The 69,722-nt window shown below is 43.8% G+C and overlaps 1 protein-coding gene across 1 annotated transcript; it reads right to left on the bottom strand.

The window, feature by feature from the left end:
- Window positions 1-11,144: 11,144 nt before the first annotated feature.
- Window positions 11,145-69,187, bottom strand: UBE2H (ubiquitin conjugating enzyme E2 H). The gene is made up of 7 exons (XM_070946875.1): window positions 68,801-69,187; window positions 25,290-25,366; window positions 23,217-23,291; window positions 17,220-17,259; window positions 14,127-14,179; window positions 12,074-12,202; window positions 11,145-11,442 (listed from the first exon to the last, which is right to left on the bottom strand). The coding sequence occupies exons 1-7, from the start codon at window positions 68,851-68,853 to the stop codon at window positions 11,318-11,320; spliced, it is 552 nt and encodes a 183-aa protein (XP_070802976.1). The 5' UTR covers window positions 68,854-69,187; the 3' UTR covers window positions 11,145-11,317.
- Between the last annotated feature and the right edge of the window lie 535 nt (window positions 69,188-69,722).

Below are 69,722 nucleotides of genomic sequence, written 5' to 3'. Positions count from 1 at the left end.
CTTCTGATGAGCCAAGTCAATGGGGGAAAGCCAGATTAATTAATTAATTAATTAATTAATTAATTAATTCATTCATTCATTCATTCATTCATTCATTTATTTATTTATTTATTTATTTATTTATTTATTTATTTATTTATTTATTTATTTATTTATTTATTTATTAGTCCAATTTATATGCCGCCCTTCTCCGTAGACTCAGGGCGGCTTACAATGCATAATAGCCTGCATACTTTTTTGTATATACCTGCTTATTACGGCTTTCGGCCACCCCAAGCGGTGTTGTTCTATACAAAGTCAGTTTATTGCCCCCACAATCCGGGTCCTCAATTTACCTACCTCGAAAGGATGGAAGGCTGAGTCAACCTTGAGCCTGGTGAGATTCGAACTCGCACTAATTGCGGGCAGCTGGCAGCTAAGTGCTAGCACTTAACAACACTTTAGTCCGCTGCACCACCGAGGCTCTAACAGCCGTGTTCCTAATTTAGCGACCGCAGTGATTCATTAACTGTGGCCAGAAACGTGGAAAAAAACGGAGCATAAATTCGCCTCTCGACGCATCGGGCTCCGTGGCGGTCGCAAGTCGAGGACGACCTGTATCAGGCTGCACTTCCAAGTCCCTGTCCTCGCCTCTTGATGACCCCCGTGGTGGCTTCACCTGACTCCACCTCCCTAAGTCCCCATAAGCCACCTCCACACCACCTGCTCCTCGTTAGGACGCCGGATTGAGCAAGGAACCAGGTCAATCTCTTCTCCCAGCACAGTGTGCCAGCACAAACACAAAAAAACACGCACGCACGCATGGACGGATGTTGTTTACTGCCGTAAGGCTAATTGGCACCTTTCGCCCTATAGAAGCCCCAGTCAGCAGATGGCCAGAGGGGATGGGCACTGATCTGACCTTGACATAAAACACACAACCCACCCACGAAAAAAGAACTCCGGGAAACCTTAACATTTTAGCCGGCTTGGGAAGTTCCAAAACTATCCTGAAAGGGGGAAAAAAACAACGTTGTATTCTTGCCTTAGGAAACGCAGCTTGCTCAGAAGTACAGAGTAGTGACGGAGTTGGAAGGGACCTTAGAGGTCCTCTAGCCCAACCCCTTGCTAAAGCAGGAGATCCTATCTATACAATTCTGGATAAATGGCTATCCAGTCTCTCCTTAAAAACTTCCTTCCTTCTCCTTCCTTCCTTCCTTTTTCCTTCCTCCCCTTCTCCTTTCTTCCTTCTCCTTTCCTATTCCCTTTCCTTATTCTTCCTTCTCCTTCTCCTCCTTCCTTTTTCCTTTCCTTCTCCTTTCCTCCTATTCCTTCCCTTATTCTTCCTTCTCCTTCTTCTTCCTTTTTCCTCCCTTCTCCTTCCTTCCTTCTCCTTTCCTCCTATTCCCTTCCCTTCTTCTTTCTTCTCCTTCTTCTCCTTTTTTCCTCCCTTTTTCCTTCCTTCCTTTCTTCCTTCTCCTTTCCTCCTATTCCCTTCCTTTATTCTTCCTTCTCCTTCTTCTCCTTCCTTTTTCCTCCCCTTCTCCTTTCTTCCTTCTCCTTTCCTCCTATTCCCTTTCCTTCTTCTTCCTTCTCCTTCTTCTCCTTCCTTCTCTTTCCTTCTTACCTTCCTTCTTCCCCTCCCCCCTACTCCTGTTCCTTCTCCTCTCCACAAACCCCCCTCTCTTCTAGAACTGATGATGTTACCTAGTTAGGACATGAAACATCTGCGGGAAAACCTCCAAGCTCAGAGAGCAACAAGAACCCAACAGTCGTCCTCCTTCTCCTTCTCCTTCTCCTTCTCCTTCTCCTTCTCCTTCTCCTTCTCCTTCTCCTTCTCCTTCTCCTTCTCCCTCTCCCTCTCCTTCTCCCTCTCCTTCTTCCTCTCCCTCTCCTTCTCCTTCTCCTTCTCCTTGCAAACCCCACTCCCTTCTAGCACTGATGATGTTACCTAGTTGGGTCACGAAATGTCTGCAAGAAAACCACCAAGCTCAGAGAGCAACAAGGACCCCAGAGTTATCCTCCTCCTCCTCCTCCTCCTCCTCCTCCTCCTCCTCCTCCTCCTCCTCCTCCTCCTCCTCCTTTCTCTTACCCTTTCCCTTCCTCCCCTCTTCTTCCTTCTCCTTCCTCTTCCTTCTCCTCCAATTAACTGCCACCCGTTTATTAGTTAACACGAGGGTCCTGGTCCTTTCATTATTTCATGGTTTTAAACAACTACCGTTATATAATTTCTTTCATGGTTCGGCAAATATGTGCCTTATCTTGCATATAGTTTTGAATAAAGTCTTCCTAGAGATCAGTTGGCCGTATCCAATTCAGACAGCCTGGTCTGCAGCCTCTCAAATTGTGAAAAGCGTCACCGAATCCATCTGAAAATCGGAGCCCTCTCCGGGGAAATGGACCGTTAAGAAATATGAAATACATAAAACAAAACAAACAAAAATTGGAGATTAAATTGCACAATTTAATCCAGGAGAGGGCCAAGAATCAGTCCTGTCATCGCACTACAGCTAGACCTCGGCTTACGACCACAACCGAGCCCAAAATTTATGTGGGCTAGGTGAGAAATTTGTGAAGTGAGTTTTGCCTCACTTTACGACTTTTCTCGCCACCGTTCTTAAATCAGTCACACGGTTGTTAAGTGAATCCTGCTGCCCCCACTGATTTATCAGAAGGTCGCAAAAGGGGATCAGGTGACTCCGGGGATGCCGCTGCCGTCATAAATGTCAGTTGCTAAGCATCTGAATGTAAATCAAGTGGCCATGGGGATGCTGAAACCGTCGTTAAGTGTGAAACATGGTCATATGTGACTTTTTTTCAGTGTTGCTGTAACTTCGAGCCGGCACTAAATGTTGTAAATCAAGGACTACCTGTGTTACTTCTATCCCCTATTCCAGAGGTCTTCAAACTGCTTTAAGACTTGTGGACTTCAACTCCCAGAATTCATAGCTGGCTGGAGAATTCTGGGAGTTGAAGTCCAGAAGTCTTAAAGCTCCCAAGTTTGAAGACCTCTGCCCTATTCTGTTTTAATGATTTGGCCTGCTGTTTGCAAAAGCGGAGGTTTTGAATAAAAATGGTCTTTTGAAAGAAATTCTTCCATACCTCTGCATTTTTTGGGTTTTTTTTTTTTTTTTTTGCAGGTAACACATCCCGATAAGATATTTCGTGGTTGCTTCTGATCCATCCGACCACTTTTGGGATTGAGCTGCACAGTCACGAAAACTGAACTGCTTTATAAAATCTTAGTAACCTGGAATCCAGTTTTGCTCACCACATTAGAAGAAGAAAAAAAAGATGTTGAGACTTTGGAAAAAGTGCAAAGAAGAGCAACTAAGAGGATCAAAGGCCCGGAGACCAAAATATATGAAGAACGGTTGAAGAATTTGAGTTTGGCCAGTCTAGAGAAGGGAAGAACTAAGGGGGAGGACATTAGCAGCACTCCAGAGGGGCTACCCCAAAGAAAAGGGGGTCAATTTATTCTCCAAAGCACCTGAAGGCAGAACAAGAAACAATGGATGGAAATCAATCAACGAGAGAAGCCATCTGGAATTAAGGAGAAACTTTCTAACAATGAGGACAATTAACCAGTGGAACAGCTGGCCACCAGATGCTGTGGATGCTCCAACACTGAATGTTTTTAAGAAAAAAATTGGACAGCCATTTCTCTGAAATGGTTTAAGGTTTAGAGCAGGGGGCTGGACTAGAAGACCTCCAAGGTCCCTTCCAACTCTATTGTGATTTGAGTCATTGAGCCTCTGAATAACGTGTTCGCAGGAAAAAATGCTAGCTACCGGATCGTCCTTGATTTATGCTCCGTGGGTGCCACCTGTCGACCAGTCAGAATATTGCTGGCATTCATTAGTGGACTGGAAAAATTGGCATTTGCTGGAATTAGCCTTGCTGGACTCCAATCCACTCTTGACTTTTATTCAAATTTATTTGCCACCATTCGTTTAGTGACCGGTCTAAATAACGACGCCACTCATAGCAGCGTTCCAATATTTGAGGGGCAGCCACAAAGAGGAAGCTGTCGACCCATTCTCCAAAGGACCAAAGCTCGTGACTTCCATGTGTGCAGCTTCTCCCAATGATTGAAATCCCTGTTCTCTGCCCACCTTGCATGAAATCAGTCAGAATAGAGTTGGAAGGGACCTTGGAGGTCTTCTAGTCCAACCCCCTGATCAAGCAGGAGACCCTATGCCATTCTGTCCAGGCTCTTCTTGAAAACCTCCAGTGAGGGAGCATTTACAACTTCTGGTGGCAACTTCTGTTCCATCTATCCAGCTATCCGTCTGTTTGTCTCTCTAATGTATCTTATCACTCTTTCTCTTTCTGTCCTATCTATTTATCTATCTATCTATCTATCTATCTATCTATCTATCTATCTATCTATCTATCTATAATCAATACTATCTCTATTTATTTATCTACCTCTATCAATCATTTATTTATAATCTATCTATTTATAATCAATACTCTATCTACTTCTGTCAATCATTTATTTATAATCTATCTATAATCAATACTATCTCTATTTATCTATCTACTTCTATCAATCATTTATTTATAATCTATCTATAATCAATACTATCTCTACCTATCAATCATTTATTTATAATCTATCTATAATCAATACTATCTCTATTTATCTATCTACCTCTATCAATCATTTATTTATAATCTATCTATTTATAATCAATACTCTATCTACTTCTTTCAATCATTTATTTATAATCTATATATAATCAATACTATCTCTATTTATCTATCTACCTCTATCAATCATTTATTTATAATCTATCTATAATCAATACTATCTCTATTTATCTACCTCTATCAATCATTTATTTATAATCTATCTATAATCAATACTATCTCTACCTCTATCAATCATTTATTTATAATCTATCTATCTATAATCAATACTATCTCTATTTATCTATCTCTATTTATCTATCTCTATCAATCATTTATTTATAATCTATCCATCTATCTATAATCAATACTATCTCTATTTATCTACCTCTATCATTTATTTATAATCTATAATACGATCTCTATTTATCTACCTCTATCAATCATTTATTTATAATCTATCTTTCTATCTATCTATAATCAATACTATCTCTATTTATCTACCTTTATCAAGTATTTATTTATAATCTATCTATCTATAAATACTATCTGTTTATCTATCTACCTCTATCAATCATTTATTTATAATCTATCTATCTATTAAATATCTATCATCTATGTATCATCTCTCTCTCTCACACACACACACACACACACACACACACACACAAATATATATATCCATCCATCCATCCATCCAATGTATCTTATCGAATCATAGAGACCTAGGGCTGGAAGGGACCTTGGAGATCTTCTAGTCCAACCCCCTGCTCAAACAAGAGAACCTATACCAGGGGTCTGCAACCTTAAAACACTCAAAAGAGCCATTTGGACCAGTTTCCCACAGAAAAGAAAACACCGGGAGCCACAAAACCCTTCCCGTGCCTGACTATTTCCTGAACGGCTACAAAACCAGCATACGTAGTTGAATTAAACGTTCTGTTTTCTTCTGAAACTTTTCTTTTCTTGGGTTTATCCATGGTTGGCCTACTAGGGGTTGAAAAGCTCAATATATCGCGTGCCGGCAGGTGTTGCACATTGGCGGTTGTGACGCATATTTTGAGTGACAGGGAGCCGTGGCAGAGGAATTAAAGAGCCACATGCGGCTCCAGAGTGGCAGGTTGCTGACCCCTGACCTATACCATTCGACAGGTGGCTCTCCAGTCTCTTCTTAAAAACCTCCAGTGATGGAGCACCCACAACTTCTGGTGGCAAGTAGTTCCACTGGTTAATTGTCCTCGCTGTCAGGAAGTTTCTCCTTATTGCCAGGCTGCTCCTCTCCTTTATTCATTTCCATCCGTTGTTGCTTCTTCTGCTGCCTTCTGGTGCTTTGGAGAATAAAAAGTTGACCCCCTTCTTCTTTGGGGCAGCCCCTCAAATATTGGAGGACTTCTATCATGTCCTTTCCGGTTCTCCTTTTCCCTAGAAAATAATGCCTTTTCTTAGCTTTCTTCATAGCGTCTTGATGAATCAGCGGTTTGCACAACCGATTTAAGGTAAAAACCAAATGAATTGCATTAAAGCTCATAACCAGCTTAATCCCAGAATGGCAGGGGGTCTCCGTGGATTTCTGTCCCCCTAAGATTAGACTGCTGAAATCCATTTTTGACCTGGTTTCGTTATTTTGCTGCAGAAAGCTGGCTTGTGAAGCCTCGGTGAGATCTTTTTAAGCCTATTTTCCCAGCCAAACGTTTCTTTCTCATAAATCATGGTCGTAAATATTTAGTTCTGCCTGCTTCGCATTGAAAGTCAGCTCGTCTCTTGCAAGCCTGCCTTGCTTCTAATAATAAAAGAAATTCACCAAAAAGGGGTATTGGGCTGCAGAGGAGATATTTTACCCCTGCTTCGTGCAATGCACAAAGCCCACCAATCAATAATCCCCCAAAACCCATCCACCACGGTGGCAGCTGCTAGTAAATCCGGAGTATCAGTGCTTGTACGTGCGTTTTAGGAAAACTGTAGTCTTCCATTAATGACCAGAATTTCCACGGTTAAGTGAGGTGGCTGTTAAGTGACTTGTCCCATGTGTTATGATCGTTTTTGCCCCAGTTGTTAAGTGAATCATGTGGCCGTTAAACGAATCCGCCTTCCCCCATTAACACTGCTTGCCAGAAACCAGCTGGGAAGGTCCCAAAAAACGATGACGTGACCCTGGGATATTGCAACCATTGTAAATACATGCCGGTTACTATGCACCCCAAATTTTTGATTCTGTGACCGTTAGAATGAGCCAACCGTCACTAAGTGTGAGGCCCCTTTGTCTCTTTTTTTCAAATCGTTATAAATCGAGGACTCTCTGCATTCCAGACCGCCAACCCCTCCGAAGGGCCCCCCCTTTAAAAAAAAAAAAAGCCGAAAAGTGCTCAGGGTTTTAATCTACCCGCTCGCAGTAATTACTACCAGTCCAAAGGGGCCAAGGTATATACATATTTTATTTTTTAAAAAGTTTACAGTTTCTTTAATTATACACAACTATTCTGAGAGGTTATAATCCTTAGCAGAGGCATTCGCCACGGGGGGGTTCTGCCCACTCGCCACCCTCAATGCCGCCGCCATCCGCATCATCGCAATGCCAAGAAGGGAAATGGGGCAGAGGAGAATTGGGGCAGCCGAGGGGAGGGCCGGGCATCCCGTTTGACCTCTTTAAGTATTCACACAATGTACCAAATACACTCCGGGAAATTAAGCAAAAACTTGAAAAAAAAAAAAAACCTGGCAATTTTTAAGGGGGCACCCACCCCACGCGCAAGAAAGCGACGTCCCAGATCCCAAACCGGAATGGTGCACGATGCGCCGACCACCCCTCGTTCCCAAATCTGAGCTGCAGGACACCCAAAGCTGAAATATTTTCCATCTGTCTCGTCTGTATCTCCACCTCGCTCTGAAAGACACCAACCAACCAACCAACCAATTCAGGAGACCTTCACTGAAGTTCTCAAACCATCCAGGAGAACTTCACTGAAATTCTCAGGAAGGACCCAACTCTGCTCAGAACCACAAAAATACAAAATCTCCCAACTTGAATGAAAGGGGACAAGACTCGGGGTCATCTGGTCAGTGTGACCTGTGGTGTCGCAGTTTTTTTTTTACTCGCTTTTAAGATACCTCAAGGGTGGCTTGAGAAGGTTGCTTGACAGATGAATCGGGGAAGAAGGTGAAGAGATGGATGAAAAGTTTGGTGGCCTCCAGAAAATAGTCATTCCCCCGCCTGCCGAAGACAGGTCTAGTTTGCAATTCGAAAAGGACACGGGAAGCGTCCCAGATGGACGGCAAGACGTTCCCGAGGGATTCGTTCAGCCAACGTCAACTCAACAAGGGCGTCTGAAGTAGGACGTCAACTCCACCAACGCTTGGCGGTTTGGATGACAGTGTCATGAAATGAAGACAGTTGGTGGAGATTAAACCACCCAGAGAAAGGAAGGAAGAAACGGAGAAGGTACCGTTTCAAGATCAAGGATGGGAAGGTGTCTCAAGATCAAGGATGGGAAGGTGACCGAGCTGAAACCTGCTCCATTTTAAGTCAAAGCTTCTGAGATGTTTCCTCACCAAATGTCTCCTTTAAGCTTGTTCTCGCCAACCTTTGGCCAACTGTAATCTCTAGGTCAACTCAACGCCTACGTCAAGGGACGTCAGAAAAGGTTTGCAACGGTGTGGGTGTGATACCTACGTTAAAGAACTAAATTCCAGAAAGGAGGAGGATCACCTTCAACTTTCATCTCAGCCACGAATGTTCCAGAGAGGAGATGCCCCAAAAAGGACCTTCGCGAATCAAAAAGAGTTGGCAAGGCTAATTTCGGGGGGGGGGGGGAGAATTTGGTGCTGACGTGGGTCATCTTTCTGTCGGAAATTTGGTTAGTTTTCGCTCCTTAATTAAAACCAGAATTGTGGTTTTGCTTGACCGGAGGTACGGGATTTTAAAAAAAAAAAAAAAGGGGGGGGAGGGATATTAATTTATGAGCGGTCAAAAAAAATCTCAAAATATCAGACTTTATTGTTTCGAAAAAAGAGATAAGGTTTGCCTTCGTAAAGGGAAATTAGAACACTAGCGTATTAATATATCTATCTATCTCTATATATGTACAACCTTGGGGGAGAAGAATGGTTTAGTTTGCTCAAAAGTGGTAGTCCTATCATGATAGATAGCTTGGCACTCAAAATCTAGAGATCATTGCACAGGTCAACCAATTAGCAGCACATTTAAGGCAGACCAAGCCCATCGTGCACTCCTCCCCGCCGGCTGGGGAGGATGGGGATGGGGTGGCGATTGCAGGAGGGCACCGGGTTAGGGACAGGGAATCAAATCCGCGTTTCTCGATTTGGGCCTCTTTTTAAGATGGGCGGGACTTCAACTCCCAGAATCCCCCAGGGCTGGGGAATTCTGGGAGTTGAAGTTCTGCCCATCTTAAAAATCGAGAAACGCGGATTTAAAAGATCCTTCTTATCTTCCATCAAGATCCAGAGTGACAAAAACTAGGGTCTCCTATTCCAGCATCAGTTCAGCTGCTCACCGCAATCCAATTTCACTGCTTTCCACACACACACACCCGAAAAAACATTTTCAAGGGAAAAAAACGAAAAGTGACTATGAATAATTTTTGCGGGTTGTTGTGTTTTGTTCTCGCTCTGTATGCCCAAGACGCGATAAGCTCTTTTGCTTTATTCGAGTGAAAATCACCGTGCCGATTCAAAGTCTACTTTACAGATCTTTCCACGTGGGGAAGGAAGGAAGGAAGGAAGGAAGGGAAGGGATCACGGTTGAAGATCGGACTCGTTCCGTCAGCCCTCCCTCCCCAAAACACACACACAGATCTACGCACCCACAACCCCCCCAATTTCAAACTCCGATGGCATTTAAGAAGGAACGGGTGGAAAGGAAGGGAAGGACGCCATCTTTTTGACAGTCAACATTCTTCTTGATTCACCCATGTTCTGATGATACTAGAAGATGCACCAACCCCCCCTGAGCCCTCAACTCAACATCTTGTCCCCCCCCCCACATCTCTAGAAATCCAGAGGAAGCAACATCCATCTCAAGGGGACATTCTTGCTATCAACCATAGACAATCATCATCGTTTCTGGTCTAGGGCTCTTTCCCTCCCGTCGAAGGGGAAGGGCGGTACGGAGCCATCGGGAAGTCGATCCGTCAAGGAAAGAAGAAATTTGGAGCCCCTCGGACACCACCTTCGATATTAATCCGCCCTCCCCTTCTTCAAAAGGAGCCCTGCGTCTTGCCAAACGTGGTGGGACTTTCTCAGAACATCTGGCCAGCTCACATAGCACGGCGAAGCAGACAGCAAAGGAAAAGCAAAGTGGTGAGGAGAGCATTACTAACCAAGTGCCAGAGCATCCTTTTTTTTTCACCAGCTTGCAGCACTTTGGTCAAATCCACCTGGAGCACAAAACTCTTCCAGATGTTCTCCTGGAAGCTGTTTGCAGAAGTGTCAAGAGAACGAGAGTGAGTGAGTGTGTGTGTGTGTGTGTGTGTAGAATCCCTACTGCTGGTGGTTTGGATACAGAGGACCAGAACGGATTGGGTTCAAAGTACTTCGAGTTAAAGAGATCACCTCACCACCCTTCGAAAGGACTGGCTCGCTTCCTCGACCCGAGACTCCAGAGGAACAAGAACGGCTTACATTTGACTTTCCACGCTGGCCTTCCAACGTTTCACACACACCTTGCCTCCCCTCCCTGGCCAACTTCAAAGAAAAAAAAAAACATTACCATCATCACCTCCATCACCAGTCTAAGCAGACAGGAAGTCCGTTTAAAGGGAAAAAAAAATTAAAAAAAAAAGCATACTATACTCAGAATCACAGCTGCTTCGTAAAAAAAAAAAAAAAACGGACACGTCAAGAAACTCCATGCATTCAGTTGGTGGCTCTTGTTGGGGGCTTTGTTTTGGTTTAAAAAAAAAAAAAAAGAATGAAAAATTAAAAAAAAAAATAAGGTGAACTCCATCGAAAAAAAGGTTTTCTAATAAGCAGCCAGGTTGAAAAAAAAAACAAAACAAAAAACGTAGAAGCACCGTTGGGACTTCACGGCCTTATATTTTTCCATCGATTAAATCGCACACGCCCCCCCCACTTTCCTTCCTTCCCCCCCACCCCAAAAAAATCTTCTACTTTACATTCTCAAAGTGCTGTTCCGCATTTGCATCCAAGGGTGTGTTTTGCTGTCTTTGGAACGCTCGACTTAAAAAGAAAAAAAGAAAAGGAAAAAAGAAAAAAACGGAGGGCGATTTAAAAAAAAAGGGGGGGGGGAGAGAAAGAGGCATTATCCAGATTCTTTCCCGAGCGAAGCAACAGATTTCGGGGGGGGGGGGGGGGGGAGGAGGAAAAGGGAGTTTGAACTCAGCTGAAATGGAATCACGAAGAGATGCCAGCATGCACCCGGGTTCATATTGCTACCAAGTGGAATGTCGGAAACGCACCGTGATGCATTTTTTTTTTGAAGGGGGACAGGGGACAGGGGACGGGGGACGGGGGGGCTCTTGAGAAATGACCAAAAAAAAAAAAAAAAAATCAAGATCTAAAGGGTGATATATATATATGTATATATATCTGAATGCTATTATTCATAAAAACCTTGTTTAGTAATAAAAAATTGCTTTGTTTAAATATGAATGTTATAAGTCTGCTTCTCAGCGCATGGTTAGGAAGAAGTCAAGTCTCTCGGGGGGGAAAAGCAGGACGGCCGCTCCTACTACAATTCCATATCCTGGGCCTCGTCCTCTGAAAAGTCAGACATGGAGCTCTCCGAAGAGCTGTCGCCGGTGCCTTCTTCCTGCTCTTTGAGGGCTTCCTCTGTTGCATATTTCTGGATGTATTCTGGAGGAAGAGGAGGAAAAGGAGATGTTAACGGTCAACTCCAAGAGAGGAAAAAAATCCATTCATCCATCCGTTCTCTATCATCTATCTCCCAATTTCTCTTATCATCTCGATTTCTCTCTCTCTCTCTACCTACCCTATTGTGTTTCCCCGAAAATAAGACCCTGTCTTATATTTTTTTTGAACCCTGAAATAAGCGCTTGGCCTTATTGCCATGCGCTCAAAAGCCTGATTGGGCTTATTATCAGGGGAGGTCTTATTTTGGGGGAAACAGGGTATCTATCTATCATCTATCTATCCATCAATCCATCAATCTGTCATCTATCTATCTATCTATCTATCTATCTATCTATCTATCTATCATCTATCTATCTATCTATCTATCTATCTATCTATCTATCATCTATCTATCTATCTATCATCTATCTATCTATCTGTCCATCCATCCTCTCTCTCTCTCATCTAGCTATATATCCATCAAATATGGCTCATATTTGGGCTGAACTTACTCTGCTGCCTTGCTTAGCCACTGAATTCTGGGTCTTGACAGTGGTCATAAGTCGAGGACTACCCGTAATTCAGTCATAAACTGAGGACCACCTGTCGATGTTTTTCTCCTAGGGGTCCTTACCTTTAATTTTCTGCTTGTATTCTTCTGGTCGGTGAAGGTACATGGCTGCGGCGTCACCATTAAGGGGGTCTATGGGGTTGGGGTAGGCCAACAACTGGGGCAGGAACGACTCAAATATATTGGTAAGATCTGAAAAAGTGGACACAAAAAGAAGCTTTAGGTTTTGACAGTTCGGGAAGGTTTTGCGCAGAGGTGGCATTCAGCCGGTTCGGGCAAACCGGTAGAGTAATCACGCTGACTCTATGCTTTCCTATTTAGACGTGTTTTGGAGGCTGGGCGCATGTGAGCAAAGGGCACGCGTGCTCACATTTTTGGTGGTGGGCAAACTGGTAGGTAAATGATGTGAATCCCACTCTGGTTTTGAGGGCACAGAAAGGGCTTGAAACTTAAAGCAGAGGCGGTCACTCTTTCAAATATTTTACTGCCCCTGAAAAAAGTTGGGAGTCACTTCTTTCTTTCTTTCTTTCTTTTTCTTTCTTTCTTTTTCTTTCCTTCCTTCTTTCTTTTTCTTTCTTTCTCTCTCTCTCTCTTTCCTTTCTTTCTTTCTCTTTTTCTTTCTTTCTTTTTCTTTCCTTCCTTCCTTTTCTTTCTTTCTTTCTTTTTCTTTCCTTCCTTCTTTTTCTCTTTCTTTCTTTCTCTCTCTCTCTCTCTTTCCTTTCTTTCTTTCTGTTTTTCTTTCTTTCTCTTTTTCTTTCTTTCTTTTTGAACCTCTTTTGGGGTTTTTCCTTCTCTTTCTCCAACTCTCTCCCTCTTCATTTGTGCTTGTATTTAATTCTACGATAATTTTTTTTAAGGGGGGGAACCCCCACAAAGGATCTAGAATAGGGCTTATGATGTGTCCCTTCCCATCTTGAATTCCCAGGATATGGGGTGGTGGGGAGTGGTGGAGAGGACAACTTCCTCCCTTTTTGTTTGCGCTTGTATTTAATTTTATTAAATACAACCTGCCTTCCATTGAGGACCTGTCTACTGCAGAAGTCAAAAAGAGGGCTGTGAAAATATCTACAGACCCCTCGCATCCTGGACATCAACTGTTTCAACTCCTCCCCTCAAAACGATGCTATAGAGCACTGCACACCAGAACTAGACACAAGGACAGTTTTTTCCCGAATGCTATCACTCTGCCAAACAAATAATTCCCTCAATACTGTCAAACTATTCACGAAGTCTGCATTACTATTAATCTTCTCATCGTTCCCATCACCCATCTCCTCCCACTTATGACTGTATGACTGTAACCTTGTTGCTGGTATCCTTAAGATTTATATTGACTGTTTCCCTATGACTATCATTAAGTGTTGTACCTTATGATTCTTGACAACTGTATCTTGTCTTTTTATGTACACTGAGAGTGTATGCACCAAGACAAATTCCTTGTGTGTCCAATCCACACTTGGCCAATAAAGAATTTTCTCTCTCTCTCTCTCTCTCTTGGTGTTTTTCCTTCTCTTTCTCCAATTCTCTCCCTCTTCGTTTGTGCTTGTATTTAATTTTACAATACTTAATTTTTTAAAAAAAGTGTTAAGGAAAAGAAACACACCCAAAAGATTTGAAAAACAATTGGTGGTGTCCAAAGAAGAAGCTTCCTTTCTTTTTGGATGATCCTCATGCCTCTTTTCCCACCTCCCTCTCTTGAGTTCCCAGATGTTCTAGGGCGGGTGTATATGTGTGACTTCTACTGTTTGACCCAAAGACCCCCTTCTCTTGGTTTCAAATAATGTCCTGATACCCCCCTCCCCAAGAATCAAAACAGTCTGTCCTTTTATACTAGCATCTTGAGTCTGACAATCCCAAATTTATCTTTAATTGCAGGGTCCTTGGTGCTCTTGGTGCAGGCATTTCAATACTCTGATGACGTTATCTAGTTTGGTAATTAAACGTCTGCAAGAAAACAACCCTGGTCAGAGAGCACCAAGGACCCCATAGTCATTCTCATCCTCCCTTTTTCCTCCTCCTCCTCTTTCTTCTTCCTCCACTTTGCAAGCCTCGCTCCCTTCCAGCACTGATGTTACCTAGTTTGGTAATGAAATGATTTAAAAAAAAAAAACCTCACCATAGAGAGCTGTCCAAGTCTGATTAATTACATCTAGACATACGGTTCCTGACCTGGAAACAAACAAACAAGGATAGTTGAATGACAGTTCAATGACAGTTGAATGACAAGTTCAATCTTTGCCCCTGCCACATGGAAGTTAAGAGCAGTAGCTGGCCTGATCTTAGTTTAAATCCTGCTTCTAGACCAGGGGACAGAGTATAACTTTATTACGGTCTTGGACCAGTAATACACATACAATATATTAAAAATAATACTGACATTAATAGTGGTTAATAACATCCCTGTTATGAAAATACATGATCTCAAACCGTTAGGGTCACTCCCTAATTTACGTGAGTGGGAAGCCGGTAAGTATGTGAGTAAATATATTTTCCCCAAAAATTGTTATAGATATCTCCCAAAAATTGGCACAAGTTTGACAGCTATAATTCCGTAACCAATTTTTTTCGGTAGCCAGGCTTTGAGTCCCGGAGGAGAAAGTCTACATAAAAGTCGACTGCCCTCCCTGGCAAACTCTCCAGTAGACCAAGGGATGAACGTGGATTGCAGCACCGGCTGTGCAAAATATTTCTTCTATTTCGAAGCTGAAAGGCCCTCCTTGGTGGGACTGTTGCAAGACTCCTACAAGAGGCTCGAAGTCTATAATTTCTCAAGCTTGGCGAGGTGAAGATGGGTAGACTTCAACTCCCAGAATTCCCCAGCTGGATAAGCCACGATGAGCAATGCCGGAACTCCCATATTTCCCGAGTTGGAAGTCCAGCTTAGCTCCTTAGCTTCTCCTTATTAAAGAAAAAAGTTGAGAATTCTGGTGTTTAAAACCTCTTTTAAGTCAGGGTTTCTCAACCTTGGGGAGGTGAAGATGGGTTGGACTTCAACTCCCAGAATTCCCCAGCCAGCTTAGCTGGCTGGGGAATTCTGGGAGTTGAAGTCCAACCCATCTTCACCTCCCCAAGGTTGAGAAAACATTGCTTTAAGCCAATCGGGGCCAAAATTTTGAACAATACTCCCCGAGCTTGTGAATCCAAAGAATTGGGGACCATTTTTGTGCCTCATTGGACATTTTGGCATAAATAACTTCAGCCCTGCAAGGTTTTAAGGCCTCTCTCTGTTGCCCCCAAACCCTCTTCCCAAAGGGGTCCCAGCCTCGCTCAACTTTGCAAGGCGATTCTTGCCACGCCAGGAAAATCTAATGGTTTTCACGTCCATAACGCTGGACAACAAGGATAGAGAAACCTCAAACAGCGTTCTTCCAAACGAAAAAGGTCACGACGTAAGTCTAAGATTGAAAAATGAGGCTTGTCAAATGTTACATCTTTTCGATCCTGCTCTACGGAGTGGAGAGTTGGGTCTCTGGCCAGAACGCCCCTTGAAGAGACTTAGAAGCATTTGGAATGTGGATTGACGGGCAGCCGTTACGTTATAAACTGGCTTGACAAAATCAGAAAGGAGGAGGGGATAAGCCGCCTGGGAAAAGCCAAGGGAAATCATCAAAAGCGTAAAAAAAGCAAAAGTTGGAATATTTTGGACATGGGATGTGACACCTGGAAAAATACGGCATCCTTCACTTAATCCGTTTTCACTTCACTTAATTCGGTTTTAATTGGGTTGTTTTAAATTTTGGGCCAAAATTATTTAATTGTTTTTTAAACCGTTTTTTAAATTTTATATGCTATGTTTTATCTCAGCTGTATACCGCCCTGAGTCCCGCAGGAGAAGGGCGGTATAGAAATAAAATAAAATAAATAAATAAAATAAAATCCTCCAAGGGAAGATTGAAGGCAAAGGAGGTCCAGGCAGAAGAATTTTAATGGCTTCAAAATCTAAGGGACGGGTTTGGGCAAAACTCAGGAGCATTTTTTCGTGTAGCTGTTGATAAAAATAGGATCACCAATGTCCAATGATGGATATGGGAGAAGGAGTAGGAGTAGGAGTAGGAGTAGGAGTAGGAGTAGGAGAAGGAGAAGGAGAAGGAGAAGGAGAAGGAGAAGGAGAAGGAGAAGGAGAAGGAGAAGGAGAAGAAGAAGAAGAAGAAGAAGAAGAAGAAGAAGAAGAAGAAGAAGAAGAAGAAGAAGAAGAAGAAGAAGAAGAAGAAGAAGAAGATGATGATGACTGGACACATTCATGTTTCGCAAGAGCCGAGAGCTTAAGGCCTGGGGTCTTTTATAAAAACCAAGGTTTTGAAGCAGAAACAACTAGCAGATTTTGAAGCGGAAACGACTAGCAAAATAGCAAATTTAAAATAAAGCAGGGCGCAGATCAGGAGAGGTTTCTATCCTAAATACCACCACACCCACTGCATTTGGACGAAAAAAACTGCACAGCTGTTCCTGAATTCCAGATGCGGGCTAGGTTGAAATTCGGGGGGCATTTGCCTGAATATCCACTGTATAAAAAATGGCTAGTTGTAGGCCCAGTTTATCAGAAAGGAACCGTCACCCACCACAGCTAAGCTGCGATTTTTAAATTTTTTAAATTTTTCAATAAGGCATCTGGGGCCATAAAGACGATGGCAGAGGAAGGGAAGCTGTTACGGCCCTGCTCGATTCCAAATTCCCCTTCGTGTCCGAGAAAGCGAAGGGAAGCCGCAGGGCACTGGAAACTGCCTTTAAATCAACTCAAGGTGAGTTAATAGGTGGTGACAGCTGTGCTCCTAGTTGGCATTTTAAAAATAACTCCTAAGCCAAGTCACTTCCGGTATCTGTCTAAGACTAGCGAGGTTTATCTGAAGCCAGGATGAGCAATGCCGGACCCCATATTTCACGAGAATGGAAGTTGGAAGACCAGTTTAGCTCCTTAGCTTTTCCTTAAAGAAAAAAGTTGAGAATTCTGGTGCTTAAAATCTCTTTTTAAGTCAGTGTTTCTCAACCATGGGGACTTTAACATGGCTGGACTTCAACTCCCAGAATTCCCCTGGCTGGGGAATTCTGGGAGTTGGAAGTTCAGCCATCTTAAAATCCCCAAGGTTGAAAAAATACAGCTTTATGTTGTATGCCTCCTGTTGTAGGATTGGAGAAACATGGGAACCAAACCTCACCCCATTCCCACCTGCAACAAAATATAATAATTTCAACACAAACATTAGTCACTTACGCTTCGTCAATGTTGGGATGAAAAATTTTATTCATGAATCCTAAGAGGAGAGAAACACAAAGGACGTTAGAACAACTTTAAGCAAACTTTCAGCATTTGCCAAAAGGAGATATAAGAGCTCAACGGTGGGAAAAATCCTCTCGAATCCTATTCTCTAAGTCAGGGGTCTCTCCCAGCTTGACCACTTTTAAGACTTGTGGGCTTCAACTCCCAGAATTCCTCAGGATAACAGAGTTGGAAGGGACCTTGGAGGTCTGCTAGTCCAACCCCCTGCTCTGGAAGGAGACCAAAAGGTTGTCGAATCTGTCCTGAAAAATTTCCAGTGCACCCACAACATCTGGAGGCAAGTCGTTCTACTGGTTAATTGTTCTGCTAATTAATTAATCGTTAATTGTTCTAACTCATGCTGGCTGAGGAATTCTGGGAGCTGAAGTCCACAAGTCTTAAAAGTTGCCATGTTTGGAGATCCCTGCTAAGTGACTCTCTTACCCTTTTTTTTTTTTAAATAGCCATCATCCTTATTTCTGGAGTCAATCTATCCAAGGTTTCTCAAATCTCCAGTTCTTGCAAACCACGACATTGCAGGAAGTCCTCGACTTACAACCATTTGTTTAGCGGCGGCCTGGAGTTATGACAGACTGCTGAAAAAGCAACTTCCAACCCGTCCTCGCACTTACGACGATTGCAGCATCCCCAATCACGTGGTCAAAATTCAGGTGCTTGGCAATCGGCGTGTACTTATGACGGGTTGTGGAATCCTGGGATCATGTGACCCCCTTTTGCGATCAATCAGCTTCGGACCAGCGAAGTCAACGGGGAAAGCCAGATTCGCTTAACAACGGTGGCAAGAAAGGTCGTAACATGGGGCGAAACTCACTTTAACATCGGCTTTCCTCAGTGATGGAAATTTGGGGCTGAATTTGTGGTCGTAACTCGAGGACCACCTGTACTCAACTCTCCCCCAAAAAACTGGTGGTAGATTCCCAGAGGTGAATTGTTGGGTTAAGGAAAAACTGCTCAGAAATCAGACTCCAGCATTAATGACTGAATATATCTAAAGAAGCTTTTTTTTTTTATCTGAGATTTCCAAGAGCGAAGGAAGCAACACTCCAGGTGGTTGAGCCATGCACTCCTGAGGAGGAGGCCAGGCTCAGCAGATGGTCAAATATCTTGAAATTAAAACACGGGGCGAAGAGCGGGCTCAAAAGACTTGGATAGCATGGCAAGGTATCCAGATCGGATCTCTTATACCTGAAAAAAAATTAAACAGAAATCTGAAATGGTTAACACCGGTTTGGTGCAGTGGTGAAGGGGCTTGGCTAGAAAGCAGGAGACGGTGAGTTCTAGTACTGCCTTAGGCACCAAAGCTGGATGGGTGTCTTTGGATCAATCACCAGGAGATGGTGAGTTCTAGATCAGTCTTAAGGCATGAAAGTCGGCTGGCTGACTTTGGGCCAATCACCAGGAGACAGTGAGTTCTAGACCAGTCTTAGGCATGGAATCTGGCTAGATGACTTTGGGCCAATCACCAGGAGATGGCGAGTTCTAGATCAGTCTTAGGCATGGAATCTGGCTAGATGACTTTGGGCCAATCACCAGGAGACGGCGAGTTCTAGTCCCAATTTAGGCCCGAAAGGTGGCTGGGTGACTTTAGGCCAGTCACTTTCTCATAGCCTAACCCACCTCACAAGACTGTTGTTGTGGGAAAAGCAGGAGGAGGAAGGAGTATTAAGTATTTTTGCCATCTAAAGTAAAAAGGCAAGATCAAAAAAATCATATAATAAATGAAGAATCCTCAGCCTTTTTTAATCGCTGCTCCCCAAGATTTGCAAGGAGCAGCAGAATCAACAGAATCAACAGAAAGAGTATGCTGATTGGTTGTCAGACTCCCAGGGGGTGGGGGTCTTAATTAGCCTTGCTGGCTGATGTAATCTTCCCGGGTGCCATGTGGTGAGTTTCTGTTGCTAGATGGGTCCTATTGTGTTGCAGATGATGGTCCATTGACAAAGATTGTCTGCCTCTGGCCCATTGACAAGGGGTGGGGGCAGGAAGATGGGAGCTGCTTCGTCTTTAAAACATGCTTCTCCATTTCTCATCCAGGGAAACATAATATTCTGCCTTTTTAATATTTCCCAAAATATTTCATTCTTCTAGGAAAGGGGTGGGTGATAACTTCCTACAAAAGAGAGTGAAAATCTGGGTGCGTCTTATACTCTGAATGTAGCCCTGCCCAGCTTCTCAAACTGAGGTTTTAGAGGCTGAAAAAAGCATCAGAAACGAAGCTTCCAAACAGAGCTTCAGAAAAAAAGTCCCCAAACAGAGCTTCAGAAAAAAAAGCCTTCAAAGAAGAGCTTCAGAAAAAAAGCCCCCAAACAGAGCTTCAGAAAAGAAGCTTCAGAAAAGAAGCCCCCAAACAGAGCTTCAGAAAAAAAGCCCCCAAACAGAGCTTCAGAAAAGAAGCTTCAGAAAAGAAGCTCCCAAACAGAGCTTCAGAAAAAAAGCCCCCAAACAGAGCTTCAGAAAAGAAGCTTCAGAAAAAAAGCCCCCAAACAGAGCTTCAGAAAAGAAGCTTCAGAAAAAAAGCCTCCAAACAGAGCTTCAGAAAAAAGCCCCCAAACAGAGCTTCAGAAAAGAAGCTTCAGAAAAGAAGCCCCCAAACAGAGCTTCAGAAAAAAAGCCCCCAAACAGAGCTTCAGGAAAAAAGCCCCCAACAGAGCTTCAGAAAAAAGGCTCCAAACAGAGCTTCAGAAAAAAGCCTCCCAACAGAGCTTCAGAAAAAAAGCCCCCAACAGAGCTTCAGAAAAAAAGCCTCCAAACAGAGCTTCAGAAAAAAAAACCCCAACAGAGCTTCAGAAAAAAAGCCTCCAAACAGAGCTTCAGAAAAAAAGCCCCCAAACAGAGCTTCAGAAAAAAGGCTCCAAACAGAGCTTCAGAAAAAAGCCTCCAAACAGAGCTTCAGAAAAAAAGTCCCCAAACAGAGCTTCAGAAAAAAAGCCCCCAAACAGAGCTTCAGAAAAGAAGCTTCAGAAAAAAAGCCCCCAAACAGAGCTTCAGAAAAGAAGCTTCAGAAAAAAAGCCTCCAAACAGAGCTTCAGAAAAAAAGCCCCCAAACAGAGCTTCAGAAAAGAAGCTTCAGAAAAAAAGCCCCCAAACAGAGCTTCAGAAAAGAAGCTTCAGAAAAAAAGCCTCCAAACAGAGCTTCAGAAAAAAGCCCCCAAACAGAGCTTCAGAAAAGAAGCTTCAGAAAAGAAGCCCCCAAACAGAGCTTCAGAAAAAAAGCCCCCAACAGAGCTTCAGAAAAAAAGCCTCCAAACAGAGCTTCAGAAAAAAAAACCCCAACAGAGCTTCAGAAAAAAAGCCTCCAAACAGAGCTTCAGAAAAAAAGCCCCCAAACAGAGCTTCAGAAAAAAGGCTCCAAACAGAGCTTCAGAAAAAAGCCTCCAAACAGAGCTTCAGAAAAAAAGTCCCCAAACAGAGCTTCAGAAAAAAAGCCCCCAAACAGAGCTTCAGAAAAGAAGCTTCAGAAAAAAAGCCCCCAAACAGAGCTTCAGAAAAGAAGCTTCAGAAAAAAAGCCTCCAAACAGAGCTTCAGAAAAAAAGCCTCCAAACAGAGCTTCAGAGGCTTTTTTTCTGAAGCTCTGTTTCGGAGGCTTTCAGAGGCAGGAAAAAAAGCAAAAAAAAAAAAAAAAAAAAAGCAAGACACAGAACTCACAACCAAAGAACCTGTTGCTAAAATTCACCTCTGGGAAAAGCTGATTGGAGTATTCCGGGAGGCTGATCCATCTGCCAATCAGCTTTTTTCTTATTTTCCTCCCCCCAAAAACTAAGGTGCGTTTTATACTCTGAAAAATACGGTAAGTGTGAACAAAAAATTCAACAAAAGCAGTTTGGGTGGCTCTCCCAAGCTCCCTTTTCACTGGCAGAGGCACCGAGGGCCAGTCCTTCGCTGTTTCCAGGGTGGCCCTGCGGGGCAGGTCTAAGCATCCTGAGAGCCGGATCCTTTAGTTTGAAACTCCTGGCTCTATAGCAGCCTTCCATCTCTGCACCTGTGTGGACTTCAATTCCCAGAATGCCTCAGCTGAGCATGCTCAGAAACACAGCCCGGCTGTCCTGATTCCAGTTCAAATGTTTTCAGGGTATGATGTGCAGGTCGTATATCTAAGCCGCTTCTTAAGCAGATAAGGAGAACTCCTTCACGTCTTTACAGATTAGGGTTCAATTTGATTGATTGAACGGGAGGGTTGTCTTATAAGCCTCTCAAACTATTTGCCAGGATTTGAATAGGTTGAATTCGAACCACAGAGGGTGCGGCGTTGGGTCACGATGGAGAGATTTGGGCAAATTTTGGAAGTTTGCATCCTTGCAAGGCTGAAAGGTTATTTCCGAAAAGGAAAAAAAAAAAAAAAAAAGTGAACCAGGAGAGTGCAGGAATCCAATACAGGTAGTCCTCGACTTATGACCGCAATTGGGCCCCAATTTTCTTATTTTTTTGCCACGGTTCTCGAGCGAATCCCTACGGTCGTTAAACGAATCACATGGTTGTTAAGCAAATCCAGCTGAACTTGGGTTTGTCGGAAGCTGGCCGCAATTGGCGATCATTCGGATCCAGGACTCTGCAACCGTCGTAAATACAGGTCGTCCTCGACTTAGGGACTACAACGGAGTTCCGAAATTTCCGTGGCTAAGCGAGACAGTTCTTAATGGGTCAATCTTACCCCGTTTTACGAACTTTCTTCCCGCCGTCCTTAAGCAAATGGCTGCGGTTGTTAAGTTAGTCAGCTGGTTGTTAAGTGAATCTGGCTGTCCCCGCTGACTTTGCTTGTCAGGAGGTCGCAAAAGGGGACCAACGTGACCCCGGGACACTGCGACCGTCATAAGTAGGAGTCAGTTGATGAGTGTCTGAATTTCCATCATGTGACCCATGGGGATGCCGCAACGGTTGTGTGAAAAGCAGTCGTGAGTCACTTTTTTCAGCGCTGTTGTAACTTTGGTCATTAAACAAACCGTTGTAAGTCGAGGACTACCTGTAGGCTGGAGACGGAAGCTACCCAACGATTTATACCAGAGGTCTTCAAACTTGGCAGCTTTAAGACTTGTGGGACTTCAACTCCCAGAATTTTCGTCGCCAAGCCGGAAATTATTCCTTTAAATCGGTGTTTTTTTTAAAAAAACTTGGCAAGGTTAAGACGGGTGGACTTCAACTCCCAGAATTCCTCAACCAACATGAAAAACACTAGTTTAGATTTTAACCGAGTACCAGAGTAGGAACGGGACCTTGAGAGGTCTTCTAGTCGAACCCCCTGCTTAGGCAGGAGACTCTATGCCATTTCAGACAAGCCTCTTTTTAAAAACCTCCAGTGATGGAGCATTTATCACTTCTGGTGGCAAGTTGTTCCGCTGGTGAATTGTCCTCACTGTCAGGAAATTCCTCCTTAATTCCAAGTTGCTTCTCTCCTTGGTTCGTTTCCATCCGTTGCTTCTTGTCCTGCCTTCAGGGGCTTTGGAGAATAGCTTGACCCACTCCTCCTCTTCTTTGTAGCGGTCCCTCAAATATTGGAAGACTGCTATCATGTCATCCCAACCCTTCTCTTCACTAGACTAGCCAGGCCCAGTTCCTGCAACCGTTCTTCGTATGTTTTAGCCTCCAGTCCCCGAATCATCTTCGTTGCTCTTCTCTGCACTTTTTCTAGAGTCTCAACATCTCTTTTTATAGTGTGGTGACCAAAACTGGATGCAGGATTCTAGGTGTGGTCTTACTAAGGCTTTGTAGAGTGGTATTAGTACCTCCCTTGATCTTGATTGTATCCCTCTGTTCATGCAATTCAGGATTGCGTTGGCTTTTTTGGCCGCTGCAGCACACGGCTGGCTCACATTTAAGTGATAGGCATTTTAAGAGGGTTCCTCATAAGCTGAACTATCAACTTGCTCTTGATGGGCTTTCGAATTTGTCTTAAAATGGATTTAAAAAAAAAAAATGACAAGTTTTTAATCTCTTACCTATAGATGGGGATTTGAAAGGGTATTTGTCAGGAAGGTCCACGCGAACTTTCCACACGCCACCTTCGTACGGTGCTGAAATTTGGAAGGTTTTTCAAAAAGGAAGGTTAAGTTGTATATTTGACGCTTCCAAATATAAGATTATTTAATTAAGACATGCAAGAGAGACACTAAATTCTAACAAGGCAGGATGGGAAAAAAAGAGCTTCCATTAGTAGTTTAGCATTATTCTTTTTATATAGAGATTTTAGCTGCCTGCTTCTAAATACATTCATGTAGTATTTCTCAAGTTTGGCAAATTTAAGACGGATGGACTTCAACTCCCAGAATTCCCCAGCCAGCCATGCTGGCTGGGGAATTCTGGGAGTTGAAGTCCATCCGTCTTAAATTTGCCAAGGTTGAGAAATATTGCACTAACTGTACGTATACATTGCAAATTTTAAGATTAAGAATGACTGTAAATAAATTTTAAAGCATCAAGACAGTAATACTGCATGGGAATATTAAGACAGTAACACCCTAAACACCTTATCAGCACGGCAAAGAAAATCCTAGAAAGATGGTTCTAGATTATCAATTTTAGAAGCCCTAAATCTAGTTTAATTATTTAAAAAAAACAACAACAACCCACTATTCTCTATTTTCTAAGCACTGCATTTGTACTTTCTTGCTTGAGCAGGGAGTTGGACTATAAGACCTTCAAGGGCCCTTCCAACTCTTATTATTCCGGGAATCCATCTCCATTTAATTTTTTTCCCCTTCTTAAATTTTGTTGTTTTGAAACCTGCTGTGAAAGAATCTAATAGGCCACTAGTGCCATTTGTGTGTTTGTCGATAGATAGATATATAGATAGATAGATAGATAGATGGACAAACAGACAGACAGATAGAGGTAGGTGGGTAGGGATAGATAATTAGACAGACAGATATAGAGAAGTAATAGATGATTGATAGATAGATGATAGATACGATCGGTTGGTAGGGAGGTAGGGAGAAGGTAGGTAGGTAGGTAGGAAGACAGATAGATAAAGAGATAGGTGGGTAGGGATAGATAGTTAGACAGACAGATATAGAGAAATAATAGGTGATTGATAGATAGATGATACAATAGGTAGGTAGGTATAGATATAGATGATAGATAAGGTAGGTAGGTAGATAAAAATAGATAGATAGATGGACAAACAGACAGACAGATAGAGATAGGTGGGTAGGGACAGATAGTTAGACAGATATAGAGAAATAATAGGTGATTGATAGATAGATGATACAATCGGTAGGTAGGTAGGTAGGTATAGATATAGATGATAGATAAGGTAGGTAGGTAGGTAGGTAGATAGATAAATATAGATAGATAGTTGGACAAACAGACAGATAGAGATAGGTGGGTAGGGATGGTTAGACAGACAGATATAGAGAAATAATAGGTGATTGATAGATAGATGATACAATCAGTAAGTAGGTATAGATATAGATGATAGATAAGGTAGGTAAGTAGGTAGGTAGGTAGGTAGGTAGGTAGATAGATAGATAGATATAGATAGATAGATAGATAGATAGAGATAGATAGATAGATAGATAGATAGATAGATAGATAGATAGATAGATAGAAAGAAAGAAAGAAAAGCTATGCCGTCTTTCCACTTGCTTTCGAGGAAGCTTTTGCAAAAAGTTTATATATGTATGTATGTAAACTTTTTTATTTGCTTCTTCAAATGCAAGTGAAAAGAGGGCATAGCTTAATAAGAAAACAAGGGTTTTCTATGGAGAAGATCACAGGAGCATTTCCAGTAAAACTAGATTTCCAAGGTTGCAGAACACCTGGGTTCAAGAATTTTGACAGCTATTGGCAGCCAGAGAAGGCAATGCCCACTTAAAGGGATTTGAGGCTTAACTAACCCAGTATAAAATATCTCCTGGGTCTTAAAAGGCAGAGGGAACCTGGGCATTAATCATCTCCCCAAATCATCTCTTATTTTTCCCAATTCTTCCCTCCACCCCCGCCCCCCAAGAGATCAATCAGCAAGAAAAAGGGTTTCCTTCCAACATCTTTATGTGACTCAGGGGTATACCTACTTCCTTGTGGTCCATAAAACTTCACTACAAATTCGTTGAGTCCTCCTAGGATTGTGACTTCGTGTTTGCTCTCAATACTGGAGGCGTCGGAGTCAAGGAAAACGTTGGCAGCGCAGATAAATTAAGAAACCTGCTCACTTAAGAAAAGTCCAGGAACGAAATTCATTCAGATACTACTGAGTCAGCTTGAAATAATTACTGAAATAATATTTAAAGTATCTGTCTGTCTGTCTGTCTGTCTGTCTATCTGTCTAAAATATTTCTAGTTCAGGACTGAACTGTGGAGTCCTTGGTGCTCTTTGAGCTGGGCTGTTTTCTTGCAGATGTTTTATTACCAAACTAGGTAACATCATCAGTGTTAGAAGGGAGTAGGGTTTGCTCTCTGTATATCGTATTATCTATCTCTCTATTTCTATCTATCTGTCTTTCTATATCATATTATCTATCTAATCATATTATCTATTGATCTATCTTATCTATCTGAATCAAACTATCTATCTACTGTGTTTCCCTGAAAATAAGACCCTGTCCTATATTTTTTTGAACCCTGAAATAAGTGCTTGGTCTTATTGCCATGCGCTCAAAAGCCTAATTGGACTTATTATCAGGGGAGGTCTTATTTGGGGGGGAAACTAGGTATCTATCTATCTTTCTGTCTGTCTGTCTATCTATATCATATTATCTAATCATATTATCTATCTATCTATCTATCTACCTATCTATCTATCTATCTATCTACCTACCTACCTACCTACCTACCTACCCTGTCTTTCTGTCTGTGTCTATCTTATCTATCTATCTATCTGTCTATCTATCTATCTATCTATCTATATCTCTTCTATATCCATCCATCCAGTCAATCAGTCAGTCTGTCTATCTATATTTTATTATCTATCTATATATTTTCTATCTGTCTGTCTATCTATCTATCTATCTATCTACCTACCTACCTACCTACCGTCTGTCTGTCTTATCTATCTATCATCTATCTATCTATCTATCTATCTATCTATCTATCTATCTATCTATCTATCTATCTATCATCTATCTCTCTTCTATATCCATCCATCCAGTCAATCAGTCAGACAGTCTGTCTATCTATCTATATTTTATTATCTATCTATATCATATTTTCTATCTGTCTGTCTATCTGTCCATCATTTATCATCTTTGGGGCCAGAGTCGGACCGTACTTAGTGACTGAAAAACAACAACAGGTCAGGTTGAGAATTCCACCCAGAGAACCTCTCTAAACTTTTCTTCTAAGATGGAGAAGTCTTGTGTCTCTTCAACTACAGCATCTCATCCTGGAACCGATGCCAAGGGAGGAAATTGCTGCTGTAACTCCTCCAAGACTTGGTGGGGGCAGATCATAAGCTTGAGTGAGTCACAGGAGAAGACAAAGAGTTGGAGGGTTGGCAGACCTCTGGCAAAGATCTCCAGATCGGATGCCTCACTGTGGCTCATGGGTTTTCTGAGACATGGGACACCGCCCAGTCTTTTCTCAAAGCCAGGAGAAATATGTTGGCATGTTTATCTGATGAAACCTACCCTTTCATTTCATCAAGAGGAGGGCCATCGCAACGAGAGATGGGAGAGTCAGAAAAAAAGTCAAGAATCCATGAAACTTCCATTTGCAGAAGATATGCTCAGAAGAAGCCAACTGGGGTAGACTTCCCTAAGCAAGATGAAGGGGGAAAAGGACATGGAGGAGAAGTGATAGAGGAGAACGAAGAAGGCAGAGTAGTCCAACGGAAGTAGTAGTCCTACGGAAGACTCAACCAGGGTCCAGAAACCCCGGAGCAAAATGGCAAAAAACCCCCCCACAGTCATTGGAAATGGGTCATCAAGGGGAAGAACATCAGTTTCCCATCAAACTCACAATCCTTCCTAACTCTCAAATCATGGCTTGGAAATTACCAAGCAATAATAAAAGAGACAATTTGGCCTCGTTCACACAGTCTAGAGATCAATGTTTCTCAAATTTGGCAACTTCCAAGAGGGAGACGCTTCAACTCCCGGAATTCCCCAGCCAGCGTGCCCATTGGGGAATTCTGGGAATTGAAGGCAAAACATCTTAAAGCATGCTGGCTGGGGAATTCTGGGGGTTGAAGGCCATATCTTAAAGTATGCTGGCTGAGGAATTCTGGGAGTTGAAGGCCATATATCTTAAAACATTAACTGAGGAATTCTGGGAGTTGAAGGCCATATCTTAAAGTATGCTGGCTGAGGAATTCTGGGAATTGAAGTCCATACATTGTAAAGCATTCTGGCTGGGGAATTCTGGGAGTTAAGTCCCAGGTATTTTGGGAATTGAAGTCCACCCCTCTTAAAACTTCCTGCCTGGGGAATTCTGGGAGTTGAAGTCCAGCCATTTTAAAGCCCGCTGGCTGTAATAGAATTGTGGGAGTTGACGCCTATAGATCTCAAAGTCACCAAGGTTGAAAAACACTGTTATAGTACAGTAAATAAGTCCGGTAAATTGAATTTGGCATTCTACCCTGGATTGGGGGTGATATATTGGACAACTGCAGAAAAGCTAAGATGACATGCAGTATTGCTCTCTGAAGGGTGCAGATTCCAGCATTTCAAAGGATCCTGGCTCGCGTCCCAATATTTGGAAGCAATTCCAAATATTTTAAGAAGCTCCACCTGCTGTTTATTTCCTACCTGACATTCGTTCTCCTAGGGCCTCCCTATTCATTTTCCCAAACCGATATTCCTCTTCTATTTCAGCAAACCATTCGCTGCCCGATAAAAAAGAGTTTTTCTTCTGCAAGAGCTATCAGGCTTCGCAGAGATCATGCGGAAAAACTGAACCGGAAAATACAAAAACACTTGCAAATCTCTTTCTCTCTCTCTTCCCCCCCCCCCCCAATTACCCACAGGAAAAAGTGATGTAAAAGCCCAGTTACAAAAAAAAAGAAAGAAAGAAAGAAAAACAAGCTTGTGAGTCTAAAATATTCCTTTGGCCTCAAATAACCTGCTGAAAGAAACATCTCCCGAAGCTCGGATTGTGCCAAATCTGAAACTGGGCTCTAGACAATAGACGTGTTATTTTCAGAGAGGGCAGCTGCTGATTTCAGTTTTCTTGAGACAATTTGGGAGGGGGGGGAGGGAGGAGGAGAATGCAGAAGTGCCCCCCCACCCTTTTTTTTTTTTTAAGTGCTGAAAAAGACTGGTCCAAACTGGCTTTCAAGGACAGGATTGAAAACAACAAAAGGCAAAAAAGAGACCAAAGAAAACTAACTAAACTCTCTTTTTATCCCTAAAGTTCTTCATAGAAATTTAACCTGGAGACAGAGAATTTAACCTGGATCAGAATGAGCAAACCCCTTCCAGCATTGATAATGTTACCTAGCTGGGTCATGAAATGTCTGCTAAAACAGGGGTCTCCAACCTTGGCAACTTTAAGCCTGGCGGACTTCAACTCCCAGAATTCCCCAGCCAGCAAAGCTAGAAAACTACCACACTCAGACAGCACCATGGACCTCACAGTCTTCCTCCTCTTCTTCTTCTTCCTCCCCCTCCTCCCCCTCTCCTTCTTTTTCCCACTTCCCTTCCCTTCTAGCCCTGATGATGTTACCTAGTTGGGTCATGAAACGTCTGCAAAAAAACAAAAGAACAAGTCAGCTCAGAGAGCACCAAGGACCCCACACTCCTCCTCCTCCTCTTCCCTTCTTCCTCCACTTCATCCCATGTTCCTTTTCCTCTCCTCCCCACTAACAAATCCCTTTCCCTTCCAGCGCTGATGACGTTATCTAGTTGGGCTATGAAAGGTCTGCAAGAAAGCAAGTAAGCTCAGGGAGCGCCGAGAACCCCACAGTCCTCCTCCTCCAACACCACCACCACTCCGCAGACCTCCACACCCTTCTAATACTGATGATGTTCCCTAGCTGGGTTACGAAACGTCTGCAAGGAAACAACCGAGCTCAAAACAGAGCACCAAGGACCCTACAATTTTCCTCCTCCTCTCTTTGATGAGTTTCCATCCATTGTTTCTTGTCCTGCCTTCGGGTGCTTTGGAGAATAGGTGGACCCCCTTTTCTTTGGGGCAGCCCCTCAAATACTGGAAGACTGCCGTCATGTCCTCCCTAGTCCTTTTTTTCTCTAGACTGGCCAAACCCAAATCCTGCAACCGTTCTTCGTAGGTTTTTAGTCTCCAGGCTTTTCGTTGTCCTAGTTGCTCTTCTCTGCACTTTTTCCAAAGTCTCCACATCCTTTTTTGTAAATGTGGTGAGATCTTGCAGACCCGCCAAAGGTCTAACAGAAACACAGAAAACTGACAGCAGAAAAACGCCTAGTACACGGGTACCTCGGTACTCGATTGCTGAGCCGGTCAGGATCAAACTGCCAAATTGCAGGCAGCTGGCAGGCAGCATAAGCAGCCTGCAGTACTGCAGTCTCACCACTGCGCCACCACGGCCCTTCCTTCCTTCCTTCCTTCCTTCCTTCCTTCCTAAGCAATAGCACTTAAGACTTACATACCGCTTTGAAGCCCCTTCTAAGCGGTTTACAGAGTCAGCCTTTTGCCCCCAACAATTTAGGTCCCCATTTTACCGACCTCGGAAGGATGGAAGGCTGAGTCGACCTTGAGCCTGGTGGGATTTGAACTGCTGAACTTCAGCTAGAGTAGCCTGCAGTACTGCACTCTAACCACCGTGCCACCTCGGCTCTTTATGTTGTCGCGGTACTGGGCTGTTTGTTTAGTACAGGTAGTCCTCGACTTACAACAGTTTGTTTAGCCACCGTTTGGAGTCACAACGGCACTGGAAAAAGTGACTTACGACCATTTTTCACACTTTATGACCGTCGCGGCATCCCCATGGTCACGTGATCAAAATTCAGACACCTGGCAACTGACTCGTATTTATGACCGTTGCGTTGTCTCGGGATCACGGGATCTCTTTTTGCGACCTTCCGACGAGCCAAGTCAATAGGGGAAGCCAGGTTCACTTAACAACCGGGTTACTAACTTATCCACTGCGGTGATTCACTTAACAACCGTGGCAAGAAAGGCTGCAAAACGGGGCCAAATTCACTTAACAACTGTTTCACTGAGCAAGAGAAACGTTGGGCTCAATTCGACTTACAACGGTTCATTTAGTCACCGTTCGAAGTTGCGACGTCCCTGAAAAAAGTGACCTAACGACCGTTTTTCACACTTACGACCGCTGCGGCTTTCCCACGGTCACGTGATCAAAATGCAGATGTTCGGCAACTGACTCATATTTATGACGGTTGCAGTGAGTCACATGATCCCCTCTTGAGACTTTCTGACAAGCCAAGTCGAAGGGGAAGGCGGATTCATTTAACGACCGGGTTACTAACTTATCCACTCCAGTGATTCACTTAACAACTCTGGCAAGAAAAGTAGAGCAAACTTAACCAATGTTTCACTTAACAACCAAAAATTTGGCCTCCATTATGGTCATAAGTCAAGGACTACCTGCGTTTGCAGCTCAAAACAAAGCCTTGGCCCAGCCCTGGCCGATTTTATTCAACTCAAACCCTTGTTGTCAACGCACAACATGTGTGCAATGAATTATCCAATCCTTCCGATCTAAAAGGCCGATTTCTGAAAATCCTCATATGGTTGTGGCTAATTGCTTATGCATAATGTCCTTTCCACCACCACAATGAATCCCACAAAACAGATTTCTTCCATAAGACACCACAACAGCAAGACGCACACGCCCTGCGGCAAGATGACATATCTGGCCGTGCTGGCGTTGTCGGTGGCTCCCCGTCTACGAGTTAAAACAAAACCAGTAGGCCCAGTTCAAATATCCTAAGATTAATTCAAAGGGAATTAAAGTCCAGCTGGAAGCCGGAGCTGGAACTTCTCCAGATACCTTGTGGCCCAGAAACGGGACACGGATTCCTAAAATTGTGAAATGTTTATTCAGGCTGGTGCAACCCTGGCAGTTTTCAGAAGGAAGTACGGCTTCAGGTTGGATGAACAACTATTTATGCTGCCGTATCGAAGGGAAAAACAGGAAGTCTGAATAATTAAGATGAGGTTTGCAGCCAGGTTCCCGCGGGCTTTTCCCTTTGCTGTTCCAATTTAAGCCCTGCACTTAAAAATTATTTTTTGCTAACCCTGGAAAAATTCCCTGCGTCTCTCTTGCTCCGAATTTGGCCATTTTAAGATGTATGGACTTCAACTGCCAGGGAATTCTGGGAATCGAAATCCACCCCTCTTAAAAGTAGCCAAAATTGGTCTGTACCGACTTAGAAAGTGGATAGCAACTTTAAGAGGGGTGGACTTCAATTCCCAGAATTCCCCAGCCAGCCTATTTAGATGGGTGGACTTCCAACATGCTAGCTGGGGAATTCTGGGAGTTCGAAGTCCACCTCTCTTAAAGTTGCTATCCATTTTCTAAGGCAGTGTGGCCCAATCTTGGCTACTTTTTAAAGGAGTGGATTTCAACTCCCAGAATTCCTCAGCCACAGCATGTGGAAGTCCACTCACCTTAAAAAGGCTGGCTGGGGAATTCTGGGAGTTGAAGTCCACCCTTCTTAAAGTTGCTATCCACTTTCTAAGTCAGTCTGGTCTCAATCTTGGCAACTTTTAGGAGCAGTGCACTTCAACTCCCAGAATTCCCTGGCACGTCTTTTACGATGGATGGACTTCAACATGCTGGCTGGGGGAACTCTGGGAGTTGAAGTCCATCCCTCTTAATGTTTCTATCCACTTTCTAAGTTGGTATGGACCAATTTTGGCTACTTTAAGAGGGGTGCACTTCGATTCCCAGAATTCCCTGGTCACCCTTTAAAAATAGGGGGGACTTCAATATGCTGGCTGGGGGAATTCGGGGAGTTGAAGTCCATCCCTCTTAAAGTTGCTATCTACTTTCTAGGTCGGTATGGACCAATTTTGGCTACTTTTAAGAGGGGTGCACTTTGATTCCCAGAATTCCCTGGCACGCCTTTTACGATGGACGGACTTCAACATGCTGGCTGGGGGAATTCTGGGGGTTGAAGTCCATCCCTCTTAATGTTTCTATCCACTTTCTAAGTTGGTATGGACCAATTTTGGCTACTTTAAGAGGGGTGCACTTCGATTCCCAGAATTCCCTGGTCACCCTTTAAAAATAGGGGGGACTTCAATATGCTGGCTGGGGGAATTCGGGGAGTTGAAGTCCATCCCTCTTAAAGTTGCTATCTACTTTCTAGGTCGGTATGGACCAATTTTGGCTACTTTTAAGAGGGGTGCACTTTGATTCCCAGAATTCCCTGGCACGCCTTTTACGATGGACGGACTTCAACATGCTGGCTGGGGGAATTCTGGGGGTTGAAGTCCACCCCTCTTAAAAAGTTGCCAAGATCGGATCACTCTGACTTGGAAATTGGACAGATTCAGGTTTTTTTGCTTCTTCTTCTTTTACAAACAACCTTGTACCGATGGGAGAATTAGCACGCACGTTGCCTGCACAAGTGGCTTTTTATGGAAACACCCGGGTGGATGAGCTCTCCTTATTCTAAGCGAAGCACATTTTGTTCAAGGCGGCAGCAAAGGTTGACAGCCAGAGTGAAACGATATCTCAAAACCCACCCACCCACCCACCCACCCCCGGCAATATTTCTTCCCCAAAGAAACGTAACTGAAGTTAAAATGAGATTACAGTTAAGGATGTGGTAGCCACCGGCCTTCTGTATTTTGAGCTCAGTAACTAGGAAGCAACAGTGCGATCACAAATGATCCAGATCCCATGTGGAGACATTCTAGAAAGAGGGCAGGGAAGAGCAACAAAGATGATTTTAGGGGGCTGTAGGCTAAAACATATAAAGAACGGTTGCTGGAATTGGATATGTCTAGTTTGATGAAAAGAAGGACTAAGGGTGACATGATAGCAGTCTTCCAATATTTGAGGGGATGCCCCCAAAAAGAGGGAGTCAAGCTGTTCTCCAAAGCATTTGAAGGACAAGAAACAATGAATGGAAACTAATCAAGAAGAGAAGCAACCTGGAATTAAGGAGAAATTTCCTAGCAGTGAGAAAGATCAGTGGAACTACTTGCCACCAGAAGTTGTGGGTACTCCAACACTGGAAGTTTTAAAGAAGAGATTGGACAACCATTTGTCTGAAATGGGAGAGGGTTTCCTGCCTGAGCAGGGGGTTGGACTACAAGACCTCCAAGGTCCCTTCCGACTCTGTTACTCTATTCTATTTCCAGGATCAGAACAAGCCAATTTGTCAAATAACTCAGTGGAACGTCTGACTTCCTGCTGGCTTCCCCGATGACAACTCGACCAACGACCCACAATGGAGCCCAAAATTAATCTTGCTAACTGAGACATTGGTTAAGTGAGTTCCTCTGCCATGTTACGACTTTTCCCGTCGCGTCTGTTAACCGAATACACTCTCAAAACCATTTTTTTAAAAAAGCAAAAGTTGGAATATTTTGGACATGTGATGTGACACCTGGAAAAATACGGCATCCTTCCCTTAATCCTCTAAGGGAAGATTGAAGGCAAAGGAGGTCCAGGCAGAAGAAAAAACCTTAATGGCTTCAAAATCTAAGTTTTGTTTGGACAAAACTCAGCAGCACTTTTTCGTGTGGCTGTTGATAAAAATAGGATCGCCAATGTCCGATGACGGATATGGCACAAGAAGTGTGTGCCATATATGTATGTATGTATGTATTTCTCTTTAGCCAGGTTCTTCCTACGTAAACCAAGATTTTTATGCAAGATTTTTATGATTTTTATACATATATATATATATATATATATATATATATATATATATATATATATATATATAATGTATATATATATGTATGTATGTATATTGTAGTCAAACAAAAGCACAGGAAATGGTTTATGACAGTTGCCTCATGTCATAAAATGATTTGTGACAAAGTTTATGCCATATAAATTTGCCACACGATGTAATGTTTCACTAAGCTAAAAGTTGTGGGAATGAGTATTTAAGTCGGATAGTACATAGATCTGAGGTGGGGAATGATGGGCCTTTTATGACTGGAGGACTTCAACTCCCAGAATTCCTGAGCCAGCATGGCTGGCTCAGGAATTCTGGGAGTTGAAGTCCGCCAGTCATAAAAGGCCCATCGTTCCCCACCTCTGATATAGAAAACAGCACCAGTGAATACTTAGCTCTTTTACTACTGTTAGTCCTTGATTTACGACCATTCGTTTAGTGACCGTTTGAAGCGAGAACAGCACTGAGAAACCTACGATGGTTTTTCACACTTAACGACCAAGGCAAAACGCCGAGGCTTGGCAACTGGCCTGTATTTACGGCGGCTGCACTTTCCACAGGCAGTGTGGCAGACAAACGGGGAAGCCAGATTCGTTTAATGACCCAAACGATTCGCTTAACAACCTGTGTCGAGAACGGTGGTAAAATGGGGGCAAAACTCACTGAACAATTGTCTCGCTTAGCAATGGAAATTTGGCGCTCAATGCTGGTCGTAGCTTGGAGGAATATACCTCTATAATGTCGGAATGCAATGCGGTCTCCATAGAACCGGAGCTATTCCAATCTGGATGGTGTAACCATGATGTAAACAAAGCTTGTTGTTGTTGTTTTTTTTAAATCAGGTTACTCGCTGGCCAAACAGGTTTCTCCGGCTTCGGAGGGACATGGAGACGGGAGTGGAAACTTTGCAAAACTCATTTTAGCAACACGGAGTTCAGAGAGGGCGAGTACACCACCACCGTTGCTAAGTTTTCAACATCCTTTCCAGCGGAAGGAATCTTTAACCCAGGCCGTCCTCGACTTACGACAGTTCACTGAGTGACCATTCAGCGTTACGCCGTCACTGAAAAAAGCGACATTCTCAGGATTTCTGTCATATCCTCGTCACTGAAGTTCCAAAAAAGTTCAGCTAAGAAAACTCAGTTCCTGATGGGACAAGTGTTAAAAATCCCCCCCCCCAACGCACAAAATAAACTACATAACCCATCTCTCCGGCTCTGCGCAGGAAGACGCTTTGCAAAGAGATCCAGAAATTTTGTTATTTTAAAAACAAAAAAATCGAGACGCTTCCTATCCAGGTTAGTTCCATGCCAAGAGGGAAAGAACTAATATTACTGGATTTTTTTTTAAAAAAAAATAGGATTGCAATTTTAATACAGATTGTCCTGCACTTATAACCATCCGTTTAGTGATCATTTGAAGTTACAACGGCAGTGGGGGGGGGGGAAGTGACTTATGACCGTTTTTCACGTTTACGACCGTTGCAGCGTCCCCAGGGTCATGTGATCCAAATTCGGACGCTTGGCAACTGTCTCGTATTTATGATGGTTGCAGTGTCCTGGGTGTGTGTGTGTGTGTGTGTGTGTCACGTGACCCTGTTTTGCGACCTTCTGACAAGCGAAGACAGATTCACTTAACAACCGTCCCTGAAGGACTGTGGCAAGAAAGGCTGCAAAATGGAGGAAGATTCAGTTAACCGTCTCGTTTAGCAACATAAACGTTGGGCTCCATTGTGGTCGTTAAGCTGAGGACTTGCCTGTCACCACAAGGTCGGCTTCCGCTCTTCGCTTGGCTCCTCTAGGCCGGACAAACTTTCTAAGGTTTTCCCCCTTGCCAACCCGAAATGCAATTCACCCCTGAAATCAGCATTAACTGAAAAAAAACAAATTGTCTATGAAGATTCTCAAGTCATCCAAGTTGTCCCAAATGTGTTTTTTTCGAGGGGCAACTTGGACTTCCTTGGTTTTTCTTTTGAAGACGTTTCGCTTCTCATCCAAGGAGCTTCTTCAGCTCTTCCATTCCCCACTAATCCAGTCAGAGTTGAGGAAGCTTTAACAGATTAACAGTCGGAAGGGATCTCGTAGGGTCATCTAGTCCACCCAGTCCAAGCAGGAGACCCTACACCGTTTCTGTCAGAGGGCAGTCCAGTCCCTTCTTGAAAGCCTCCAGGGATGAAGCTCCCACGACGTCTGAATAACAGAATAATAACAGAATAACAGAGTTGGAAGGGACCTTGGAGGTCATCTAGTCCAACCCCCCACCCAAGCAGGAGACCCCACACCATTTCTGATAGATGGCAGTCCAGTCTCTTCTTGAAAGCTTCCAGAAATGAAGCTCCCACAACTTCTGAAGGCAACTTCTGTTCCATGGGTGGATTGTTCTCACTGTCAGAAAATGCCTCCTTATTTCCAGGTTGAATCTCTCCTGGATCAGTTTCCATCTATTATTCCTTGTCTGGCCTTCGGGGGGCTTTGGACAATAGCTTGACCCCCTTCCTCCTCTCTGTGGCAGCCCCTCAAATATTGGAAGATGCTCTCCTGTCTCCCCTGGTCCTTCTCTTCTCTAGACTAGCCAGGCCCAGTTCCTGCAACCGTTCGTCGTATGTTTGAGCCTCCAGTCCCTTCATCATCCTGGTTGCTCTTCTCTGCCCTTTTTCTAGCTTCTTGGATGAGAAGCGAAATGTCTTCAAAGAAAAAAAAAAATATCCAGAAAGTCCAGTTGCCTCTTGACAAAAAGCACCACGGCCTGGATAACTTGAGAATCTCCCTAGATATTTCCCTCAATCACACTTTGCAGCTTCTGATATCATTTTCTGTGGGAATAAATCAGAACTTTAGTTAGAACTGAAGAAGCTTTTTAGAGGAGAAGCGAAACGTCTTCACAAAGAGGGAAAAAAAACACCCGAGAAAGTCCAGTTGCCTCTTGAAACAAAACAAAACAAAACTAAAAATAAAAATAGCACCTTTGGGACAACTGAAAAACAAGCTTGTAGAGGAAGTCTAAGGAACAGCAACGTCATGCCTGAAGCAGCCATGAATAACCCAGAAGAGAATGAAAAGAATGAGCGACGTTTTGCCAGCACGACCGACCGACGGTGCCAACAAACCGGGAAGAATGCCAGGCGTTGAGAAAAGGACAATACAGGGAGTCCTCGACTTACAACAGTTCGTTTAGTGACCCTTCGAAGTTTCAACGGCACTGAAAAATGTGACTTAGGACCGCTGTTCACACTTACGACCGTTCCAGCGGCCATGCGATCAAAATTCAGAAGCTTGGCAACTGACTCGTATTTATGACCGTCGCCCTGTGATCCCCTTTTTGCGACCTTCCGATGAGCAAAGTCAACGGGGAAAGCCGGATTCACTTAACGACCCTGTCACTGCACCGATGAACTTAACAACGGGGGCAAGGAAGGTCGTAAAATGGGGCGAAACTCACTCGAGCAAATGCCTCGCTTAGCAACAGAAATGCTGGGACTCGACTGTGGCCGTTAAGTCGAGGACGACCTGTATTGACGACCTTGTTGCAGAGTCCTGGGTTCAAATGCTTGCCAACGGCGGCCTTCAGACAAGCTAAGCTAAGTTGGATTTGTTTTAACCACCACGTGATTCGCTTAACAACCAGGCAGGACCTCTTCTCCAAACCACCTGAAGGCAGGAGAAGCAGCAACGGATGGAAACGGATCAAGGAGAGAAGCAACCTGGAACTAAGGAGAAAATTCCTGACGGTGAGAACAATTCACCGGCGGAACTACTTGCCACCAGAGGTTGCAGGTGCTCCATTACTGGAGATTTTCAAGAAGAGACTGGACAGCCATTTGTCTGAAATGTTTTAGCGTCTCCTGCCTGAGCAGGGGGTTGGACTAGAAGATCTCCAAGGTCCCTTCCAACTCTGTTTATTCTGCTATCTGCTCCTTAAGCCAGGGGTCTTCAACCTTGGCAACTTTAAGCCTGGCGGACTTCAGCTCCCAGTATTAGAAGGGTGTGGAGGTTTGCGGAGTGGTGGTTTTGGAGGAGGGCTGTGGGGTCCTTGGGGCACCCTGAGCTGACTTGCTTTCTTGCAGACGTTTCATGACCCAACTAGATAACATCATCAGTGCTGGAAGGGGTTTACTTATTCTGATCCAGGTTAAATTCTCTGTTTCCAGGTTAAATTCTGGGAATTCTGGGAGTTGAAGTCCGCCAGGCTTAAAGTTGCCAAGGTTGCAGACTCCTGCCTTAAACCAGTGTTTCTCAACCTTAGCAATTCTATGACATGTGGACTTCAATTCCCCAGCCAGCAAGTCTGGCTAGGGAATTCTGGGAGTTGAAGTCCGCCAGGCTTAAAGTTGCCAAGGTTGGAGACCCTTGCCTTAAACCAAGCACCAGAAGTAACGTTCATTAATGCAGCTGAAGGTATCATTTTTGGTAGAACCAAGGGCGTTGACCGATGAACCCCACAAGGGGCACCGCTGCCAATCCTTTCCGAAAGGACTCCCTTGGGGAAACTAAGTCTGGGCAAGAATGTTCTTTCCCCATGCCACCTGCTGAACCAACACAATGAGGCAGGAAGCTGGCAGCACATGAGACAAAGCTACCAGTCCCTCTGAAGGTTACCGGACATCCAAGGTCAACCCATGAATGCCAGGATCGGGCCTCCTCCTTCCCCTTCCTCCTGGGTAGACCTACGACGGGAGAAGGACGCAGGAATGTTTTCCCCGAGCCATTCTTGGGCAGGAAGCCAAGCCTCCGTGCCCAACCTAAAACTTCCCTTCCTACCCGAGGAACGTCTCTCCTTCAACTGACTTTATCTACCAAGTTTTGGGGGTCAACAGAATGGAAATTATTTTCTACTCTGGCCTCCTGAATTTGTTTGCTTTCCAGTCTAGCCTACGGGTGGGGAGATTTCCCGTCCAATATTAACCAGGAAGGAGGCTACTTGACGTGTCGCGATTAGTAAGGTCAACTCAGTACATACAAGTAGGTGGGCATTCACTTGGCTTCAAGGCAGAGGAGTTAATCCCTGAGTCTTCGGAGAAAGGCGGCATATAAATTGAAAATAATAATAATAATAATAATAATAATAATAATAATAATAATAATAATAATAATAATAATAATAATAATAAATATTATTATTTATTTATAAATAATATTTAATAATATTTAATAAATATTATTAATAAATAACAAATAAATAAAGCAGCAAGAAAAAAATCACAAAGGCTCTCCACATCATCATTGCAGCCAGGATCTCGTTCGCGCAAGAATGGAAATCTAAAAATATCCCATCGGAGGCTATGTTAATTGCAAAGATCATGGACTGTGCAGAAGCAGACAAGCTTACTGGACTTTTGCGAGATAGACAAGAATCGGGGTTATATAGGAGCTGGGACAGATGGTATGCTTGGCTGCAAAAAAAGAAATCTTAAGAAGAACGAAAATATTAACCTTAATGTGAACGTGGGTAAATACTTCCAGGAGTACTGCATGACGATTGAGAATTTTTTTTCTGGCTAAACCTTCCTTTCGTTTGATGAGTTAGCTTAATGGAAGTTTGTACTTTCTCCAGGCGAAAATTGATACTTTAAAACTCTATATGTATTATATTACTCTCTGCAATTCTATCCATATTATTATATTTTTTTCTGTATTTTTTAATAATTTTCAATAAAAAATTAAAAAAAATTAAAAAAAAAAATCACAAAGTACCGGGACTTGCAAATTGAAGTTGAGCGACTGTGGAAAAAGAAATCGTGTGTTGTCCCGATTGTTAATTGGAGCCCTTGGAGCAATACCCAAAGGGCTACCCCGCTATTTAGAAATCCTAAATTTGCCGGACTTGAACATTTTGACTCTACAAAAAACCACCTTACTCGGAACAGCTTACATCCTCCGACGATACCTTAACAGTTCCTAGGTCCTTGGTTAGGACTCGAGCTGCTGAGCTATTAACCAGCCTCAAAGGCTGTGAATCTCACTAAAGATTAAATAATAATAATAATAATAATAATAATAATAATAATAATAATAATAATAATAATAATAATATATTTGGTTGATACCTAGGACGCTGGCAGCAACCCGTATCAATCATTAGCACCAGTCAATGGTATTTGTGATGCATTTTTGAATGTTCAGTCGACTGAGTTTCACATTTAAATAATAACAATAACAATAATAATAATAATAATAATAATAATAATAATAATAATAATAATAATAATAATAATATATTTGGTTGATACCTAGGACGCTGGCAGCAACCCGTATCAATCATTAGCACCAGTCAATGGTATTTGTGATGCATTTTTGAATGTTCAGTCGACTGAGTTTCACATTTAATTAATAATAATAATAATAATAATAATAATAATAATAATAATTACATCCTCCAACGATACCTTAACAGTTCCTAGGTCCTTGGTTAGGACTCGAGCTGCTGAGCTATTAACCAGCCTCCAAGGCTGTGAATCTCACTAAAGATTAACTAATCATCATCATCATCATCATCATCATCTCTCTCCCTCCCCCCCCTTACTGGATCATCTCTGGTTGGTTTTTTTGTCAAACATGGTTAACGTGTAGAGGTGGGGACTTCAACTCCCAGAATTCCCCAGCCAGCAATGCTAACCCAGGATGAATCCAAAGAGAGAGGCCACAGGGGACAATCTAGGTCAAGTTGAAGCCCACCCATTCAAGGTCCCGAGCACTGATGATGTTATCTAGTTGGGTGATTAAATGTCTGCAAGAAAACAACCAAGCTCAGAGAGCACCAAGCATCCTCCTTCTCATTTCCTCCTTCCTTCCTTCCTCCCTCCCCTTTATTCCTTCTCCTTTCTCTTCTTCCTCCTTTCCACAAGCACCATTCCTTTTTAGCCCTGATGATGTTCCCTAGTTCGGTCATAAAATGTCTGCAAGAAAACAACCAAGCTCAGAATACACCACGCGTCCTCCTTCTCATTTCCTTCCTTCCTTCCTTCCTTCCTTCCTTCCTTCCTTCCTTCCTTCCTTCCTCTCTCCCTCCCTCCCTCCCTCCCCTTTATTCCTCCTCCTTTCTCTTCTTCTTCCTCTCCACAAACCCCATTCCCTTTTAACCATGATGATGTTCCCTAGTTCGGACATGAAACATCTGTAAGAAAACCACCAAGCTCAGCGATCACCAAGGACCCCCACAGTTCTTGCTTCCTTCCCCTCCTCCCAAACCCTTCCAGCGCTGATGACGTTACCTAGTTGGGTCATGAAACGTCTGTAAGAAAACCACCAAGAGATCACCAGCCACGAAACCTCTGAACCTCATAGAGGTTCAGCCACTAAATCTCAGTTCCTGATGGGGCAGTGTTAAAAATACACACACACACCCAAAAAAAACCCTACGTAACCCATCTCTTCGTCCCTGTGCAGGAAGACACTTCGCAAAGAGGTCTAGAAATTTTGTTAATTTTAAAAACAAAAACGGAGACTTTTCCTCGCCCGGCTAGTTCCATGCCAAGAGGAAAAGAAGTAATATTACTGGATTTTTCAAAAAAAAAAATAGGATTACAATTTTAATACAGGTAGTGCTGCACCTATAACCATTCGAAGTTACAAAGGTGCTGAAAAAAGTGACTTATGACCGTTGTTCACACTTATGACCGTTGCAGCGTCCCCATGGTCACGTGATTAAAATTCGGACGCTTTGTAACTGGATAGTATTTATGTCGGTTGCTGTGTCCAGGGGTCATGCGATCCCCTTTTGCAAAGTCAAATTCACACAACGTCTAAATGATTCACTTAACAACAGCAGTGATTTTAAGAACTGTGGTAATAAAAAAATAATAATCACAAAATGCGGCGCAAATGGCATAAAAGGTCATAAAAACGGGGCAAAACTCTCAACAACTGTCTCACTTAGGAACGGAAATTTCAACGATTCAATTGTGGTCGTAGGTCGAGGACCACGTGTACCTGGACTGAAAGATTCTAATTCTTCCTTCTCTACCCATCTCTTAATGCCAACACTAACCCTATACCCACACGCAAGGAGCCCTGGTAGCGCAGCAGACTAAAGCACTGCTATTAAGACCAGCTGCCTGCAATTACTGCAGGTTCGAATCTCACCAGGCTCAAGGTTGACTCGGCCTTCCATCCTTTCTAAGGTAGGTAAAACGAGGACCCAGATTGTGGGGGCAATAAGATGACTTTGTATAAAATATACAAAAGTATGAAGGCTATTGCTTGATGCATTGTAAGGCCCCCTGAGTCTCCGGAGAAGGGCGGCATATAAATCAAATTAAAAAAAAAAAACACCACTTGAGCATCCTCTATTAAACTCACATTTTTATGACACTAACTCACACATTTTTGCCTAGCCCAGAGAAGGGACAATCATTTTGGAGAGTTTAAAAAAATATTCCTGCTGCAGTTAGAAAATGCAATTCTTGCAACTGGTTAAAAAAGAGAAACCCCACCTGCCAAATCTAGCTCTAGAGCATAGAATAATAAGAGTTGGAAGGGCCCTTGGAGGTCTTCTAGTCCAACCTGCCTCTCAAGTGGGAGACCCTCGACCATTTCAGACAAATGGCTGTCCAGTCTCTTCTTAAAAACCTCCAGTGATGAAGCACCCACGACTTCTGGTGGCAAGTCGTTCCAATGGTTAATTGTTCTCACCGTCAGGAAATTCCTACTTAGTTCTAGGTTGCTTCTGTCCTTGATGAGTTTCCATCTCTTGCTTCTTGTCCTGCCTTTAGATCCTTTGGAAAATAGGTTGGCCCCCTCTTTTTTGGGGCAGCCCCTCAAATATTGGAAGACTGCTATCACGTCTCCTCCAGTCCTTTTTTTCTCTAGACTAGCCAAACCGAAATCCTGCAACAGTTCTTCAAATGTTTTAACCTTCAGTCCCCTAATCATCTTTGTTGCTCTTCTCTGCATTCTTTCCAGAATCTCAACATCGTTTTTGTATTCTGGTGACCAGAACTGGATGCAATATTCCAAAGTGTGGTCTTACTAAAGCTTTGTAAAGCGGCACGAGAACTTCGCCAGATCTTGATTCGGTCCCTCTGTTCATGAACAAACTAGCTTTATTTCAATCAAAGCTTCCACTCCACTCCCCCAAAGGCTCTCTCGTTTGGGAGCGAAGGTCCCTGGGTGCTGCCATTTCTCCCAGAACTTTCTCCAGACTTAATATGGACTCAGGAGGATTAGCAGATGGGAATTTACGAGCTATTATTTGCACAAAGTCATTAACACCTGGTTAGCTGAGCCATGTTCTTTATGGTTTTAACCTGGTTTTTCTGAGTTTATCTGAGACAGTGGAGTGGAAACCAGCTATCTGGGGTGAATGGAATAGAATAACAAGTTTGTTGTCACTCTGAATGTACACTAATTAGCATACATTAAAATGAAATTTCATGGCATACAGCTCTCAAAGGGTCACCACCTCCCTGACAAAATAAATGAATAAATAAATACAAATTTATGCATATATCCACATATGTTACATGACCCAGAGAAACAACACAGTCTAGTTTGTATTGATGTACATGGTGAGAAAAACGAATCTTGCGAGTTTACTAGACGGATGGCCTCGCTGTTCCAGAATCTGGTAGTCCTGCGAGAAACACTCCGAAACCCACTCCCAGAGAGGAGCAACAGAAACAGACCGTGAAGTTGGGTGTGTGGGGTCTCTAACAATGCTTTGAGCTCTAAGCACATAGCGCTTGTAAGCAGCATCCTGAATAATGGGAAGCGAGTTTCCTATAATCTTCTCCGCTGTCCTCACCACTCTCTGTAGGGACTTTCTGAGGCACTGCTGCCACCAAACCCAACAGTGATGTAGTTTGTTACAATGCTCTCAATCGTGCCTCTGTAAAAAGTGGCCAGGACAGAAGGAGAAAGAGGTGCTCCCTGCACCACTGAGGCAAGGTCAGTCATAAAATGGGGGCAAAATTCACTTAACAAAGGTTTCACTTAGCAACGGAAGTTTTGGCCGCCAATTATGGCCGTAAGTCGAGGACTAGCTGTACAGCAGCCAGCTCAAGAGATGCCCTGGTTCTCCTCTGGGTAAAGGATCAGCCCCAAACGTGAGCTAAGCAATCCTGAAAGAATGCCGAGGCTGGATTATTTCGTTCTCTCTTTGGCACTCCGTGTAATCAATACTTGGCGGGTGCAATCTTTGGCCCAGCCAGATTTAAAGATTTTGAGAAAGGTCAGCAGGATTGCGTTTCTCCCAGAGTCATTCTCTCCCCCGGCAGAGATTTTAAAAAAGGAACCCGGGGGCTTTTTTGGGGGGGAGGGAGGAAGACCTGTGCACAACCAAAAAACTTCAGGATTCGAAGGCACTGAATTTTGATATACGCCAAGGAAGGTCACCGTCACTGTCAAGAGGTTCAGTACGGGCCATTCTCGATTTACGAGCACAACTGAGCCCCCAAATTTTCATTGCTAAGTAAGGCAGTTGTTTGAAAAGGATGTGCCTCACTGTACGAACTTTTGCCACTTGTTACTGCAGCTGTTAAGGGAATCTTGCAGCTGTTAAGCGAATCTGGCTCAAGGTTGACTCATCCTTCTGTCCTTCCGAGGTCGGTAAAACGAGGACCCAGATTGTTGGGGCCGAGAGGCTGACTCTGTAAGCTGCTTAGAGAGGGCTGGAAAGCACTCTGAAGCGGTATATAAATCTATGGCCTATTGCTAAGTGGGAAGAAAGGAAGGGAGGGAGGAAGAGGGATAAAGAGAGAGGCAGAGGCACAGGGAGGGAGGGAGGAAGGAAGGAAGATGAAGGGAGAGGTGAAGGATGGGAAGGAGGGGAGGGAGAAAGAGGGAAAAAGAGAGAGGGAGAGAAGGAGTAAGGGAAGAAGACTAAGGGAGAAGTGAAGGAAGGAAGTGAGGGAGAAAGGGAGGGAAGAAAAGGGACAAAGAGAGAGGGAGAGGCAGAGGGACAAAGGAGGGAGGGAGGAAGGAAGGAAGATGAAGGGAGAGGTGAAGGAAGGGAGGGAGGGGAGGGAGGAAGAGGGAAAAAGAGAGAGGAAGAGAAGGAGTAAGGGAAGAAGACGAAGGGAGAGGTGAAGGAAGGAAGGGAGGAGGAAGGGAGGGAGGGAGGAAGAGGGACAAAGAGAGAGGGAGAGGCAGAGGGAAAAAGGAAGGAGGAAGGAAGGAAGTGGCACAGAGGTTAGAATGCAGTATTGGAGGCTAACTCTGCCCACTGCCAGCAGTTCGATTCTGACCGGCTCAAGGTTGACTCAGCCTTCCATCCTTCCGAGGTTGGTAAAACGAGGACCCAGATTGTTTGGGGCAACAGGCTGACTCTGTAAACCGCTTAGAGAGGGCTGTAAAAACCCTGTGAAGCGGTATTTACGTCCGAGTGCTATTGCTATAAACCACTTTTTTTTTTCTTTTAGTGCCGTTGCAACTTCGAATGGCCATAAATCAAGGACCTGTATCGCATGCCAGAAAGAGATAGGCTTAAAAATGCAAAAATAATAATAATAATTAAAAAAAATCAAGTTACGAGGATAAACACAAGGCAGACGCCTGGAAACTTGGTCCAAAGAATTTATCTGCTCAATCCTGCCCTAATCTTTTTAGTTCTACCCACTTCCTGGCCTTCTTCCAAGGAATTTCCACCTTGAAAGCCTTACCAACAAGCTTTTAAAAAAAAATTACATATTTTTTTAACCGCAGTTGCACAGTATCGTTGCGGCCCAACACAAACCAACAAACTTGGCGAATGAAGTTGTTCCCAATAAGGCACCAGACGGGCTCGTCCCTTTGAAATCTAGGCTGTTTCAGAAACCTGGAGAATTTTTTTTTTTTATGTTGGCTGGGCCTGGCGAGTCCCTCTCCCTCTTCCCTGAGCCTCGGGTTTACCCACCTGGAAAATGGGAACGCTGACCTATTTTGCAGACTCAGCCTAGACGCGCGGGCCCAGGGGAAGCTCTGTAATTAATGATGATTAACGGCTTCACACTGGTTTCTCCTCCCCTGCCATTCCAACTGAAGTGGGAAAATATTTTGCTTCCCTGGTTTGTAAGAGCAAAGTCAACGAGAAGGCAAGGAAAGCCGGTCTAGGTGGCTCAGCGGCTAAGACACTGAGCTTGTCGATCAGAAAGGTCGGCGGTTCGAATCCCTAGTACAGGTCTCCTGAGTAAGCAGGGGGTTGGACTAGATGACCTCTAAGGTCCCTTCCAACTCTGTTACTGATTAAGCCCGAGCACCTTGGAAGGCAAACAGGTGTTTTTGGGGCTGGGATGGTTGCGGCGGCACAAAACAACTTCGACCCACAATTATACACTTTTTTTTTTTAACACTACAGACAGTCCTCGATTTACAACAGTCCATTTAGTGACCTCAAGTGACAAGCACTGAAAAAAAAAAAATGACTCACAACCTCAAGTTATGACAATTGAGCCCAAAAATCAAAGTTATTAGTGAGTTCGATCCTCGGTAGAGGCAGATCTTTTCTCTCTCTGGGCACGATGAGAATATGTCTGCTGAAAAAAACTCCGCATTGGCGACAGGGAGGGCATCCGGCCAGTAAACATTCAGCTCCATTCAGTCGCCCAGGCTCCAGCCCGATGCAAGGGATTATGGGGTCGTTAAAAAGAAGATAACGAGTGAAACATTTGTTAAAAGTGAGTTTTGCCCCGTTTTTATGACCTTTCTTGCCACAGTTGTTAAGTGAATCACAGCAGATGTTAAGTTAGTACCATAGTTGTTAACTGAATCAGGCTTCCCCTTTGACTTTGCTTGTTGGAAGGTCACAAAAGGGGATCCCATGATCCCGGGACACTGCAACCGTCATAAGTACGAGTCAGTCGCCAAGCACCTGAATTTTGATCCGTGTGACCACGGTCGTGTGAAAAATGGCCGTAAGACTCTTTTTTGAGTGCCGTGGTAAGTTCGAACGGTCACTAAACGAGTGGTTGTAAGTCGAGGACCGCCTGTAATGAGGCCTACCTAGGAAGCAGCCCTCTTTTAAATATTATTTAGTGGTGAGCTAGGTGTCAGAAACCAATAGGGCTTATTTATCAGGGGGTAGATTTAAAAATAACTCCCAGCCATCTCTCCAAGTCATGCCGAGTACACTTAAGGGTTTACACAAACCCTTAGCCGGTGCCATCTTTTCCCTAGCTCAGGTTGCCCTGGAGGGGGCTCACGAGTTGTATCCTGACACTGCTAGGCTGGCTAAGGATCACGTGGCGTGAATTCCTAGGCCTTTCAACACAAGTCTTGCAATCCTGAAAATCAAGTTGAAGTCCGCTGCTGCTGGTAAACAGCAGACGGGTTTGAGAGGAAAAGACATCCTAAAAAAAAGCTGAGAATTATTTCAGGTGAAAAATATATTTTAATATATTTAAAAATATAAGTTTTTTAAATATATATATGTATATGTATATGTATATGTATATGTATATGTATATGTATATGTATATGTATGTATATATATATATAAAATTTGATTTGATTTATATGCCGCCCTTCTCCGGAGACTCAGGGCGGCTTACAATGCGTTAAGCAATAGCCTTCATACTTTTGTATATTTATACAAAGTCAGCTTATTGCCCCCACAAACCGGGTCCTCATTTCACCTACCTTAGAAAGGATGGAAGGCTAAGTCAACCTTGAGCCTGGTGAGATTTGAACTTGCAGTAATTGCAGATAGCTGGTGTTAATCACAATGCTATCAGTCTGCTGAGCCACCAGGCCCAGTATTAAGTATATTTAATATTTAAATATATTAAATATATTTAAATATATATTTAAATATATTAAATATATTTAAATATATATTTAAATTAAATATAAATACATATGTATGTATGCATGTATGTATAATAAAAAGTCCCAGACTTTGATTGATATCTATCAATATCTATCTATATATACACATACATAGATACACACACCTGAAATAATTCTTAACTTTTTTTTAAATTATATCATATGTATGTGTGTGTGTGTGTGTGTGTATATATATATATATATATATATATATATATATATATATATATATATATATATATATATATATATATATATATATATATATATATATATATAAATAATTTATCCATCTAAGTCTGGGACTTTTTATTATACATACATACATACATACATACAAAAAAGTCCCAGACTTTGATACAGGTAGTCCTCAATTTACAACTGGTTATTGAGTAACCAAAGTTACAACAGCACTGGAAAAAGTGACTTCTGAACGTTTTTCACACTTAACGACCGCTGCACCATCCCTGATCACGGGACGAAACCTCAGGCGCTTGGCAACCGACTCATATTTACGGCGGTCGTAGCGTCACGTGATTCCCCTTTTGCGACCTTCTCGACACGCAAAGTCGAAGGGGAAGCCGGGATGTACTACCTTAAGAACCGCAATCATTCACTTAACAACTGTGGCGAGAAAAGTCGGAAAACGGGGTCCAAACTCACTTCACAGCCGTCTTGCTTAGCGGTGGGAATTTTTTTTGGGGGGGTGGGGTGCCAATTGTGGTCGTAAGTCGTGGACACTGTTAGCTTCCTTTAAAAAAAAAAAGACTAGGGGAAAAAAAAGTGAAGCACAGTGGACAAAATATTAAAATCCAAGAAGCCCTGTCTGCAGCAAGATGTTAGAATAGAATAGAGTAACAGAGTTGGAAGGGACCTTGGAGGTCTTCTAGTCCATCCCCCTGCTTAGGCAGGAAACCCTACACCATTTCGGACAAAGGATTGTCCAATCTCTTTTTAAAAAACTTCCAGTATTTCTCCTTAGTTCTAGGTTGCTTCTCTCCTTGATTAGTTTCCACCCATTGCTTCTTGTAAGCTTCCGGTGATGAAGCTCCCACGACTTCTGAATAACAGAGTAATAACAGAGCTGGAAGGGAACTTGTAGGTCATCTAGTCCAACCCCCCGTCCCCCACCCTTCACCAAGAGAGCAGATTTTCCTATATTGTACGGAATTGGTCTCTCTCTCTAAGAATATTTTCAGGTTTCAAATGCCGTGCTTGGATTGTAGAGGCACTTGGGCAGTCGAATAACCAATTAAAAGGCGATTTAAAAAAGCAGGATTCTTTATAGGCTGTTACAACAAGGGCTTGTGTCCTCTAACCGATACCAGAATTTGCTGGAAAGCAAAAGGGATAATGGCAGCAGCAGAAGTGAGTGCACTGTAATGCAAACTACACAATGCTCAAGTAGAATTAATATACCTAATGCACTACGCACGCTCGGCTGCACAGCCACAAGTCCCTAAATAGAGGCTTTTCATCTTTCTTGGCAATAGGAATAGGCAGGATTTCGGAATCATCACCTTCTTTTAACGACCCCATAATTCCTTATCTGGACAACTGAATGGAGCTGAGTGTTTACTGGCCGGATGCCTTTCCTGTCGCCAATGCGGAGTTTTGTTCGGCAGATATATTCTCATCGTGCCCAGAGAGAGAAAAGATCTGCCTCTACCTAGGATTGAACTCATAGCCTCCCGATTGTGAGCTCCACCTCTAGGCCAACGCACCACTCCTATGCAGGATTTCGGAATAAGGGGGGGGGAGGGGGGAGCCTAGGGTCTACTTAATACTTGATACAGAGCCTTGGTAGTACAGTGGTCTAAAGCAGTGGTCCCCAACCCCCGGTCCGTGGACCGGTGCCGGGCCGTGGACCGGTGCCGGGCCGTGGAGTACCTGGCACCGGGCCGCGCAGCGGCCGGGGGACATGAACGCTGCAGCGCAAAGGCTCCTGGGCCGTGCACAAAAGCTCCCGGGCCATGCACAATGGGCCGTGCGCAAAAGCTCCTGGGCCGTGCCCCCACCCCTGCGCGCGCTCAGCGGGCCGCGGCGATAAAAAGGTTGGGGACCACTGGTCTAAAGCACCCTGTTATTAAGACCAGCTGCCTGCAATTACTGCAGGTTCGAATCTCGCCAGGCTCAAGGTTGACTCAGCCTTCCATCCTTTCTAAGGTAGGTAAATTGAGGACCCAGTTTATGGGGGCAATAAGCTGACTTTGTATAAAAAATATACAAAAGGATGAAGGCTATTGCTTAACGCATTGTAAGCCGCCCTGAGTCTCCGGAGAAGGGTGGCATATAAATCAAATTAAAAAAAATAATACTAAAATGGTTCCCCTAACCCTTCTTTTAAAATAACAGGTAGTCCTTGGCTTAAGACCGCAATGTCCCAAATTTCCATTGCTAAGCAAGACTGTTTGTTTTTAGGTGAGTTCTGCCCCCATTTTACGACCTTTCCTTGTCACCGTTGTTAAGTGAATCACTGCTGGTGTTACATTAGTAGCATATCTGATCCTGGGAGAGGGACTTCTCCCCCTCTGAAGCCAATCAATCCTCCGCTACCTACCAAAATACCCCATATGATTTTTTTATTTTTATTTTTTAATTCTTTTAATTAAGAGATAGATTTGATAGAGATAATAAATGACAGCTAGGTAGGTAGGTAGGTGACAGATAAGATAGGTAAGATAGATAGATTTGATAGAGATAATAAATGGCAGCTAGTTAGATAGGTAGGTAGGTAATAGATATTTATTTTATTTTATTTATTTTATTGGATTTCTATACCGCCCTATTCCTGAAGGACTCAGGGCAGTGAACAGCCACAAAATAAAACACATAAATACAAAAATTTAAAATAAAATAAAAATGAATTAAATAATTTGGCTGAGACAAATTTAAAATACCCAATAATTTAAAAACAAATTAAAATATACATTTAAAAGGGGGAGAAGATTTAGGCCAGGCCAGCTTGATGAAATAAGAGAGCGCGTGACGGAAGATGCACAGATCCGGGATCCTGGTAGATAGATAGATAGATAGATAGATAGATAGATAGATAGATAGATAGATAGATAGATAGATAGATAAATAAAAGAACTGATAGATGATAAATGACAGATCGGTAGGTAGGTAGGTAGATAGATAGATGATTAGAGAGAGAGAGAGAGAGAGAGAGAGAGAGAGATACAGACGATAAATGATAGATAGGTAGATGATAAATGGCCACTAAACAAACTGTTGTGACTTGAGGAGCACTTGTAAACCAACACAACCTGAGAATTCGGAAGAGGTTAAAAAAAAAAAGAAAAAGGAAGTCTAGATAACAAATATGTTCTAGGATCTCCTAGAAAACGCGTAGAGAGATCAAAGCCCATTTCTAAAATAAGCCACCATCTAAACCCACCAGGATCTGAAGCGCCTTGAACAATGTGGGAGTTTTGATACACACAACACACCCTTGTCAAGTGACAAAGACATTAGTAACCAGCGGGGGTTGCCAGCATCTGAGGTTGGTGGGTGGACTTCTTCAGACAACTTCCCTGGCTTCTGTTCTCCCCCCCGCCCCCCGCCCCACTCCTCAAAATGACCTATTTTTTAAAAGAAACCTGAAAAATAAATCCGAAGGGCCCAGAATTAAGCCTGTCTTGATAGAAAGTTGCAGGCCTGTCAATCTTAATTCTGCAGGAATAAAAATCTGCAAAATCTGGAAAGGAATTAAATCTTCTTGGAGCACATGTAGATTCAAGGATTATCGAATTCAGAGAGAGAAGCAACTGTTTTCAAGGATGCTAGGCCGGGTTTGCACATGCTAAGGTTATGGTTTGTATTAACTGGGTTTACTTAACAAGCTATCAAACCCTGGTTGGGCCACCAAGCTCAGATATATTTATTTATTGTCATATTTATATGTCGCCCTTCTCCTGAAGGACTCGGGGCGGCTCACAAAATAAGCAATCCAACAATAAATAGAATTAAAATGGTACAATCCAATTTAAAACCCCAAATCCCCAGATTAAAATACATCTGGAGATATATATTATATATATATATAATATCCCATCTTTAAAGGGTGGACTTCGACTCCCAGAATTCCCTGACCACCCTTTAAAGATGGGCAGACATCAACATGCTGGCTGGAGGAACTCTGGGAGTTGAAGTCCACCCCTCCCAGGGAATTCTGGGAGTTGAAGTCCACCCCTCTTAAAACTAGCCAAAATTGGTCCATACCAACTTAGAAAGTGTACAGCAACTTTAAGAGGGGTGGACTTCAACTCCCAGAATTCCCCCAGCAAGCATGTTGATGTCCGCCCATCTTTAAAGGGTGGCCAGGGAATTCTGGGAGTCGAAGTCCACCCTTCTTAAAAATAACCAAGATTGGGACCACACCGACTTACAAAGGGAGGGTTGGATTTCAACTCCCAGAATTCCCCAACCAGCCTTTTAAAATGGGTCATCTTCAACATGCTGGCTGGGGGGAATTCTGGGAGTTGAAGTCCACCCCCTCTTAAAAGCAGCCAAGACCGGGACCACACCGACTTAGAAAGTGGACCGCAACTTTAAGAGGGGTGGATCTCAACTCCCAGAATTCCCCAGCTTGCCTTTTAAGATGGATGGTCTTCCAACATGCTGGCTGGGGGGGAATTTTGGGAGTCGAAGTCTTCCACCCTTTTTAAATTCGCCGAGATTTGAGAAACGCCGCAGCGGCCAACTTCTCCTGGTGCCTGGAAATTTCTCCTACTAATTAGCGAGCTTGGGAGAAAATGCTCTCCTGGCACCCGGGGCTTTTCAGGTTAATGATCAACTGAAGGTCCCAAATTACCGCCAGTCAAACAATGGCTCAGCTCAGAGACAAAAAAAAATAAATAAATCCTTAGTAGGGGGCACCCACCATCGAGGAGGTGGGGGTGGGGTCTGTTTTTGTTTTTTTCCTTTCAGATTTCTTTCTCCTCCTGGCCCTTCGAGGGCTCAAATCTTACCCCATGGTTGGCTAAAGGTCACCTGCCCGTTGAGGGCACCCCTTAACTCAGGGATCCCCAAACATGACAGCTTTAAGACTTGTGGACTTCAACTCCCAGAATTCTCCAGCCTTTCTGGGAGTTGAAGTCCACAAGTCTTAAAGCTGCCAAGTTTGAAGATCTCTGGTATAAATTGTTGGGTAGCTTCTGTCTCCAGCCTACAGGTAGTCCTCGACTTACAACGGTTTGTTTAATGAATTTTTTCCTGTATGGATGGACCTTTCAGAAAGTTTTTGGGGGAGGCCAGGCTCTTATTTTCAACTTGCCTTACACTGGGGTTTTTCTCCCCGCTCTCCTCTGTAAGATAGAAACTAGCAAACTCTAGGGAGAATATTTGTAAGGATGGAACGGTGGAGGAACCTGAGGGGGCTCTCTGAGCTGGGTTGTTTTCTTGCAGACGTTTTCATGACCCAACTAGGTAACAGCATCAATGCTAGAAAGGAGGAGGAGGAGGAGGAGGAAGAGGAGGAAGACTTTGGGGACCCTTGGCGCTCTCTGAGATTGGCGGTTTTCCTGCAGACGTTTCATGACCCAAGTAGGTAACGTCATCAGTGATAGAAGGGAGTAGGGCATGCAGAGAGGAGGAGGAGGAGGAGGAGGACGAGGACTTGGTGCTCTCTGAGCTTGCTGGTTTTCTCAAGAGACATTTCATGACCCAACAAAGTAACATCCTCAGTGATGGAAGGGAGTGGGGTTTGTGGAGTAGAGGAGGAAGAAAAGGAAGAGGAAGGAAGAGGAAGAAGGAAAGAAGGAAGGAGGAGGAGGAGAAGGAGAGAAAGGAGAAGGAAGAGGACTATGGGGTCCTTGGTGTAAAGTGAGCATGGTAACATCATCAGTGATGAAAGAGAGTGGGGTTTGTGGAGTAGAGGAGGAAGAGGAAGAAGGAAGGAAGGAGAAGAAGGAAGAGGAGAAGGAGAGAAAGGAGAAGGAAGCGGACTATGGGGTCCTTGGCACTCTCTGAGATTGGCGGTTTTCTTGCAGACATTTCATGACCCAACTAGGTAACAGCATCAGTGCTAGGAGGGAGTGGGGTTTGGGAGGAGGAGGAAGAGGAGGAGGACAACGACAACAATAACAACTGTGGGGCCCTTGGTGCTCTCTGAGCTGGGTTGTTTCCTTGAAGACATCTCCTGACCCTATAAGGTAACATCATCAGTGCTACAAAGGAGTGGGTTGGCTTTCTGTTTATATACTTGAATCAAGTATATAACCATTTCCTAAACTATCGACTCGGACCATCAAGCTAACAATAAACAACAGCCTAATCAAGGAACCACCAAGAAACTCCCACCAAACACCAATGGGACAAGCCACTCGTATATAAACAGGGAGCAAACCCCACCCTCCCTCGCAGCACTGATGGTGTTCCCTAGTTGGGTCACGAAACGTCTGCGAGGAAAAACCACGAGGCTCAGAGAGCAACCAGGGACCCCAAAGCAAGGGCAACTCTGCCATCCGTTTGGGGGCATGCAGGCTCTTCTTGGCGCAGGCTGAAGATCTGGGTGCCAATCATGGCACTCTTATGGGTAGAGGGGAAGAAGAGGCTGGCTGGGGAATTCCGAGAGTTGAACTTCAGCCATTTTAAAGTCGCCAAAAATTGAGAAAGACCGATAAAAGAAGAAAAGACAGGACAAGGGAAGAGTTGGAACCAGACTCCCTAAGATCATGAAACGACAGGGAGATTATTGGCATGACAGCCTCCTCCAGTTCTCCTATTGAAGGTTAAAAATAAGCACGAAGCAACGCTCCCCAGTTTAATCAATAAGCTGTAAAGTCCAAACAACTCCATTCGGAGCTCCTGCAGCACCTTTATCCAATTTGGCACTATTTACAGGAGTGGCCAAAATTGTGGAAACCTTTTGGGGGAAAAGTGCATTTTCTCAAACTAGCTAATAACAGCGCTTTTTTTTTTTTTTTTGGAGTAGTGCCCTAAAATTATATATCTGTGGAAAGATAATTCAATCAAGAATGTAATGCGGTAACTTTTAGGAAGGATTTGTTATTAGAATAGCAGTTACAGTATAAAGAAGAAAAGTGAAATATGTACAAAAATGAGATATACAAAAAATGTTCACCATAGAAAAAATTAGATATGCAAAAATGATAACCCTGTCAGTTAATCCTTAGTTGGGTAACCTTTAGCATGAATGACGGCCTTACAACGTCTTCCCACGGAGTGAACCAAGTCTTTGAGTTCTGCAGCTGTTCTAATGTGAAACCAAGATTGAATGATGGCTTCTGTTAACTAGGTTTATTGCTGGGTCGCTTCTGACTAACCAAGTTTCTTTAGTCGGCTCCATAGATTTTCCATTGGGTGAAGGTCTGGGCTATTCCCAGGCCATTCCAGCAGTGGAATAGGGTTATCTTGAAACTCCAAAGAAAAAAAAGAAGGGGTGTTATTAGCCATCAAACCTCAAAAATACAACTTTTCCCAAAAGGTTTCCACAATTTTGGCCACTACTGTAGATATTTCTCCCAAAATTTCCTGCACCACCCTGAAGAGATTGGGAAAACCTTGCTAAAGGCTTCTTGTGGCGATCACAGGCTGTCATTAAAATGTCCCTATAAATCCTCTCTTCATCCCAGGTAGTCCTTGACCTATGGCCACAACAGAGCCCAAAATTTCCATTGCTGAGAAAAGGAAACGTTAAGGGAGTTTGCCTCCATTTTACGACCTCTCTTGGCTAAGTGAATTGCTGCGTTGTTAAGTTAGTCGCTGCGAGAGAGAGAGTTGGAAGGGACCTTGGAGGTCTTCTAGTCCAACCCCCTGCTTAGACAGGAAGCCCTATACCATTGCATTTCTGGTTGTATCGCGGGAATCCGTCCAAGTAGTTGACGCCACAACCCATATGCTCACACAAAGCACGGACTAGATCTCTCGTGATCTTTCCTGCCTTCGCGCCATCCCCAATCAGGGAATCACCACCTCCGAGTATCTTGAAAAAGGCAGCTATCCCCTTCTTTTATCTAATTAATAAATTAACAAAAACAACGCTCAAATCGAGGCCCACCGTTTATTTTTGGAGAGCAAAGTCTTAGCTTTTCGAGGCAGCAAAGTATTTTGTTTTTCCTAAAAAAATAATAATAAATGCATTTCACATATCTGATTAATGCATTAATTGCTCTCATTCAATTCCTGCTCTCCACTTAATTAGGCTGAACCCCCCCTCCGCCCCCCCGCCACACACAAACAAACCCTTATTATAAAACGCTTGAAAAAAACTTCAGACTGCAAGCTGTTCTAAGCCAATTCTTATTAAGCCATTCCGGCTCCAAATATCCATTTTAATGATATTATAAGTAGATGCAGCCAGCCTCTGTTGAAGTCTGCTTTGCAAAGCTTGGGACACGGGGACACAATACACACACAATCAAACTGACAAAGCAACGACGAGACAGTGAATTTAAAAATCAAAGCCAAAGGCCCTTACAGCAGGCCAGAAACTCAGAAGAACCCAATAAAAGTTCTTTTTTTTTTTCTTTTAAGAGCAACAAGGTAAAATCTGCAATTCACCCACAGCTGAGATCACACAAGCAATTAATCAGCCGGCTCAGACAACTCATTAATCGCAGATTAAAAATATGAATTTTTAATCAGAGAGCTGCCCCTCTGAGAAATGATGTTCAGCGCTTAGAATATTGTTGTTAAATGCACCTCTTCTTTGCTATTATCCAGACAATAAAGATGTTGGCCACATCAGCCGCGCTTTTCCGAAAAATAAAAAAAATAAAAATGTGAAGAAACAATTCAAATTCAGAGGCAAAATTCAACCTGGGCCAAAAATGATAGTTAAGTCATTTATAAACAGGTTGATTTTTACTCTGTATTCTTCTTCAATAAATTCCATGTATCTGGATGCTTAAATGAGCTGGAGTTTATTGAAGAGGAATAGAGAGTAAAATCAACCTGTTTTTTTTATGAATGACCTAACTATCATTTCTGGCCCAGGTTGAATTTTGCCTCCTATGTTGAGGATGATTGTTTGTTAAGAAGCAGACTGAATTTGGGAGGTGTCGGATTAGCTACAGATTGTATGACTATTTTGTTCCACAAAGAGAAAAATAAAGACAGAATTTCTTCAAAGTCTGACTCACTCGGGGTATCTTGTGTCACCAAAACCGAGCAGAACGTTGCACAAGGAAGGACGAACGATTGTAAAAAAAAAAGAAAATTTCTAAACATCTCAACGCCGACAAATCTTTGTGAAAGATGCTTCACAAAGAGGGGCCTCGCCCAGCCAGCCCCCAAGTTTGCATCTGTTCACAAAGAAACGTCCAATGCACAAAATCTAAGCTGTCAAATTATTAATTTTCTTTCCAAAATGAAATATCCTCTAATAACTGTCATCTATTCTCCCTCAACAAATTCACTTCTACTCTCTGCCTTATTTCTTTTTCTTTTTCCCCCAAGCAAATAATCTCTTCTTAGGTTTTCAAAGAAATCTCTCTCTCTATCTAATTATCTGTTATCTGTATCTATCTATAAAAGGGACGCGGTGGCTCAGGGGCTAAGACGCCGAGCTTGTCGATTGAAAGGTCGGCAGTTCAGCGGTTCGAATCCCGAGTGCCGCGTAACGGGGGTGAGCTCCCGTGACTTGTCCCAGCTTCTGCCAACCTAGCAGTTCGAAAGCAGGTAAAAAATGCAATTAGAGAAATAGGAACCACCTTTGGTGGGAAGGTAACAGCGTTTCCGTGCGCCTTTGGCTTTGAGTCATGCCGGCCACATGACCACGGAGATGTCTTTGGACAGCGCTGGCTCTTCGGCTTTGAAACGGAGATGAGCACCGCCCCCTAGAGTCGGGAACGGCTAGCACAGATGTGCGAGGGGAACCTTTACCTTTATATCTATCTATCTATCTATCTATCTATCTATCTATCTATCTATCTATCTATCATCTATCCTATCTAATCTATCATATCTATCTATCTACATTATCTATCATATCTATCTTATCTATAATCTCTCTCTCCATCTTTCTTTCTTTCCTTTCTTTCTTATCATCTATCTACATTATCCTATCTATCTATCTATCTATCTATCTATCTATCTATCTATCTATCTATCTATCTCTCTCTCTATCTATCTATCTATCTATCTATCTATCATCTATATCTATCTATCTACATTATCCATCATCTCTATCTACATTATCTATCATCTATATCTATCTACAATATTATCCATCATCTATATCATCTATATCTATTTACATTAACTATCATCCATATCTATCTACATTATCTATCATATCTATTTTATCTATAATCTCTCTCCATCTTTCTTTCCTTTCTTATCATCTATCTACATTATCTATCATATCTATCTACCTACCTATCATATCTATCTATCTATCTATCTATCTATCTATCTAATCTGTAATCTCTCTCTCTCCATCTTTCTTTCTTTTTCTTTTTCTTTCTTTCCTACTTCCAGGGTACCTCCTGTATGCACAAATTTTAAAACCCACCAATTGTATGTAATACAGGTAGTCCTCAAATTACAACAGTTCATTTAATGACCGTTCAAAGTTATAACGGGACTGAAAAAAGTGACTTATATGACCATTTTTCACACTTATGACCATTGCAGGATTCCCATGGTTATGTGATCAAAATTAAGACGCTTGCGAATGGACTCACATTTATGACGGTTGCAGGTGTCCCTGGGTCAGGTGATCCCTTTTGCGACTTACAACAATCAAAGTCAATGGGAAAGACAGATTCACTTAACAACTATGTTACTAATTTAACAACGGCAGTGATTCACTTAACAACTATGGCAAGAAAGGTCACAAAATGGGGCAAAATTAACTTAACAAACGTCTCGCTTCACTACAAAAATTGGGGGGGCCTCAATTGCGGTCGTAAATCGAGGACTACCTGTATACAGGTACATAGCAAGCAGAGATAAATTTATTTATTTATTGAATTTATATGCCGCCCATCTCACTACTAGAGGAATTCTAGAATGAATCTCAGTTTGGAGTGTGGTGGCTCCACTATTTACTCTATATTTTCACCTCGATTTTGCAAAGGGTGTTTTAAAGATAAACAACAGGAAGATTCTAGCGAGCCATTAATACAATTGTGGTTTGGTTAAAAACAAAACAACATTCTGGACTTCAGGACAGTGATCACTTTTTCATATTAACCCCTGTGAGTAAAGCAGAAGGAAAGGCAGCTGACACAATGACAGGAAAAGCTGCCTATAAATGGAACCAGCAATATTGGGGAGACTTACAATATTGGTTACCAATAGTTACCATGGACTTGGTTCTCTATAAATTAGTAAATGTTTCGTTGTTTACTATTCAAATAATATTTTGTAGCCTCTATAGATCTGGGATGAGGGTTCAAATGATTGATTCCTCCTTTTAATCCATTAAATTATATATTTAGTTACATGTTTATTCAGCTAGATGAGCAGCAAACAAGTCTCATAAATAAATATTTTAAGGAAGACAATTCCAGGCTGAAGCCATTTCCTAAAACAATTATTTTGTTTCTACACACACACACACACACACACACACACACACACACACTCGTAGTCCTCGACTTACACCACTTCATTCTGACAAGCAGTGTCAACGGGGGAAGCCGGATTCACTTAACAACCGTGTTGCTAACTTAACCGCAGTGATTAACAACTTAAGAACAGTGGCAAGAAAGATTAATAAAATGGAGCAAAATTCACTTAAGAACAGTGTTGCTTAGCAACATAAATTTTGGGCTTGATTGTGGTTGTAAGTCGATGGATAGATGGATGGATAGATAGATAAATAGATAGACAGACCGACAGATAGCGGTAGGTAGGTAGGTAGGCTGGTTGGATTGATGGAGGGAGGGAGGGAGGTAGTAGGTCAATGGATGATGGATGGATAGGGATAGATAGCCAGAGGTAGGTAGGTAGGTTGGTTGGTTGGATAGATTGATAGGTAGATAGATAAAGAGAGAGAGAGAGAGAGAGAGAGAGAGAGAGAGAGAGAGAGAGAGAGAGAGAGAGAGAGAGAGATGGATGGATGGATGTAGTGGGTCAATGGATGATGGATGGATAGAGATAGACAGACTGACTGACTGACTGACAGAGGTAGGTAGGTTGATTGGTTGGATAGATTGATGGATAGATGGATGGATAGATGGATAGATAGATAAAGAGCACCCTGTTATTAACACAGCTGCCTGCAATTTCTGCTGGTTCGAATCTCTCCAAGGCTCAAGGTTGACTCAGCCTTCCATCCTTTCTAAGGTAGGTGAAATGAGGACCCAGTTTGTGGGGGCAATAAGCTGACTTTGTATAAAATATACAAAAGAATGAAGGCTATTGCTTAACGCATTGTAAGCCGCCCTGAGTCTCCGGAGAAGGGCGGCATATAAATCAAATTAAAAAAAAAAAAAGAGATGAATGGATGGATGGATAGATGTAGTGGGTCAATGGATGATGGATGGATAGGGATAGAAGGTTGGATGGATGGATGGAGATAGACAGACAGAGGTAGGTAGGTAGGTAGGTAGATAGGTAGGCAGGCTGGCTGGATTGATGGAGGGAGGGAGGGAGGGAGGGATGTAGTAGGTCGATGGATGGATGGATGGATGGATGGATAGATAGATAGATACTGCCTAAGGTTATTAGTAAAGTAGCATATAAAATATTAACTATATTAATAAAAAATAATAAAGCAGAAATGACAAAGAATCATCATTTTGGAAAAAGGGCTTAAACCCAGAATCGTGTCCATTAACATGTGGCTTAAAATCTCTCTTACTATTCACACAGACAGAAGTACCCATCCTTGCAGAGACCTCATGCCACCCAGAATGGTACAACTGTTGTAGCCCAAGTGCCTCTTGTATAATATCCAAGTTTTAGGTCTCTGCCAATTATAGGGAATATACTTAAGATATGCTTAAGTGTATTTTTAAAAATACTTCAGCTCTTCCACGGAAGCTAACTCCTGCTCCGAACACGACTGCAGGTGCCCTCCCTCCCAAAACACTCCATTTAATTTTTTAAATAATTTCAGAATCCAGGAAAAAAATGAAGCCAACCAACCACCAGTAAAACCACACCACAAAGGAAAGAAAAATTCACCTTTCTCAGATGGTCCCACACAATGGAAGTTGTACAAAATAGTTCAAACACAACAAGGAACTAAGTTGTGTTCCTTGTGTATAAGAGAGTCCATTGCATAATTTCCTCTGCAGAAAATTGGAGGAAACATCTTTTTTTGGGGGGTGGGGGAGATGTTAACCTACTACAGGTAGGCCTCGACTTACAACAATTTTCACTTAGTGACGGTCCGAAGTTACAACAGCACTGAAAATAGTGAATTATGATCGGTTTTTTCCACACTTACGACCGTTGCAGTATCCCCGTGGTCAGGGGATTTATATTCGGATGCTTGAAAACGGACTCATATTTATGACGGTTGCAATGTCCCGGAGTTACGTGATCCCCTTTTGCGATCTTCTGGCAAGCCAAGTCAAGGGGGGGAAGCTGGATTCGCTTAACAAATGAGTTTTTAATTTAACAATTGCACTGATTAACAAATGTAACAAGGAAAGTCGTCGAATGGGGCAAAACGTGACAAATTTCTCACTTAGCAACATAAGCTTTGGCCTCAGTTGTGGTCGTAAGTCGAGGACTACCTGAATCTGAGAATGCTAAAAATATAAAGATGGTCCCCAACTTATATTCATTTAGCAACCATTCAAAGTTACCACTGCACTGGAAAAAGGAACTTACAGCCAGTCCTCACACTTATGACGGTTGCACCATTCCCAGAGTCATCTGATTAAACTGCAGGTGCTTGGCCTGTATTCACAGCAGGTCATGTGCCAAGCAAAGTCAATAGGAAGAAAGGCGGATTCGCTTAACGACCGTGGCAAAAAAAAAAAAAAAAAAAAGGTAAAATCAGGAGCGACTCACTTTGCAACTGGGAAATTCTAAGTCGTAAGTCAAGGACAACCCGTGCTGCTTTAGAATCAAGGAGCTTTGTTCCCTCTTTTGATTAACTGGCACCTATTCTCAGCCCCATTTCTGAGAAGAGAAGAAGAGTGAAAAAGTAGGAATTGTCTAACACTATCCCTTTCCCCCAAAAAAGGGACTCAAATAAGCATAAGTTTGGTTATCGTCTGGGGAAGAAAACCCATGTAAACCTATAATTGGAATTTCATTGCAAAGAAAGCTGGAATTTAGTTGCGCTAAGACAAGAATAGAAATCTGCCACGAGCCCAGCATTCCCACAACACATCCACCCAACTTTCCGGATAGATACGATTCACAAATCCTTAGTACATTTCTGAGTTTCGACCCATTCATCCCAGATATTGAAAAAGTAGCTCAGAATAAAATGGAATTAAGGATAGCACCAGGCAGCTTATACCAGAAAGTGGGAGGTGGGTGAGTAGCGAGTTCAAGTCTCGACTTAGCCATGAAAGCCAGTTGGGTGACTTTGGGCCAATCACCAGGAGACAGGGAGTTCTAGTCCCACCTTAGCCATGGGAAGCCGGTTGGGTGACTTTGGGCCAGTCACCAGGAGACGGGGAGTTCTAGTCCCACCTTAGCCATGGGAAGCCGGTTGGGATGACTTTGGGCCAATCACCAGGAGACGGGGAGTTCTAGTCCCACCTTAGCCATGGGAAGCCGGTTGGGTGACTTTGGGCCAGTCACCAGGAGACGGGGAGTTCTAGTCCCACCTTAGCCATGGGAAGCCGGTTGGGTGACTTTGGGCCAATCACCAGGAGACGGGGAGTTCTAGTCCCACCTTAGCCATGGGAAGCCGGTTGGGTGACTTTGGGCCAATCACCAGGAGACAGGGAGTTCTAGTCCCACCTTAGCCATGGGAAGCCGGTTGGGTGACTTTGGGCCAGTCACCAGGAGACGGGGAGTTCTAGTCCCACCTTAGCCATGGGAAGCCGGTTGGGATGGCTTTGGGCCAATCACCGGGAGACGGGGAGTTCTAGTCCCACCTTAGCCATGGGAAGCCGGTTGGGTAACTTTGGATCAATCACCAGGAGACGGGGAATTCTAGTCCCACCTTAGCCATGGGAAGCCGGTTGGGTGACTTTGGGCCAATCACGGGAGACGGGGAGTTCTAGTCCCACCTTAGCCATGGGAAGCCGGTTGGGTAACTTTGGATCAATCACCAGGAGACGGGGAATTCTAGTCCCACCTTAGCCATGGGAAGCCGGTTGGGTGACTTTGGGCCAATCACCGGGAGACGGGGAGTTCTAGTCCCACCTTAGCCATGGGAAGCCGGTTGGGTAACTTTGGATCAATCACCAGGAGACGGGGAATTCTAGTCCCACCTTAGCCATGGGAAGCCGGTTGGGTGACTTTGGGCCAATCACCGGGAGACGGGGAGTTCTAGTCCCACCTTAGCCATGGGAAGCCGGTTGGGTGACTTTGGGCCAATCACCGGGAGATGGCGAGTTCTAGTCCCGCCTCAGCCATGAAAGCCAGCTGGGTGGCTTTGGGCCAGTCACCAGGAGACGGGGAGTTCTAATCCCAATCCTAAGCATGAAAGCTGGCTGGGTGACTTGGGCCAGTCTCTCTCTCTCTCTCTCTCTCTCTCTCTCTCTTGTTGTGGGGGAAATAGTAGGAAAACAGTGTGATAGATTTGCTTGCCGAGTTATTTGTAGGAGGAAATAATAATAAAGGCAAAAATAAATACCTTTTTAGATTCAAGCTAAAAGATGGCCCCTCAACCATCTACCTACCCTTGCTTTAAAAAAAAATCAGCAAAGCGGCTGCCTCAAAAGTTTAATTTTAACCCAATTGTGGGCCATAAAAGGAACATTCCACACTACTAAAAAAAAAAAAAATACGTTGAGACTTTGGAGAAAGTTCAGAGAAGAGCAGCTAAGAGGATCAAAGGCCTGGAGACTAAAACATATGAAGAACGGTTGCAGGAACTGGCTTTGGCCAGTCTAGAGCCTTGGTGGCACAGCGGACTAAAGTGCTGTTAAAGTAGCACTTAGCTGCCAGCTGCCTGCAATTATTGCGAGTTCAAATCTCACCAGGCTCAAGGTTGACTCAGCCTTCCGTCCTTCCGAGGTAGGTAAAATGAGGACCAGGATTGTGGGGGCCATAAGCTGACTTTGTATAAAAAAGAACACCGCTTAGGGGGGGGCCGAAAGCCCTACTAAGCAGGTATATACAAAAGTATGAAGGCTGTTGCTTAACGCATTGTAAGCCACCCTGAGTCTCCGGAGAAGGGCGGCATATAAATCGAACCAATAAATAAATAAATAGAGAAAAGAAGGACTTGGGGGGGTGGGGTGAAGACATGATAGGTAGCAGCCTTCCAATCTTTGAGGGGCTGCCTCAAAGAAGAGGGGGGGGGGTTTCCATCCTATTCTCCAAAGCACCCGAAGGCAGGACAAGAAGCAACGGATGAAAACTCATCAAGCAAACTTCCTAACAGCGAGGACAATTAACCCAGTGGAAAAAGCTTGCCACCAGACGTTGTGGAGGTTTTTAAGAAGAGACCGGACAGCGCCTTGTCTCTCTGAGATGGACTCTTAGGTTCTCCTGCTTGTGCAGGGGGTTGGGCTAGAAGACCTCCAAGGTCCCCTTTTAGCTGAACATCTCTGAGCTGTTTGCAAAGTCGAGGCCGAACAAATGGCACCCATCGTGCTTCCCGGCCCCCAGCTGAAGCCTTGATCTGGCACAGGCCGTTCTCGCTGGCTGGCTGCAACCTTCAGGCAGGCCTCCCCCCCCCCCGCCCCCTTTTTCCCAGCCCCCTGCTTGGGTGTATAGACACCCTCTTGTCACACTCTCCATCAGCTGTTTGGGCTGTTCCGCCCAGGGCTCAATTTCCGGGTAGTAACAGAACAGCCAATCAGCTGATTTCTAAGCTCAGCCCAGGGCCTTTTTTTTTTTTGCCTGCAAACACTTTTCCAAAACAAGCAAGCTGCCCAGCCACTTCCGGACTGGGGAAGGGAGGGAATCCATGGGCCGGCGGGGAAGGGGAAAGGACTCCACTGACAAACCTGTAAGGCCCAGTCCAAAATTCCCCAAACCTTTCCCCCCCAAAAAAAAAAAAAAAAAAAAAAGGGAGGTGGGGAGGGAAGAAAAGAGAGACTTGGAAAACTTATTTTTTTTTTAAAAAAAAAATTGCAGCCATCCACTTCCCGATCTCCGTATTAAGAAAGGCACCCAAAAAAGGAGACAGGGGAAAAGCAGCTTGCTTTGACCCAAGTCACAAGAGAGGAGGGGAGCAGGTACCCCCCAAACGATGCAGTCCGTGCAAAGCACGCCCCAAAACGCCCAGCTTCTTCTTTTCGGAGGTTTGCACAACTACCGCGTTAAGAGAAGCGTCCAAAAAAGCAGCCCGGTGACTCAGAGCGTGCAATTACCCAAATGAGGTTTTTTTTTTTTTTTCCCTTCTCCCTTTAAACACGGGGAAGAAGTTTTGCCCCCGTGATGCAGGAGGAGGAGGAGGAGGAGGAGGAGGCCGGATAACCAACCTCAAACTCCGGGCTTGCAAGGAAGGGGTGTACAAAAAAGGCCTTGGCCCAGCCAGAAGCCAAAATAGGAAGGCAGTAGGGCGAAAGGAAAGGAAAGGAAAAAAAAAAACAACAACCAGCCCAAACTAGCAAAGAGAAAACACACAGCTCCAAAAGGCAAGGCCACATTTGTTATTTTCTCTACCCACATCCCGTGTCGTTGTCGTTGCAAAGTCAAAATACTGGCTTGCCAGCCCAAAGTCAAGATTATAGGGCAAAAAGAAAAAAAGAAAAAAAAAGAGGCTGTACTTCCAAACCAGGAACGGCAGAATGAAACTAACAACAAAAAAAAAAAGGAGGTAGCTTTTCACTCGGGTAACACCTAGGAGCAACAAGGGTGGCGGAGGATATTATCCAAGAAATTAAGCCCATTTAGGAAACGAGCCTTCTTCGGAACTAAGCCCGAATTAAAAAATCCGTGGCACCTTCCTAAACATGGTTAGGATTCCTGCTGAGTTGCCGTAAAGCCAAGGCCTGCGGAAAAAACCCAACCTTAACTATAGAGAGAGAAAGAGAAAAGTGAAGTGGGCAAACCACAGACAACAAAAGAGATCTATTCTGTCATTCCACACAAGACACAAAAACTTGCAGACCCAGGAGAAATTGGCCTAGCTCACTTAAAATACCAAGAATTATAATCAGAGGCCTGGTCAGAGAGCTTTTTTTCAAAGAATCTCTATGGTTCTTTTGTTGAACAGAAAAAAAGAGACCAGCAGCTTAATAGTCCAACGGGAGAAAATGCTATTTTCCTTTTTTTTTTTTCTTCCACCCCCTCTATCCACCATCGAATTAAAACAGCGACCACACCACCAATATATGCCACACGGAATCTCACATATATATATTTCACAGGTCCTGTGTTCTTTTGTCTCCAAAAATATATATATATAAATAAATTAAAAAGCCCACTGTGATCTCTTAACATTCACAAAGCCACAAAGTGAATAGGGATGGGGGGAGAGAGAGAGAGGGAGATCAGTAGACGAGAGAAAGAACGAGGGCCCAGTGGGGCTCGTCTCCCCAGAATCTCGCTGCCTTTTCAAAAAAAAAAATGTAGATATAATGAGAATTTTTGTCACCGAACAGCTGGAGTTCTAAGCCTTCTCCCCAACCAGCAGAAATTAACCATCCAATGCAATTTGTTATTGGAAGGGAGGACATGCATATGCAATTCCCGGATAAAAATAGCTTTGATTCCAGAAGCAATCACGAGCCACTTCCTATTTATTAAAAACATTATTATTATTATTTTTTTTAAAAAAAGGAAGATCTAGGCGCATTATCAAAGAACCGGTTTTGTTGTTTTTGTGCTGTTGTCGTTTCTTTCCCAAAAACAAAACACGGAAAAGCTAAACCATCACGCGCCACCATAAAAATAACAATTTGACCCCAGCAAACCCCAATCTAAATAAGTTTGTTTTATCTCTCCCAACTAAAGGCTATTTGTAAATCCCCCCCCCTCTTTACATACCTAATTCCTTCACGATTAAATTCTCCAGGGAGAGGTTAACACATTCAATAAACATCTCCGAAGTGCATTTCTGGCTGACTCTTGTCAATTGCAACCAATCTGTCTTTTCCTCCCCACCACCTGATAAACAGGACGATTAACACAACAATTCTACAAACCAACATAATAATTCAGCAGCTTTCTTCCCCAACACACACACACACACAGGCCCATCATATCCGAACGCATCACAGTCAAATCTTATTAGGCCAAGAACGAAATAGGGAATAAATAAATAAATCCAGATTCTTTAGAAAGAAATCTCCAGCGAAGTGTTACATAAACAACAACAAAAAAAAAACAAACCCACAACACACCAACAAACCCCCAAACAGCAGCAGGACAAGGGAAGGAAGAGGGGCTACGAGAGTTTTTCGGCATCATTTTTTTCCAAGCCTGGTTTAACCACGGTTACTCCAGGCCTACTCTAACCAGGTTTGATTTCCAACACCACCCCTCCTCTTAGTTTTGCTGGCATCGGAAGCTTCCCGAAAAAGCAGCCTGGAACTAAATTAAGGAACTAGTAACACACCATCAGACAAGGACCATCCGATGGAAACTGTCAACAACCTGCCCACCCACCCAAAAAAACCCCCTTGGTTGTCTCCAACTCATTCTGGCCTGTAGCCACCCCTTCCCCAATAAGGCTATATTCAAGCTAGCTGTTGAGGCTGGAGGGAGCTGTGTATTATTATATTATTATTATTGATTTTATTATTGTTATTATTATTATTACAATGTTATACTATCCCACCCCCCAAAAATTGAAGAGGTATTGAAAAACTGGGGAAAATAAGACCAGCTTTCTTGCTTTTCTCCTTCCATCCCGACTTGTTTAATCGAAGATAAATTCTCTGGCAATGCCTCCCACCACCAGAGAGGATACGGAGGACAATAAAGTGTCCCCCCCCCCCCCCCGACACACACACACAGACAGACCCCAGCCCCAAAGAGACTCGTGCAATAAGGATAATTGTGATTTTTTTTTCTCCCCTTCCCCAGGGTGGTTTCTATAGGGAGAAATAGGGGGTGGGAGGGGGGGGCAGCAGCTGCTGGCTGGGGAAGGTGAGGATAGGTGGGGTTCCATTATTTGCTCATTTGTGAGAGGGGGGGGTTGACACCTCAGCAATTTCCAGGGAAATGGGGAGGGGGGAGAAGAAAAGGAGAAATAAATATTTTGTTTTATAATAAAAGGTCTCTCTTTGCAGGCCAAGGAAGGGGTGTTGTTGACACTGAGCAGGAGGGGAAAATGTCTCCCCTCGGGTTCGGATTGGAGGGGGGGGGAAGATAAGGCTTAAACCCACCCACCCTTTCCAAGGGGGAAATAGGAAGGAGGGGGGTTTAATTTGAGGAGGGGGGGACTTCCAACCACAGGGCCTCTTTTGAGGCCTTGGTGGGTTGAAGCCCGACACGGATATCCCTAAAGGAATTTGGGGAGGGGGGGGTGTCCAATTTCTCTCTCTTTAAGGTGTTTCCCCCCCCCCTTCTTGGCTACCTTAACAGCCCCCCCACCCCCACTTTTAAAAAAAAAAGGCCAAAGAAAAGACCCCCCCTCCCCTTTCCAGCTCTCTTGCTTCCTTGGCAAAACCCTGTGACCCTTGGCTCTCCCCCACCCCCCACCCCAATTTGGCAGCCCCTCCCCTTGCCCAAGGGGGGGCTGGTTCTCCCCCCCTTTTTGGAAGAGGGGGGGCAAAGTCAGGAGTTTGGGATATTAGGGAAAGGAGGGGAGGGGAAGAAAAAAAACAGGGCCTGTTCTCTAGTTTGGGTGGAGTGAGGGGGGGCTCCATTCATCCCCAGCACCTGGACCCCCCCAAAAAAAGAAGCCCCCCCTCCTTTTCATTGCTTCTGCAAGGGGAGGGGGGCCCCCCTCAGATATTCTAGGGGGAGGGGGCTCCCCACACAACAGCCCCCCCCTCTCCCATGCGAAAGGGGGGGGCTCCTCGTTCTCCCCCTCCCCCCCCCACACACACAACAGCCCCCCCCCTCTCTCCCCTCTTTCTCCAGGAAGGATACAGCTTGACCACGTCGGTGTCCATCCGCCTCTTGCCCGGGCTGGGGGAGGACATGGTGCCCCCCCGGCCGGCGGCCCCTCCCGGGCGGAGTCTCGAGCGAGGCCTGTCAGGACCCCTCGGCGCGCGGGGACTTGGGGGGGGGAGTGCTTCGTCGGGGAGGGGGCCCGCGGTGCGCCTGCGCGGAGGCCTCCCTCGCGAGCCCTCCCTTCGCGAGCCGGCTCTTCCTGCCCCGCGGCTGCCCCCCCCCCCTCCGCTCCGCTGCCGCCGCTGCTGATTTCTCCTTCTCCTTCTTCCTCCTCCGCCGCTGCTTCCTGCGCCCGCCCGCACCCCAATCGCCGCTTCTTCTCTCTCGGCCGCTCGCTCGGCTCTGCCAAAGCCTCTCGCTGGGCTCCTGACGTCACCCACAGTGACCTCATCGCTCGGGGCTCGCCTCATTGGGCGGGCGGGGGGGGAGCCACGCCCTCCTGGGGGCGGAGGCTTTTCTCTTCCCCACCCCCCACCCGAGAGGCATGCCGGGAGAGGTAGTTTTTCTCCTCCTGCTGCTCAGGCTTCAACACCTCTTTGCAGGCCTCTCCCCTCTGTTCAAATTTATTTTATTTATTTATTTGTTTGTTTGTTTATTTATTTATTTACTTATTTATTTTATTGGATTTATATACCGCCCTACTCCTGAAGGACTCAGGGCAGCGAACAGCCACAGAATAAAACACATAAATACAAAAATTTAAAAACGAATTAAATAATTTGGCCGAGACAAATCGTGGTGGTCCTCGACGTACGACCACGGCGGAGATCAAAAGTTTCCGGGGCACAGGGAGACGTCAGTGGAGCAGGGTTTGACCCGTTTTTTACGGGTTTTTCCTTGCCACGACGGTAAAAGGGAAGCGCTGCGGTTGTTAAACGAGTCACGCGGTCGTTAAGTA

The sequence above is a fragment of the Pituophis catenifer genome, unplaced genomic scaffold, assembly GCF_029215685.1.
Source record: "Pituophis catenifer annectens isolate HBS135680 unplaced genomic scaffold, rPitCat1.0.hap2 SCAF_7, whole genome shotgun sequence".
Taxonomy (NCBI): domain Eukaryota; kingdom Metazoa; phylum Chordata; class Lepidosauria; order Squamata; family Colubridae; genus Pituophis; species Pituophis catenifer.
The sequence above is the reverse complement of the archived record's forward strand: the minus strand, read 5'-3'. Positions and strand labels throughout refer to the sequence as shown.

Coding starts and splice junctions, on each gene's coding strand:
- UBE2H (XM_070946875.1), bottom strand. CDS start 68,853: ATGTCCTCCCCCAGCCCGGGCAAGAGGCGGATGGACACCGACGTGGTC. Junction 17,260..23,216: donor TTTCAAATCCCCATCTATAG/GTAAGAGATTAA, acceptor CTCTCCTCTTAG/GATTCATGAATAAAATTTTT. Junction 12,203..14,126: donor GACTTGGACAGCTCTCTATG/GTGAGGTTTTTT, acceptor CCACTTTTTCAG/ATCTTACCAATATATTTGAG.